This window comes from Ochotona curzoniae, unplaced genomic scaffold, assembly GCF_017591425.1.
Source record: "Ochotona curzoniae isolate NIBS_2020 unplaced genomic scaffold, NIBS_Ocur_1.0 scaffold_3835, whole genome shotgun sequence".
Taxonomy (NCBI): Eukaryota; Metazoa; Chordata; class Mammalia; order Lagomorpha; family Ochotonidae; genus Ochotona; species Ochotona curzoniae.
The window spans coordinates 26,775,713-26,845,292 of NW_024467114.1; the positions used below are offsets into that span (position 1 = coordinate 26,775,713).

Here is a 69,580-nt window from a genome sequence, read left to right on the forward strand (position 1 = left end):
GAGTACTGCCACCCAGTACCATGGATGGCAGAGCGAACTGGACAACTCTCTGAGCTATACTTTTGACAGTGAGTATGAGAATCTGGGCAAGTAAACTCTAACCTCTGAATGACATCCTGGGATGATACTGAGTGGCTGCCCCCTAACCCCGGGTAGTGATGTGGTTAGGATGCTGGATATGGCCCTCTTCTCTTCCTCCAGATACAGGAAGGAAAAACCAACCAACCTGGAAACAATTGTCTCATCCATTTCCCCCCCACTCCTTGACCCTCCCATTCCCACCATAATCAGTGGTCTATATGGGTGTACAGAAGTGAGAAACATATTTCACTACAGAACAGAGGATAGCACTGGCCCAGGCTGTGTCCCTGCAGTGCTTAGGGGCTGAGCTAAAACAGGCAGACTTAAACTTATTTAACAGATGGGGCAAGGAGCCAAGGAATGCAGTTGGGCCCTACCAATAGAAGATGCTGCCACGGGAACCTCCATGACTTTAGTCCTTTAACTCTAGAAGACATTAAGGCTTCCGCAACTGCTCCGAGGGGCAAATGAACGAATTTGTCTGAAGTCATTAAATCTCTATTTATTATTAAATTTATTTGCTTACTGCATGAATACAAACTGATCTGCTATACTTGTATGTGGATGCACAAGGACAGCTTTCCAGAAAAGCCCCTCGTGGGTGCACCGTACAGGCTACGGACGGCCATGAACATCAGGTTCTGCAGTCTGTGAACCCACTGCTGAGAGCAGAGCTAGAGCATGATGAAATACAACGCAACTGCTCTCAGGCACCACTTGAAACACTCCTGTTCAAAGTCTAAACTTCATACGCTTAAGATCTAGGGTGCGAACACCAGTGCTTTAGTGGTATTGTCCAGTGCCAAAAAACGCAGACTAGTGTGCACAGGCGCTTCTACTTCCACTCTAAAAGTACTCAGACAACGAAAGTGTAAGCACATAAAGGAATATAAAACTATTTATTGACCACTGTTCACCAGTATTTACAATAAAGTAAACAATATACAGTTGGATAACATTCTGATTACTACAAAGTTATTGTTTTTTTTTTCCTGGCATCTGCTGAACCAGTAACCCAAACAGCTCGGACTGAGCCTCCATGTAAGAAATGAGACGTGACAAACACAAACCATGCAGGTCAATGATGTAGATTACAATAGCCTGATCTCCCGCTGTGACAGCAGATCCTAAACTGGCAAGGTCTCTAAGCCAAGTTTTAGAAATCCCATGAATCATGACATTTTAGTCAATAATAGCACATGGATTTTGACCTTCGCAGAGTAATGGCTCACAAGAAGAAATTGTCCAATATTTGTTTATCTTAGTTTTTTACAGGGCAGCAGGGGGTCTGCCTTTCTCACCTGAATGGGGAGACTAATCAGTAACAATAAAGATTGTATGAGCCACGGCATTTACGACTATCGATCCAGCTCTCTGATATGGCTTCTCCTCAACTATCTAACCTGTCCAAATGACTTACAACATTATTCCAACAGCTATGGCTTCATGACAATTTTTTCCAGTTTAACTTGAAGTGATTTATGTCTCAGGTTGCTCACAATGACATTTTAGCAACAGAGTCTCATGGTCTTCCTTTTGATGAAATTTTAAAAGAAAGAAAAAAACAGTTATACAAATATCTTATGAACACACACAATCACCCAAAACAGTTGTCGGGCACGAGTTGAGAAATCAGGTTCTGACACTGAGAACAATGTTTAAAAAAACTTCTCCAAGGCAGCAACTGTTTGCTGATGAAGGAAGCAACTACAGAAAGCTTTTTCAAAACTTGTTAGAAGTAACCAGTGCTACTGATGCAAAAAAATAGAAAATTCACAACTCCCCCAATACTACTTTCAAACCAACATATCAAACTTGATTTTCATTAGAATGTAGTTATTTCTTCACGCTAGTAAATCAAAAAACCAAGATCCAGATTTTATATATATATATAAATATATATAAAAAAACAATGCAAACAATTACTGAGCTTCATCTTCCGGACAAGAATGCCAAGTTAGTCTCTCTTCATAAAAAGCAATTACAATCTGAGGACATTTCATGTTTGCTTCTTTTGCCAGCACCAAGTCAGCTTCATCTGAATCTTTCCTGTAGTAAGGGGAAAAACCTCCAGTTAACCTTCACATTGCTTATAACCAACACTGGCTCACCCAATCAATAATTCAATCTACAGGCATTAAACGGGGCCAGCACCACAGAGGCCAAGCCTGGCTGGCGTGACAGCCGTATGTGCGTCAGCTCTAGTCCTGGTTGCTCCACTTCTGGTCCAGCTCCTGGGCTGAAAAAGCAGCGGAGGACAGCTCAGGTCCTTGGCCCTGCACACACACACACAGGAGACCGGAACTTGCTATGGCTTCCCGTCAGCTTGCTCCACCCATTTTGGCCATTTGGGAAACGAATCAGTACATAGAAGATCTGTCTCTCCTTTCTGCAACTTCTTAAAAGAATTTTTTAAAAGGTGTTTGTGTTTTGGGAATATGCTTTAATAAAAATGAATCAGAAGATAAATTTAGGAGCAGGTGTTTGGTCCAATGAAAAGACAGCTTGAAATGTTCCCATCTGGTCTCTGGATGCCAAGTCCCAGCTCACTTCCTAATGACAGCTTCCAGCTAATGCACTCCCTGCCCAGCCCCAGCTGCTGTGGGCATCTCACCAGCTAACGGGTGCTATCTTCCTTTCAAAAAAAGAACACCAGCACACTTACCACTTCATGAGAAACATCAACTCTCCACTGCTGTCTGTGGCACCAATTATTCGTTCGGGATCGAGACCCCTGGCAAAGCCCCTCGGTTTGTCAGCCTGTTTAGAAGAGGTTAAGTGATTACTTCCATAAACATTTGCTCAGCACAAACTAAGAGCATCAATTCTAACTTGCCTTCCTGACAGGAAACTTACATAAACAACTTTCAGGACGGGCATTTTGGGGAACACATTGCCTCTAACAGTGCCTGGGTTTGAGCGCTGGGTCTTGCTTCCTGCAAGTGAGCACCCTGGGAGGCAGCATAGCAGGTGCTGGCTCACACTCTTGGGTCTCTATAACCACGCAGGTGATCCTGACTGGGCTCCAGCTGTGACTAGTGCAGGCGTGTGAGGAGTGAGCCAGGGCTCGACTGTCCCTGGGGTACAATGGCTACTGCTGCCCACGCAGCTAATGTGCCTATAAAGTCCAAACACTCAGATGCCTGCCACCTGCATGCAAGATCTGGATGAAGTTCTTTTACAAATTCTTTTACTTTTGATAATAATTAGGAATTAATGTAGGTTAAGATTTCAAATCATTTCTAGAAGCCCATTAAAAAGAAAACACCAGTTAATCAGTATTATATCCAAGCTTTATGCATCCTTTGAAATACCATTTGAATCCGTTTTTTCTTATAAAAGTTATTTTTCATATAAATTATGTGTAAAACATCACAGATATTTCAACAAATAAATACTTTACAATTTGCTTTAATTTGTGATACAATCCCAGAGTTGTACGAGCTTTTTGGGGTCCCCACTGCCCAGAAACGTGACGAGCGATGGTACCAACAATCTTCCGTTCCTACCGACCTCGGCAGTCGCAGGCCCCAGGGTTAGCCTGCTTCCATTAAAATGTTGCTGTGTCGGACCTTGGGCAATCTTTAAAAACTAACCTTTTGTGATTAGGTATCAAACAGATATAACCTGTGCTCCTCTGGAGCATGTGATTTATTCTGAGAATCAAACTTGCAACCAACTTCCTATTTCTAAACTCTAAAACAGGGTTAATATCTAAAATCTTACTAGGACCACCCTGATGATTTATCCGTGACGTTCTTAACATCTAATGAGTGTTCTAATTTCAAGCCTAAGTCTCTGTGGAGATATATATAACACATGCTTAGCGCCTGAGCCGAGCAACCACTGCCCAGGCCGCTCCCGGTGTCACACTAGGCCACCCGGCAGGGTAAGGGCGATCCTGGCTTTAGAGTCAAGGGTACAAGTAGTTCGTTTCCTAGCATGACTGAATTCAGACTTAAGTGAAGGGGACACAATCAAAGTGCATGCATGGTGAATAAACCAAGTGTCTAAATCCATACCAATAAAACATAGACATAATTTTTATGAACAGACTGTATATTTAAAAATAAAAGGACTGCCTTGTAGCACAAAGACAAGTATGTTGCGGTGCTCAACGTCGCTACAACCACAGTGCTATTAGACTGCTATCACTGGCAGGAGATGAGCAGTGAACCGACCTCAGTCCTCCTGCATCTAACGGCCTTACTCTCACAGACTAAACAATCCCTAGGGAGCATTTACAAACATTTTCTTAATGGCACTTCAAAAATATTTGGCTTTAAAAATTATCTTTAAGGGGCCCGGCAACCCCACTTCCCATCCAGCTCCCTGCTTGTGGCCTGGGAAAGCAGTCGAGGACAGCCCAAAGCCTTGGGACTCTGTAGTCATGTGGGAGACACGGAAGAGGTTCCTGGCTTTGGATCGGCTAAGCTTGTGGCCACTTGGGGAGTGAATCAGTGGATGTAAGATCTTTCTGTCACCTTTGTATATCTGACTTTTCAGTAAAAATAAATCTTAAAAAAATTATCCTTAGGAATCTGGCAGGTTGGGCCCAGTGCGGTGGCCTAGCGACTAAAGCCCTTGCTTAGAAAGCGCCAGGATCCCATATGGGTGCTGATTCTAATCCTGGCAGCTCCACTTTCCATCCAGTTCCCTGCTTGTGGCCTGGGAAAGCAGTCAAGGATGGCCCCGCAGCCTTGGGTTCCTGCTCCAGTGTGGGAGACCTGGGAGAAGTTCCTGGCTCCTGGCTTTGAATGGGCACAGCACCGGCTGCTGTAGTCACTTGGGGAGTGAACCATTGGATGGAAGATCTTCTCTGTCTCTCCTTTCTGTATACCTCTGACTTTGCAATAAAAATAAATCTTTATTAATAAAAAATCTGGTAGGCCATGTTTCATACTTACAGCATCTCTTTTCTTCTTTGATTTACTGTCATCAGATTCACTGTCAGATAAAGATTTTCTTTTTGCACCATCTTTTTCTTTACCAGCCTTTTGAGAATTAAGAAATGCTTCAATTAACTCTGGACAATCTAGATTTTCTTCAGGTTCCCAAGTGTTGTCAGCACTGTGTTAAAAAAAAAAAAAAAGTTGACTCAGTTAAACATCGCTCGTCACCATCATCCGGATCCATTTAATAGATGAAAAGCACAGTCGTCCGTGCTGCCACCGCTTCCTGTCGCTGTACCTCCAGCCTGCTCAGAGGGCCTGGAAGGGGCGTCCAGAGCCCTAAGGGAACCGCCTACTTACCTCTGCTAAAAGAACAGGATTCCAACACAGCCAGGGACGCTAACAACACACAAGGTTTTCAAAAGTTCATGGGAAATGCATGAGAAAACTTTTTTTGTGTTTTTTTCTCTTTTAGCTGACCTCTCCTCTCAATTTGAGTCACCCATGTTGAGTGGCACGAACCTGGAGGCTTGAGCCATTATTGTTGGTTCCCAGGTTCTGCATCAGTAGGAGCAGGGAGCGAATCCGGGTAAAGGGGAAGTCTGCCCACCGACCACCGGCTTAAAGCATGCTCTTACTAACAGCCGTATTTGTCTTCTCGAATTTCTCTAAGTTCCACAGATAAGTCGCTTCAAAATTTTTCTCTGACAACTACTAGCAGACAAGTTACCCATGCCCACAGTCCTGGTGCCTGGGTAAATTTCAGCTTCCTACCAATGTGGCCCCCAGGAAGCAGCAGTGGTGGCTAAGCTTCCTGCTGCCTATCCAAGAACCAGAATGAATTCCCATATTATGCCTGGGGTTAGGATTTTTAAGACAAAAGTATGTCAAAAGTTCACAAGAGGGACCTGGGCCGGTAGCCTAGTGGCTAAAGTCCTTGCCTTGCATGCTCAGGGATCCCACATGGCTGCTGGCAACCCCGCAGCCTTGGGATCCTGTACCCGCTGGGAGACCCAGAGGAGGCTCCTGGCTTCAGATTGGCGCAGCTCAGGCCGTTGCAGCCACTTGGGGGAGTGAATCAGTGGATGGAAGATCTTCTTCTCTGTATATCTGACTTTCCAATAAAAATAAATCTTCAAAAAAAAAAAAAAAACAGAAAACCAAAATTCATGGGAGGGCCCGACATGGTAGCTTAGTGACTCAAGTATGCTGGGATGCCATATGGGTGGTGGTTTGTATACCAGCTGCTCCACTTCCATTCTAGCTCCCTGCGTGTCGCCTGGGAAAGCAGTGGAGGACGGCCCAAGGCCTGCATCCTCGTGCTACACGGATTGGGGGACCCTGGCACCCAGGGCTTTGTGGCTCCCACACTGGGTGTAATTCTGGCCTTTCCTCCAGCAGTGTGCAGTCCTGAGAAACTACTGCTTCAGGCCAGCGTCCCTCAGCACCTCCAAGGGCCTTTCCATAATGGCGGGCAGGTGTGCCAACGAGGAAGCTATGGATTGGAAGATGTCGGTGTTAACAAGACTTAGAATCCTAGAGAACACATTCCCTAACATAGCAGGATGGGCACAAGCAGTCAGGTTACCTGTCAGGGGGCTGCTAGAGTGGGCAAATAAAACAGGAGACCCAATTCCAGGTTTTTTTTTAAATGTGCATGCCTGGCTTTGGATCGGCTCAGCTCTGGTAGCTGTATCTGTGAATTGGCAGATGGAAGATCTTTCTCTATCTCCTCTCTATAAATCTGCCTTTCCAATAAAAATAAACAAATCTTAAAAAAAAATTCATGGATAAACACAACTTGGAAGGCTAATTTTGATGAAAATAAAAGTTGAAACATATGCATAATATGCATTTTCCACTAATTTTTTGAGCATCTCTACTACGTTTTAAAATTGAGGCAATTTGTTTGGTGTTCAAAGCAGGAAATACTATCAAGAAATGACAAAAACCCCAGCCTTTCCTCTGGTCAGTACAAGACGCAGGCCCCGTACTTTCTCAAAGAGCCAGTGGGAAATTTACACAGAACTGAACTTCACTGTCACTGGAATAAAGTCATGTTCATTGAACACATTAACTTCTGCTGCGTCTGACCAGCTTGAGATGTTATACAGACTGACCAGCAGTGCTCAAAGCCTGAAATGGTCCTGTACTTCAGGGTTCACAGGTTTCCACCCCCTAATTAAAAAAAAAAAGCTGAGATAACCATTTCTACATGATTTCCATAATTGCTTTAGGGGAAGCCCTCCCACCCTCCACTACTAACGGGCTTGCTTGCTTTCTGCGTTCAGGGGCACAAAGGCCCATAGGAGCTGCAGGGAATGAAATGACAGGAAATGGGTCAGGCATGCGGCTAAATCCTCGCCTTGCACCTGCCAGAATCTCCTACGGATGCTGGTTCTTGTTCTGGCTGTTCTACTGCCCATCCAGCTCCCTGCTTATCACCTGGAAGAGCAGTAGAGGACAGCCCACAGCCTTGGGAACCTGTACCCAAGTGGGACACCAGGAAGAAGCTCCTGGCTTCAGATTAGCTTAGCTCTGGCCACTGCAGCCACTTGGGAAATGAATCAGTGGATGGAAGATCTTTTTCTCTTCCGTGAACCTGCTTTTCCAGTAAAAATAGATTAAAAACAAACAGTGACGGGAAAGGGGTTACTGATCACTGACATAGTAACTTTGCTCGGCTGATACTCTGAAGCTCCAAACCCGCACACGGCAGGACTAACTTGCGCGGTGTTCTCTTCATCGTAACGTTCTCTATTACCTAATGCCACGCTGCACATGGACGTTATCATTCATACTATGACCTTAGCTTTGGGAAAGCAGGGAAGAATCCATTTCCTAGTGTTTGGATGGATAAAATGGCTTTATTAATGTCTAATCAGATTCCAAGAACAGTCTATCCTGTGAAAGTAATCAACTCCAATGAACTGGCTCAATCTAATTTTAAAACACTTTGCGGACTTACTGTTCAGCTCCTCTACCTGCAGAACTTTTCAGTAAAAAATGTGAATATATGATACTTCCTTAAGCTCACCAAGCATACTGAACAGCATATAAAAGAGAAGCCTCAATTTTCCACTATTCCCGGATAGCTATGGAGAGGCATAACAGTGCGGTAAGCAACAGAGGCTAAAACATCTGCCTGCCATGCCCCTGGCACCAGGCTTGGCATGCTGCTGACCGCCACCCACCTGCGGAGCTCTGGCTTCTCACATCTGTGGTGTAAAGCCGAGAATTCACATGCACTTGCAGACACATGCGTGAACAGCACAATCTCGGCATGTTTTAATTAGCAACACAATGATTATCAAAGCAATTCCTAACAAGGAACCTAGGCTGTAGCACTTCAGAGATTCTGAATAGCAATCTGTATTGTACAGCATCCAAAAATCTTTAGGTCCCTTTGTCTGAAAGGCACAGTTAGTATACAGTATTTAACTCCAATAAAGTGAATCACACAGTAAACTATACTGACTTTATAAATTTGACTCTCCAGGGTAATAAACTAGAGTCTATTCAATCTGCCTGTTTCCAACTGCAGACTAAGGACTGAGCTCTTTTTAAGCAGACCTCGAATAAGGGACCTGAAATTCAGGTGTTTTTATAGATCCCTAAGGGGAACAGGTGATAGACCCAGCTGAAAACAAAACGCAAAGCTGCCGAGTGCAGTTCACAGCACAAGGAAGCACTGAGGATTCTTACTCTGTGAATCCCTTCCACTTCAGGAAGTATTCCACCTTCCCGTTGACCACACGGCGGTCCAACACCTTCTCCACCACAAACTCTTCAGGCTCTGCTTCTTCGACCTTTTTACTCTTTCCATTCTGCTTCTTTCCCATTTTTTGCTAAAATAAAGCAAAAGTTAAGATTCTATTTAAGTACACTTCAAAGGCTAAATTGCTTATACCGACTTACTGTCCTCCAAATGACACAATCAAAAGCATTATTTGGGAAATACTGCCACCCTTTCCCAGTCATAGCACTAAACAGCCTACTAGAGCCAGTCTCAGTAGAACTTCTATACCCGTTTTAATCACAAAACATCAACAAAACAAAAGCAACATAGATGACATACACAAGAAACTAAGTAATAAAGCTGTAAAGCGAGCTTAATTAAGGCAAGCTATGCTAAGATTTAAACACCAACACTGAAAGCTTCAATGACACAGAGAGGGAGCTGCAGAATGACAGTCCAGCCTGCAACTGTACTATCAACTGCAGGGCCGACTAGAGACCATGGACAGGATTTTCCCATGACTATTACATGTAGGTATCTGCCTTGAACATTTAGAACTCGGCCATATCAAGAGGCCAAAACACCAAATCATTTTCATCTTCTAACATGCAAAACCTCTTGTAGTTTCTCAAGGCTAAACTCCATAAACCAAATTCACTTTAAAGTGGGAGGTTAAAAACAAAGGTGGGTGGGGAACAAACAACCTACAATACTTAAAACTGAAATAGCTAATTCATCAGTAAGCTGCTGAGGGGGGCCGCCCAAGCTAAGCCACCGGTGAGACCGTCCACATCCTGCACCGTGCTCACTCAGCTTCTGGGCCAGCTTCCTGCTAACACTCCTGGGGAGGCAGCAGATGCTGGTCCAACTATTCAGGTGTGCCGAGGTCTGTGTCCTGGTCCTGGCCTGACTCAGCCCTAGCTGCTGCAAGCATCTGGGAAGAGAACCCCGTGGACTGAAGAGATAGTTCAAATTAAGAGACCACAGATGTGGCTCAACTAATCAAGTCACGGCTGGTTCAAGTAGTGACTGCTCCACTCTACAATCTAGCTCCTAGAAGACGGCCCCTGCCACCTGGGGGCGGGGGGCTAGAGACCCAGATGAAGTTTGTGGCTCTTGACCTTGGTCTGGCTCAGCCCCAACTGTCATAGCCATCTGGTGGCGTGAAGCAGCAGATGGAAGATCCCCACAAACTTTTAAGTACCCAATACATAGAAGTTACAAAAACTGGGGCAGGAAGCACTCTGGGTATGAAGCTGTAGCCTGTGACGCAGCTACCCCTTCGGGTCACTGGGTGGTATCCTGGCTGCTCCACTTCCAAGCCAGCTCCACGATAATGGCCTGGGAAAAGCCAGGGACGATGGCTGGAATGCTTGGGCCACTGTAACTCAGGTGGGAGACCTGGATTGGGGCTCCTGACTTCAGTCTGACCCCCCACCCCACGGCCGCCCTAGCTGCTGCAGCAATCTAGGAAGCTAACCAGACAGCAGATCTAACTCTGCCCCTCTGACTTGGCTGGACTGCTTTTCCAGACGGGCCTTACTGCTTTCATTATCCTGCCTAGTCAAAGAGCTTTGGGAATGCATGACATTAAGGAACTACGAATGACAACAGGAGTAAAGAGAAACTGAAGTAGACACTCGTGTATTAGATGCTAATCCTTCAGGTCCGTGACGTGAACTGATCAACAGGACAATGTCAGAAACAGGAAATGACAATGGAACCCACCATGACCACACCCCCTTCCCCTCAGAACATACCAGATTTACCAGCCTGGCTGCCTATGGCTTATGAATCCAAGTGCTCCTTTTTGTTTTAAAAGTACAAACCTGGCTCAAAGCACCAGTTTCCCTGCCTCCCCCCCCCCAAGCATGAGGCATATTTTGAAGCCATAAATAATGTTTAATTATTTAAAGGAAACTCACTCGGCTTCCTACTTAAATGTTATCATGTGTTATGTCAGGAAACTAATAAAATTATTTCCAAATCTGGTAACTTTGAAAGCTTCACGGATAGCTCATCTTTCCCACCCAACAAGCAAAGAACAGAGGCAGAGCAGATCAGCCCTTCACGATGTGTTCCCTGGTTACGGAGCTGGAGGGGCAGCCTGATGGAGGGGGCAGAGGATGCTGTCTACCCTGTGTGGGAGCCATCTGCAGCACTCTGCAGTCTGTTCCCCAAGATACTTAACACACAGTCAGATGATGGCACAAACTGTAAACCAACTTGGCCTGCTAAGGTGCGCAACTCAGGGGATCAAAACCAAACATTTGGCTTTACTTAAGTGTTCCAACGCATCCTCACAGGCTTCTGAGCACCAGGCTAACTTCAGGAGCTCCTTTCTGGGTACCGTTCCTCAGGCTGGGCATTCCCAAGGCAAATCTAGACTTCAACAGGCAGAAGGAATACGCCAACCAGCAATGGCTTTCTTGTTCTGTCCATACACAGCAGCCTTCTATGTTACATACAATCTTCAATTCTCCTTACAAGATAAAAACACTCAACAAAATTCTTGTTGTGCTCCCCTAAGATTGCGTGACTTCGGGCCCTACTAAGCCAAGTCAGTAAACACCTTGATTTACTAATTCCGCTTTTCTCCCTGTAAGAATATTGGGACAGTTAGGAAATAAGGGCGTAAATTCTCCACAAAAATATAAAGTTATAATTTGGGGAGGGAGGAAAAAAAAAAAACCCACGAGTTAGATCCTTATATATTTCAGGTTTTCATTAACTTACCAATGTAGTTTTATTGGAGGCCATTTTTTTTGTAATTGCAGGCTTGAAGAGCTAGTACTAGAAAAATGCATGACAGTTAAAGTTTGCAAAACAAAAGCCACTCATATGCAAGGTTTGTTTAATTTCAACCCCCCCACTAGTGACTACAACCCCAAGAGCCGAGGCTGGGCAGCCCGCTGGGCCTCCACCATTAGTGACGCATGCCGGAGCCCATGGTGCTCTAACCAGCAGGGACCACAGAGGCCTCGCTGCAAGACGCTGGCACCTGCGGCAGCTTCAAGGGGCGCAACATAGCGGAAAACCCTCTTCCCAGCGAGAGTGTTTATTAATCCAATACGTGGCTTCTCTTTCTAAAACTCCCACCAAACCGAAACCACCGCCGGTTCGCCCCTCTCCACACCTCACCAGACCTGTCTCGCACCTAACCGCACTGGCGGTATTCTTAGGAACCCCGCACCCCCCCGCCCGCCTTTATCTCCTCAGCAAAGCCCGGGGATGCCTCGGCCCCAGGCCGCGGTGCTGGGAGTTAGAACCCACCCGACCGTCTACACGGCCGCCCTCGCCTCCGTGTGGGGAGGGAGGGCGCGCGCGGCCGCCCCCACTCGGGAATGCAGGCCTCGTGGTCAGCGCCTCCGCGGGGACAAACAAAGGCCGCGCGGCGCCGGGGGTGGGAGCCTCGGGGGTTCAAGGGCACTGCGCCACAGGCCCCGCGCCGAGCCCGCGGGCGGCGGCCACGTAACGGAGCGCTCGCCGCAGCCTGCAGGCCGCGCGGATGCGGGGGAATGCACCGCCCTCCCGGGAGGCCCAGCTCCCCGGGCCCGCCGCGTGGGGAGGGGGAAGGGACAAGCATGCTTTGTCTCGAACCCGGGCGGCCGTCGCCGCCCCCCACCTACCCCTCCCCGCCGCTTCTCCCACCGGACCGGGCGGTCTCCCCCCACTCTGCACTGGAAGCCGCAAGCGCAAGGCCCAGCAGGGCCCGCGGGGCCTCAGCTCGCCCTCCTCCTCCCCGCACCCCAACCCCGTAACTGCTCCAAGGGGGGGGGGTGGTGCTGCGGCCTCGGGGCCCGGCACAAGGGGACCGGGACACGAAGTGGAGGGGGACGGGGGTGCGTCGCCGGGGGTGCAGAGGGGGAAGCGGAGAGCCCTAAGCACCGACAAGAGGAAGAAAAGCCACCGACTTCACCGCTCCGAGCCGCTCCGGGTCGCGTGGGGCTGCAGCGTCCTCCCGGCCCTGCGCGCGCCTTCCAGCTCCAGCCACATCCGAGGGGGAGGGCGAGAGGGAGGAGGCCGGGGACGCCGCCCACGCCGGGGAGCCGCGCGGGGCGGAGCTGCGGCCGGGCGCGCGCCGGCCCGGGGAGGACACGGGGCCCGCGGGCCTTACCGTGCGTGGCGCCGCGCCTCTGGGTCCCCGGGGGCCGGAGCGGGCAGGGAAGGCAGGCGGCGAGCACGCTCACCCGGCTCTTCCTGGGCGGAAGCGTGGTTTTTTTTTTTTTTTTTTTTTTTTTTGCTCGGCGGCCGCGGCGCCAAAAAGCCGGCTCCGCCCACTTCCGCGCCCCTAGGGAGGGGTGGGCGCCTCGCGGGGCGCTGGGAAATGGTGGGGAAGGGGCTCTGCTCCAAGACCCCCCCCCCCCCGGCGCGCGCACCTAAAAAATGTCGGCCGGGAGTGGACGCCAAGGGCGCCACAGGGCTGACGCGTGGGGTAATAAATCACGGCAGGTGTTAGCGGAGGAAGGATGGGCAGGGGGGCCACCTGAGGGGGAGGCGGGCGACCCTGTCTGCTGAGGCGGGAGCAAGGGGGCGCCTCCCCGGCCCGCCTGAGGGGCTGGACCTCCCGGCTGCGCAGGAAGCTCCGCCCGCCGTCGGCGTTCATTTCAAACTGCGCGACCGTTTTTTCACCTGCCTTGCGCTTCCCAAGCCCAGGGCGGGCGCCGCTCCCGAGAGGGCGTCCTACGCAGGCCCGCCACGCCTCTGTGCGATTCGCGAAACCCGTTTACGCAACTGACGTCCAGCCCGCTCGCTGGCGGCGAGGGCGGGGAGGAGTACGTAGTCAGCGTAGGGAGGCCGTAGAGCCTTCCCGCCATTGGCGCCTGTCAGGACGTTTACGTAGCGGGCCTGACGTAGAGGAAGACGCGCTGGTCGAGGGGGAAGGTTCTAGAAAAGCGGCGGCTCCAGCAGCAGCGGCGGCGGCAGCAGCGGCAGTAGCAGCGGCGCCGGGCCCCGGGGTGGAGGTGCTGCCGGCGGGGTGTGTGTGTGTGTGTGTGTGTTGTGCTCGCGCGTGTGTGTTTCTCGAGCAGCGGCGGCTCTCCGTACGGCGCCAGGACGAGTCCGGCTCGTGTTCGTCCGCGGAAATCTCTCTCGTCTCGCTCGGCTGCGGGCAATCGGGCTGAAGCGACTGAGTCCGCGATGGAGGTAACGGGTTTGAAAAATCAATGAGTTCTTGGCAAGGGCATAGCCAGGAGGTTTTGGGGGGCAGCCTTTTCCTGGAGGTCGGCCCGCCTGGGAGCGGCGCGAGAGACGGGGGGGGGGGCGCTGCCGCGGTCACGGTGGGGGGCGGCAGGGGGTGCGGGAAAGCGGGGCGAACCGGGGCCCCGAGCGCCCCAACGTCTCCTGCGCCTTCGGCCTCCCGGCGCCATTTCCCTTGGCCGAGGGTGTGTGTGTGTGTGTGTGTGCGTGCGTGTGTGTGCGCGTGTGGAGGGGGGGAGGGGAGGCCGGCGGGGCGGACGGCGGGGGGCTCGGGGGGCTCCGACGGCGGGGGAGCGGGGCGCCCACCTCGGGGGCGCGCGCGGAGGGCGGCTGGGGGGGCTGCTTCGGCGAGGGGCCCCCTCCCCCTTCCCTCTCCCGGGAGCCGGATTTGGCGGCCGCCATTTTCGTGGTTCTTCCTTCCTCGCTGCGCTTGTTTGCTCCTTGGAACGCTCCCGCTCGGTCGCCTCGGCGCGGTTCCCTTAGGGCGGCCGGGTCTTCCCCAGCCTGGGGTCGGCCCCGGGCGCCCCTGCACGGCCGGGGTGTTTGCTGCTGCGAACTTGGCCCTTGCAGGCCCTGCGCACTTGGTCGCAGCCTCCTTTGCCTTCCCCTTTGCTGAAATGGCGCCATGGCGTCCAGAAGTCGCGCAGCCCCGGGGAGCGGGGGTGTCTCGGCAGGGCGGGCGGGCAGCGATCCGGGGAGGGCCAGGCCGTGTGTGTCCCCAGCCCGCTCCCGAGGAAGCTCCGGCGCTGTCCACCCCGTAGGTCTGGAGGGACGGCTTTGTCGGGGTCCACGGGCCTAGAGGAGGCGGTTAGTTGCATTGCAGAGAAATGGATAAGAAAAATCGGAGCCGTGTCCGAGCGTGGTGGCGGAGGGGCAGTGGGGCGTGTAAGGCAGGCTTGTTAGGCCAGACTCGGTCCTGTACCCCTACGGAATGCTTCTCCCTGGGAAGTGTCCCCTCTCCCAGGGGAGGCGCCGGTTCGTTGTTTGATGATGTGAGGGATGTGGGCTGAAGTTACAGGAGTGAGGTGGGCAGGACTTGATTTGTCGCTGTGCTTTGGTCCCGCGCGTGGCGGACCTGGGCTGAGGGGTGTTTGAACTTTGTCGCTTGCTTTTCGCATTTTTGCTTGCGATGCTGGTTGATGATTACGTTGCTAAGGTCTCGGGCGGAGGGGTTCTGCCTTTTTATTTTTTTAATTTGGCCCTAAGCACGTTTGTGCAATAACTTTTATTTATAATCGGTAGTGGACATAAGGTAAGTTTGGGGGAAAAACCAGGTAAGTAATGAATTTTTACTTTTTGATGGTGATTGGTAAGAATTATTGTAGGTAAACATGTACAAAAACCTTTTTGCTGGGAAATAAAATTAGCTGGCAAAGGTAAATCTCTTGCCAGGTAGACTTAATCTGAATGTCTTACAGGTGTAGTTTGGTACTTAGTTACCTGAAAAAATGGGTTTAATCTACTCTTTGACAATTGCTCAAAATAAAGGACCTTTTAGATCAGCATATTTGCTGGTTGCTGATTGGACTTAGCACAGATTTTTTTTCTTGTGAAATTTGTGATGTTTCTGTTTTCCTTAATTAGGTTGACCAAGTTCAATACCCTTGAGTTTCTCCATCTTTGGATTAAGGAAATTAAGTAGTCTTGTTAGAGTATAACTTTTTCAAGTGTGAAACGAGCAGATGATTGCATTTTACTGTATGGATGGTGGTTAGTTGTCATGGCTGCGTAGATACCAAGTAATGTCACCAGCAAAATTTTTAACTTTGGCTGCTGCAGGACATAAGAATTTGCTTGGGCTAACAGCAGCAGGTATTTTCTAAGAGTTAATTTTTATGCATATTTTGGGTGTATGCTTTCTTTTTTTCAGGCTGTGAGTTACACTGGCTGAAAACTTGAGCCATGTTTTAGTTTTTTTGGTTGAAATGCTTAGAGTCAACGTGGGGGGGTTGAGAGATCTTGCATCTAAATGGTAAATACTGGGTCATAAAAACCAGTTTTATATTTTAAAGATATAAACAGTAAGTTAAGTAATGACTAAGTCTTATGATTTGATGTTGAGTGTGTTTACCTTGAGCATTAATGACTGAAACGTTAGCTGAACAGCTGTGAGGCAGCTGCGGGTTTTTTGTTTCTGTTTTTTGGTATAACACAACTGATGCAGTTTGACATATGGTTTAAATTTGATGTAAGTTTTTTTTCTCGCCCCCCAGAAAACTTTAGAAACTGTTCCTTTGGAGAGGAAAAAGGTACTCTGCCAGCAGGTCACCTCATATTTAAGAATTTAATTTCCTGCATACAAAGACAGAAATGTAAATAAAAATTGAAATGCTGTTTTCTGTTACAGAGAGAAAAGGAACAGTTCCGTAAACTCTTTATTGGGGGCTTAAGCTTTGAAACTACTGAGGAAAGTTTGAGGAACTACTACGAGCAATGGGGGAAACTTACCGATTGTGTGGTACGTGCACTGGGGCTGACATTGGGTGGTAGGCTCTTCAAGTGCGGAGTGGTATTATGAAGCTTGAAAAGTGCTTTGTGCTGTTTAATAACGGATGATGAGATTAAATGGAAAGAAACATTTCCCCCTTTGGTTTTCAAGGTCATGAGGGATCCTGCAAGCAAAAGGTCCAGGGGATTCGGCTTTGTAACTTTCTCGTCTATGGCTGAGGTTGATGCTGCCATGGCTGCAAGGCCTCACTCCATCGACGGGAGAGTGGTCGAGCCGAAGCGTGCTGTAGCCAGAGAGGTAAGCAAATCCCGAGTGGTAAGACTGTCCTGCAGCTTAGACCAGGATTTCTTATCAAAGGGTTGCCCTTCAGCACAGGAGCTGTCTGTGTTGGGGGTTTTCGTTGGGAACCAGAATTCCCAGGTAAGTGGCAAGCAACCAGCTGGTTGAACCATCACTGAAAGCCTGCTGTAGGAAGCTAGAATTAGAGCCCTTAGCCTTCTGTGTGGGACCTGAGACCACTACCGTGCTAAGATGGGGTTGATCTTTGAATAGATGGAGGCTAGCTTTACTTGGTACTTGTGTTGGGATGAAAATAAGCCAAGTGTAGTTTGAAGACTGCTTTAGTCGGGTAATGCGCTTTCTTTGTCGTAGAGACATTTCCTCTCCCGTTGCAGGAATCTGGAAAACCTGGGGCTCATGTTACAGTGAAGAAGCTGTTTGTTGGTGGAATTAAGGAAGACACTGAGGAACATCACCTTAGAGATTACTTTGAAGAATATGGGAAAATTGATACTATTGAAATCATCACTGATAGGCAGTCTGGAAAGAAAAGGGGCTTTGGCTTTGTTACCTTTGATGACCACGACCCGGTGGATAAGATTGTGTGTGAGTGTCTAAGCACTAGGAGTGTGATTTTGGCTTATACATTTGGGACATGCAAACATCTAAACAAGCATTTTGTTTAGAGGTAAATTTCTGAGTTAACATTAAAGGGTGTTAATTTAATATACTGGACTTTTAATTACAGTGCAAAAATACCACACCATCAATGGTCATAATGCGGAAGTAAGAAAGGCTTTGTCTAGACAAGAAATGCAAGAAGTCCAAAGTTCTAGGAGTGGAAGAGGAGGTAATTATAACTAGTTTTTTTCATTCCTTTTTATTTAAGAAATACTTTTTTAATAACCAGGTCATGTATTGTAGGTAACTTTGGTTTTGGAGATTCACGTGGTGGTGGTGGGAATTTTGGACCAGGACCAGGCAGTAATTTTAGAGGATCTGGTAAGTGTTGGACAAGTGAAATACCCCTGTAATAATACTGTGAATGGATTTGCTCAGAAGGACAGCATAGAACCAGAAGTATTGTTCCTGAGGCTTGTTTTTTGGTTTTTAATTGATGGTAGCCAGTGAGTTGCTCTTATTTGTTGAGCAAGCAGCATTAGTGATTAACAATCTGGGAACTGTGATCTTGTTAACCATACCTCCTTAGAAAGAACAAAGTATCATTGGACTAGCTTGAAAATACTACGTTGAAGCTTGCTGATTGCAGGCCCAAAGTTTAACCAATTATCTCAATAAGTTATATTCCTAGTGGTTCAAATTCTGAGGCACTAGTGAAGAATATGGGGGAGATGAGTGATAAAATTCTATAAGAGGTATGTAATATGCATAATCTCTGTCCCCTGACAGATGGATATGGAAGTGGACGTGGATTTGGAGATGGCTATAATGGGTATGGAGGAGGACCTGGAGGTTAGTTTCTTCTGCATTTTTTAAATACCAAGTTCTAATGATGATGTAGGTGTTCAGTTCAGTGTATATATTGCAGTTTTTGTTTAGTAGTCTATCAATAATAATAGGTCTTAAGACCTAGTGATTTAGTGTGCTTTTCTAAGTTAGACCATTGAATGTGACTATTAAACATAAGGGGGCACTTCAAAAAAGTTCACTGAAAATGGAATTAAAGCTAGTATATAAAGGCAGTATCCCAAGACTAGTCTAGCCCTGCTATTTTTGTCCAAAATGTACAACCAGTGTCTTAACCCTGACTTTCAGGGGAAGGCCCTTTACTGTCTTTAGTTGTTAGTTTTCACTCCCCCCAGTGGTAAGCACCACATCACTCACGTGTTTCCTGAATAGTAGTTTTCCCCATTGAGGCTATTCTGGAAGTGATGTCTTAGAACGGTTTTTTACTTCTAAGTGTGTGTATTGGAAAGCTGGAAATGGTTATGATAAGACCAATCAAATGACTAAGTAATGACCTAAAGGCTTATTTTATACTAGGTGGCAATTTTGGAGGTAGCCCTGGTTATGGAGGAGGAAGAGGGGGCTATGGTGGTGGAGGACCTGGATACGGCAGCCAGGGTGGAGGCTACGGAGGTGGTTATGACAACTACGGAGGAGGTAATGGACTTGCCTACAGCCTTTATGTGGGAATTTGGATTTTAACCTCATTTCAATGTTGTCAGTTTTAAAAATGTAGTTCGATTGGTGTTTTGCTTTGTTTTGATGTTTCTGTAAGGGCTTTGTCCTAAACATTGAGCATGTGTCAGTGGTTTCATGTTGTTTTCTGCAGCCCAGCTATGTCAGTATTCCAATTTTTTTTAACAGGGAATTATGGAAGTGGAAATTACAATGATTTTGGAAATTATAATCAGCAACCTTCTAACTATGGCCCAATGAAGAGTGGAAACTTTGGTGGTAGCAGAAACATGGGGGGACCATATGGTGGAGGTAATTTACAACTAAAAATTGAGGCTTAGATTTCCATTGTGATAAACCAGTGTGCTTAAGACAACTCAATTATTTTGGCTTATATTTGAGTAATGTTCCCACATACAAATTAAAACATCAGCTTAGGGATTCTAGCAGTGGGGACACAATGTTAAGTATGTTGTTGCCAAGCAATATATAGGTTTGCATATGAGTGAGAATCATAGCATTGTGCTAGCTAGTCTAGGGAAATCAAACTAAGTTTGCATTCTCTTGCTGTTTGCTATTCTAGGAAACTATGGTCCAGGAGGCAGTGGAGGAAGTGGGGGTTATGGTGGGAGGAGCCGATATTGAGCTGCGTCTGTTTATCATGGGTAAGTAGCTTTTTGAGTTTTACAGTTGTTATTGTCTTGGGAGACCTAGCTGCAGGAGTAAAAGCTTTGTAGGATCATGTTATCTTTCCTTAAAATCTGGTTAGATGGATAATTTCATAACCTATTTTTTTTTTACTCTTTACTTCTGTTGAAACAGGCTTCACTGTATAAATAGGAGAGGATGAGAGCCCAGAGGTAACAGAACAGCTTCAGGTTATCGAAATAACAAATGTTAAGGAAACTCTAATCTCAGTCATGCATAAATATGCAGTGATATGACAGAAGACACCAGAGCAGATGCAGAGAGCCATTTTGTGAATGGATTGGATTATTTAATAACATTACCTTATTGTGGAGGAAGGATTGTAAAAAAAATGCCTTTGAGACAGTTTCTTAGCTTTTTAATTGTTGTTTCTTTCTAGTGGTCTTTGTAAGAGTGTAGAAGCATTCCTTCTTTGATAATGTTAAATTTGTAAGTTTCAGGTGATATGTGAAACCTTTTTTATTAAGATTTTTCTCAAAGTTTTGAAAAGCTATTAGCCAGGATCATGGTGTAATAAGAAGTAACGTTTTTCCTTTAAAAAAAAATTTAAGTGCGTGTGTAGAGTTAAGAAGCTGTTGTACATTTATGATTTAATAAAATAAATTCTAAAGGAAATTGTGTAATTATAGACTTTTTATTTTAAATAAGTTAAGGAGGGGGTAGTGTAATTAAGGTCCATTGCAAAGCTGTTGTTATGTTTGTGTAAGGAAAATGCTGGTCAGATGTAAGTGTGTTGTCTGCAATTCATCAGGATTAAATTATCTAGATAACATAAGGGCTGTCTCTGCAAGGAGAAACACCTTTTTAGATCTTTTAGATGCTGCTTCTTCAATGCAAGGAAAGGAAATAACCCAGCGAGGTACTCTTCAGGGACACAGGTCTAGTACAAGAGAACTCTTGACGCCTACTAAGTTCAGCCAGTCTTAAAAAACTGTGCTGTTTCTACAAAGCTTAACAACAGTAGTTTCTAAGGATGCCAACGAGAGCTGAGGGTGTAGAGCAAGATAGTTCTAAGCTTCAGTTAACCTTCTGTAGGTAAGACCTTATTGACTTTTCCTTTCTTAATTTTCTTCCCTAAAAGATAAACTAATACTCTTCAATGGTCTTTCAGTATAGTGGTTCTTATGTAGTTTAACATAGCTATAAATTGAGTTTAACAATTTATAAACTCAACTTGAGAGTAATTTTTTATGAACCCTGTTTTCCAATCTGTCATTTACTTAAATTATTTTGGTTGTTTTCCCTTTTTTTTTCCTTCTTTCCCATCCCCTCTCCCTCCATGAAGATTCAGGTGCTTAACATATCATTTTTTTCCCTGCTGGAATTTTAGCATTGCTATGAACCATGGACAAGTATATTCTGCTGCCACAAAGACTCTAAAGTGCTTCATTTCAACAGCTGAGGCAAGCCAAGTGATCATTAATAAAGCTTTTCTTGGTTCCTTCAGTGGTGTTGGTAGTAAAATGGTAGGTAAAAGTTAGGCTGCAAGTTCAATAAAATCATGAGATTTCCCTTCATTACACCCTTCTGTATTCACATTTCTTGGATCAAGCATTATAAAAGAATTAGGGTTTTTTTATTATTATTAAAATAAAGGCATTTTTCTTCCTGTAACTTTATGGTTCTAGCTTTATTACATGCATGTCAGGATGAGGCTCAAAGAGAAGGTAGGGTGAATGGTTGCGTTTGTTTCCAGATGCTAGTGTTAGACATATGCACAAATGTCTGCGTAGTGTTAGATCTTTCCAGCACAAGGTTAGTTGGGTTCAAATGTAACTTCCCCAGTGTCCTGCCCTAGGAATGATGGTTGCCTGCTAAAATTCATGTCTTATACTGCTCATCAGAGCTTGCTTCCTGGCTTTATTGCCTTTCCAGGGATGTAATATTCAGAGCCTATTCCGTATGCACCAGTGAGGCTTCTTTGATCCTAAGACCACTGAAGTTATTTAGGTTCTTTGGACAAACATGATAAACTTCTTCAGATACTTTTTTTTTCCTTTGGCAGGAAGGTGTCTTGCTGCAGGTAACTAATGAAGAAGTGGTCAACCACAGAATCTTCAAGAACTAAGAAATTCTGTACCATCTGAAAGTAGTTCTTGTTGGTGCCTTCGTTTAAGAAGCACTCTTTAAGATGAAAGGGAAATGTTTTTTGATAAAACAGAAACTTCATCTAGTACAGGTTCTTCATTTTAAAATACAAATGAATGGTGTTTGTAAAACATTCTCAAATTAGCCAGAGATAAATGTATCATGTTTTAAATTAGGTTTTGTGAGTAGAGAGATGAAAGTTCTATTTTAAATACAAAGTTTATAAAATAAATAACTTTTGTACCTAAAAACCTGGTGTAATGTTTACACATAAAATGTGTGAATCTTGTTCTATAAACGTTTAGTTGTCCAAAAGATCACCATTCCCTAAATTCTTAAAGCACTTAAAACTATGCATATTTCCATTTTTTTTCTTCAATATTAGTAGACATTTCAGAAAAGCATTGTGGGCATTATTGGCTGTCCCTAATAAAATGCTGTTTATGCACTGTATATATCAGCGTGTGAATACGGCGACAGTTTTCTGGCTCTCAAAGTTAATGGTGGTGTGTTGGAACCCAAGGTTTCAAAGTGCTCCATATTAACTGATAATGAGATCACATAGATGGTGAAATGTCTATTTCTTTTCTGCTTTGCTTACTAAATGTCTGTGGTTCAGGTAAAGTTACTGGGACACATTTACCCAACAATGGCATGTTTTTGCTATGTATTCAATTTTTGAATCGATTATACCACAGGTAAGTGACAGTTCTGATGGCTAGCATTATGTGTGGTCTTCTACTTTTCCATAATATATAAACTTGTTGAAATAGTTAACGTGTGGCTGCAAATGCACTAGAAAACTGATCTTGGAAGTTTTGAAGAAGTTGGACTCTACCAAGAGGATGGACTTTGAAACAATTGGTGTAATACATAACCTCCAAATAGTAAGGTCCAAGGTCAGAGAAAGTAGGTAAATAGGAGATAATAAGGTGATGCATGGTAGATGGGAATAAACCAGGCTATGAAGATGAAGATTCAGTAAAACGGGTTCTCCTGAATATTTGATGACCTAGCTCCTTTTCCTGTATGTGTGTTATATGAACTATTTCTTTTTTAGGTTTAAGAATTGAGATAGTCTTGGTACTCAGACTGTTCAGTTTTTGCCTCAGTAAAGCCCATACTACAGAATAAAGTTGCATTGATACATGGCGATCTGGTTTCTGGCTTGTAAATGTCAGTGCAGTTGAATATTAACAGTGCAGATCGTGCCATTGTACACACTGTTGGTCAAGCAGTAGGGTGGTCGGGCTGTGTATAAAGAGGTTGGTCCTCAGGAACCGTATTAACCTGGCTCACAGTAATGCTTATACATGCTGCAGTTAAATGATTTTCATGGTGTGTGTAAGATTTCAGTAATTTAGCATGCATCAGTACAAATGAGTTTTTCCTTAAAAATGTCATAGAAGCTCAAATGGGAAGTTCTGAAGGAGTAACATCTTTGTTTTTAACTCTTCGCTTATTCTGGCTTGCCACGACTCAACATAGTGAGAGTTGACTAGCTTCACTTTGTTTGCATCCCTTAAATGGTGTTTGGGTGTTGACAGGTTCAGAATGGGCAGCAGGAAGATTGAACTGCAGAAATGGCTCTTGTGCTTGGCAAGTTGTTGCTCCTGAGTCCTTTCTAAATGTGCACAGTTACTTTTTTGAGTCTTGGAAACATGACCAAGACTTGAGGTTCAGGTGCTTTGCTGGACTGTTATCTAGAGCCATTTCCCAGATTCAACTTGAAAATTCTAGAAATTGATTCAGGTTGGAAATGCTAACATTGCAAAATGTGGTTTGACCGCCTACTTCCTATATTGTAAGTCAGTGTGATCGGAATAACATCTAACATTGGTAGCTTGGAGTCCGGTATGGTCTTAATCTCAGTTGTCTGATTTGATGAGACCCACCCTAAAGGCTAGCCTAGGCTGTTGGCTCTTGCCAGGGGGCTTTGTAACCACTGGGTGGGTATTAGTTACTTGAACCAATGGAATTGAATGTTCCAAAGTTTTCTATAGCATTCTGTGTGGACTGAATGGAGTTGATGTACATAAAAATGTTAAGGACTTAAATAGTCCTGAATATGGACATAGCAGGGAAGGAGGGAGCAAGTTAGGTGTGTTAAAAAGAAATTTTGGTTAAAATGGGTTTGTTTTCACAGAAAAAGTCATAAGAAAACTGCATTTTAACATAAAACTTTGAATAATTGATGTGTCCGTCATTTCTTACAAAGCTGCCAATAGTGAATGTCCAGTTTGTGTGTGAATTCTGTTCAGTGCAGGCAGTGGGAAGGTGTCTTGTGGAAGTTGTAGTTTCCCCTGAAGCTTTCAAATAAACATAGGCTGGGTGTCACGCAGCAAGTCACAAGCAGGGACCAAGCTTGAGATCACTTTCAGTCTGAGTTTTAACTGTGTGCCTTCACATTATCCAGTTCATCTTGAAGCTTTTTCACTTTTTCTTTTTCCCCTCTTGAGAGTCCTTTTTGTGGCCTGAGGCTACCAGGTCTCTGGGTACAATCAAAATGCTTCCATCGCGGCTGCACTGAAGAACATACTGGTTTGGATTCACTGGCCTACCCTGATCATCTCTCAGCCTGTTGAAAACATCACGATAAACGTCACACAGTTTCTGCTTCATCACATTAATAGCTTTGTTAAATTGGGCTTGCTCACTTTTAAGAATTTCCTTCTTGGTTTGTAAGTTATATACGTCATCCTCTAAGTTGCAGATTATGTCTAATTTGCGCTTCCGACAGTTCTGAGCAGCAACTTTATTTTTCCCTCTTCGTCTGATGTCACGGATGAGTGAGACTTGTAAGTCGGTCAGATAGTACCTACTTAACATGCTGTTGAAGGAATCGATGGGCGTGCGGACAATTTCATCTACAGTAAAGGGGATGTGCAGGGCTTTGGCACACCGCTCATCGCGGCTCAAGTTGGTGTCTGTGTCAAGGCACGCACTTGTTCTCTGTGATGTCCCCAAAGTGGATTCTGGTGCATATGGCTGTAAGTGGTAAGTATGGTTGTGGAATACATTTTGAAATGTAAGATCCTGGTGAAAACTGCTACGATTTGCTGTGTGGCAAAATTGACTAAGTTCTAAGGAATATCCTCCCACAGCCCCTTCTAACTGATGATGGGAAAGCGAGTCCAGCTCGCCATTACTACCTGTAGCACCTTCATGAATGAAGTGGGAATTACTTGACTTTGAGACAGGGGTACCATAGTGGTTTGCATTTAAGGAGAGGCCAGAATCAGAAGCTGGTTCTTCAAAAAGCTGAGAAATTTCTCCTGGATCAAAGTCTTCCTGGGTGGCCAGTGACAGTAAGCTTATCTCCTCAAACATGTTTGTATCAAGGTCACATAGTAGGTCTGGACTTGTGAGAACCGGTATATGATTGTCAGGTGGAGGCCTCATGAGATCAGCTCCAGGGAACGTTGGCTCAGGATTAAGCTGCAGAAATGGTTCTTGCACCTGGAAAGTTGTTGCTGCAGGGTCACTTCTGAATGTGCTGTTGGGACGCAGCACCATGGCCTCCTGAAGATTGACATCGTGACTTAGAGCCTGGCTGAAATCAGTCGGCTGAGGTGCTGAGCAGTCTATGCCATCAGTGACATTGCTCGGAAAGGGCAAAATCTCCCCAAATGAGAGGCCCAGACCCTGAAAAACAAGGGGAAGAGTTGTCCTTAATATGTGTGACCCTCTTGGAAAGGCAATTCCCAAACCTAGCGCACTGCATTTGCTATTCTATACTAATGGGGTAATTCTCCCATTGAAACAGGTGATGCAACTTTGAATAGCTCAAAAATTGGGGCACTTGAATGCCAACAGGAAACATAAATGCTGTCAGTACCAGCTTACATTTTCACATGGGTCAGTGCAGCTGTGTTGAAAGGATAAAAGGTAGATGGCAAGCTCCAGTTACCTCCAGTGAGAACTCGGGCTGTGAGGGAAGCAACTGAACGAAGTCCTCCAGAGAGAAAGGTGTTTCCGTTCCGTGTAGCTGTATCTAGGGAAACAAACGGTGCACATCACTGCTCAGCTAAAACACCTGCCTCCTAATTTTGTACATGTCTCACTGTGGCTGGCCCATCAAACATCTCAGAACTGAGGGAAACCACTTAAGCCTGAGTGGGTGAGGGATTCCTATGTGATTGAGGGTCTGAGGAACCAACATCCTGCTCTCGAGCTCCTGTGTGGCTCCACTTGGCCCCAGCCTGAGCCAGAACTGCCTGCAGGTGCCTCGCTAAGCAGGCCCATTTATAAAACCCATCATCTCACCATCCTTGCTGTTGACAGAACCAGCAAGATCTGCTAATAGAGTCCACAGATAGCAAAGGCCTCGGGATTGATGGTGTGTGCTGATACCACTGAGCAGACATCACAGATGGGGTGCTCCAGCTTACCGCGTTCCTGCCTCCCGGCCAGGCTTATCTACTGCTATGCTGCCACGTGCAGTACTCCGCAGTGCCCTCAGGCTGAGGCCCTTGGCTGTCTTGCCTCGTGCTGGGAGCCGGGACCCGGGACCCATGGCTTCAGCCTCCTCTCTTGGCATGCCATTCTATAAAAAATTGTGTTTCATATTTTTAAAGCCAAGTTAGACTGTAAGGCTGAAGTTTCTTCAGATGTTTAATTCTGAGACATTTAACTATGTCCTAAGTACTCTGATTCGTAATCCACATAGCTTAAGTAAGTATGCCATCTAAGCACCAGCATGTCATACAGACTGCTGGTTCCAGTCCCAGGTGCTCCACTTCCAGACCTGCTAATGTCCTGGGAAAGCAGAAGATGGCCCAAGTGCCTGGGCCCCTGCACTCACGTGGGAGACCCAGATGAAGTACCTGGCTCCTGACTTCAGCCCGTCCCAGGACAGGCCATCTAGGGAGTAAAACAGTACATACAGTATCTGTCTCTTTCCTTGTAACTTTTAAAGGCTTATTTATTTGAAAGTCAGAATATCTTCCACCACTTGGTACACTCACCAGATGGCTGCAACAACCTGGGCTGGGCCATGTTGAAACCCAGCAGATTCTTCCAGGTCTCCCACATGAGTAGCTGGGGTCCAAACACTTGGGTCATCTTCCAGGGCTTTTCCTGCTTTTAGCAAGAAGTTGGACTGGAAATGGAGCAGCTGGAATTCAAAGCAGAGCCTGTAAGGGATGCCGGCATAGCGGGTGGCAGCTTAACTTGCTAAACCTTTGTGATTCTTTAAAACAGAAAGTGTGAAGACACTGCCAGGAGGTTGTGCAAGAGAAGGGCACAAAGCAACACTGGTGGCCTTGGGATAATTGTGTATTTGAGAGTGTAGGGAAGAAAGCCAAGTGATACTGTGTTAACGAAGCCAACAGGAGTTGACAAGCTGGACTGACTGTGGGGAGAGGGAGGAGCATAGCTGTGGGTCAAACAGTACTCTGAGATGCTGGGGTGTTTGTAAGGGAATTATCTGGGGAGGAGCTAGCTGCAAAGCCAGGTCCTACCCCGGCCCACAGTCCGCACTGCCAAGGGCTAACTGAATTTCTTTATTCTATTTTTAATTTTATGGTATAGTTCTATAGGCTCTAGGATTTCTCTTACTCCCTCCCCAAATCTCCTTCTCCCAATTGATTTCCCCCATATTATTACATTAGTGTAGTCCTTCATAAGCAGTCATAAGTCCATCATTCTGCTATTTAAGTGTAGGCAGATTGATTTTATAAGAAGGAAAATAAACTTAATCCCATGCCCCTGTGAACTTTGTCAAGTGCCCATATGTGTTCTTTTGGGTCATGGTAGAAGAGTAGGGTCGGTGCTGTGGTATTTGCAAGTTAAGCCTCTGCCTATGGCACCAGCATCCCACATAGGCACCAGCTTTAGCATGGCAGCTCCACTTCTGATACAGACCCCCGCTAATGGCCTATTAAAGCTTGAGCCCTTGGGATCTATGTGGGAGACATGGAAGAAGTGCCTTGCTTCAGACCAGCCCAACTCCGGCCATTGCTGCCATCTGGGGAGTGAACTAAATCTGTCCTTTCTGTAACTCTGCCTTGCAAATAAACATAAATAGAAGAGTGGAGACACCCTTCAGGAAATAAAACAGAATCTCATTATTACCAAGCCCTGAAATATATTCTTCTGAATACATGGTGATTCATTTGTTCCTATTTTTGAAGATTATTTCTCAAAAGTAAAATAGCCTGGTGCAGTAGCCTAGCAGCTGAAGTCCTCACCTTACATACACCAGGATCTCATATGGGTGCCGGTTCGTGTCCCAGCAGCCCTGCTTCCCCATCCAGCTCCCTGCTTGTGGCCTGGGAAAGCAGTCGACGGCAGCCCAAAGCCTTGGGACCCTGCACCTGAGTGGGAGATCCGGAAAAAGCTCCAGGCTTCTGGCTCCGGATCGGCTCAGCTCCGGCCATTGCAGCCGCCTGGGGAGTGGACCAGTGGAGGAGAAATCTTCCTGTCTATTCTCTCTGTGTATCTGACTTTCCAATAAAAATAAATAAATCTTAAAAAAAAAGAAAAAAGGTAAAATAGAGACTGGTGGAGTGTGTTACGCTGAGCAGCACACCAGCTCCCCCTCTTGGGATCCAGTTCTCTGCTGATGCATTGGGAAGGCAGAAAGAGGATGGCCCAAGTGCTTGGGCCCCTGCAGACTTCAAGGGAGACCCAAAGGGAGCCCCAGGCTCCTGGCTACAACCTGGCCCTTAGGCTGATGTGACCATTTGGGGAAGTGAGCTAGCTGATGGAGGATCTCTGTGGCCTCCACCTTTTAACTAAGCAAACAACTCTTTAAGAAAGAAAGAAATGGACATTGCTTAAAAAAAAAAAATCAAGTTTAAGCCCCCTGCCCTTGAGTGAGGGCAGGCTTGGTGTGAACTCTAATGTGTATGGTAGAAATGAAGAACCCCACCTTCCCCCATGCTTCCTGCTGCCTTCTTACTCCAGTCGTGCTGTCTCAGGGGAAGGGCTTCCAAGCAGGTCTGTGGGCACGGCCCCTGCCAACAGACAGGTGGTTGTATTGAGGGCCTGGGCAAGAAATCCCCCAGCTCAGCCACTCCAGAATTTGCTGCTCCCAGATAGCTTAGGGTAGGAAAAGTTTTCAAGAATTAATCCATTAAGACTGGGAAAACTTGTGACAAGCAATGGCTAACTCTCCAAGTGCTACCAAATGCTCTTGGCATTTCTACTCTTGAGTGTCCATCTTTTATTGACTGTCTTGCATGACCACTCCTGAGTAGGTTGTGGTTTTCCATGTTTTTGCTTTAGATTTTGCTGTCACGGTCACACTGGCTTTGGACTCCTGAGTCTTGCAAAGTTGAAAGAATTCACCTTGAATTCTGTTGCACAGGGAATGCTGTTCTATTCTGACCACCTTTTCATCCCTTTCTCACAGTGCGCAAACATCTCCAAAAAAAAAAAATTATTCCATTTGACATCCTCAGTTGCATTTGGGTGTCTGCATTGCCTCACCCCACCTGCCCCACATTCCAGTCTTCTCTCGATTGATTGCTATTTGAGAGGGAGACAACAGGAAGGGAGGGAGAGAAAGAGAGTGAGAGAGAAAGAGAACTTGCTTTCCATCAATGGGTTCACTCTGCAGTACCCAGAGCTGTGTCTGGCAGGAGCTGAGAGCTGGAAAGAGTCTGGGACTCCCACCTGCGTGGCTGACAGAGACCTGGCCATCTGAGCCATCGCCTGCTGCCTCTGGAAACCTGTGTCACCAGGAAGCCATAATTGGATCCAGGACTTGACCATGACTTGACTCTAACATGGAATGTGGGTGTTCCAACCTGAGTCTTTATATAGATGGAGAGATTTGCTGAAAGGCAGAGTTATACAGAGGGAGAGATCTTTCATCCGTTGGTTCACTCCCCAAATAGTCACAACAGCTACGTCTGGGCCAGGAGCCAGGAACTCCATCCAAGTGTCCCATATGAGAGGCAGGGGCCCAGACACTTGTACCATCTTCTGCTGCCTTCTCAGGTATATCAGAAGGGAGCTGGATTGGAAGTGGAACAGCCGGGACTTGAACTAATGACCCATATGGAAATGGCGGCACTGCAGGTGCATGATGCCACAAAGGCAGCCCCATTCCACCAATCCCAGAGTTAACTGCTAGGCCAAATGCCAATCCTCCTTCCTTTGTAGATGGTGGCTAAAGGCTTCTGTGAACTTGTGTGTGTAACCATGAAGATGGCAGGGGCAGCTCTAGTGGCCTGCATCCTCTAATAGATGACACTAAAGGAGCCAGGGAGAGACGACAGTCACAGCTGGAGGAATTTTCACTCTGCTTTGTCTTTGGCCAGGTGGAGAGAGTCAGGAAGGAGTCACTTTGCAGCGACACTCACGATCCATGAGGAACTGGCTATAGATTTGACTGCAAACCCAGTTTACTTTTGAGAATGTTATGAACAGTCAGACGGAAGCAGGCATTTGTAGTCTAGCCTCCCTAAAAAGATGTCCACATCTCACATGGGTGAGATGTCCAACTCCAGCTTCCTGCTAGTACACACCCTTGGACACAGCAGGTGATGGCTGGAATCCCTGAGCCCTGCCACCCATGTAAAACACATGGATTGAGTTTCCAGCTCCTGGCTTTGGCCCCAGCCCACTCCAGTCATTGCAGGTGTTTGGGGGAGTGAACTAGCAGTTGGGAGCACACTGTCACATTCTCTCAACTCAAGCATCACCCAGGCCTGTCCTACCCACATGACCATCGTTATGTCTGAAGCCACAGAGACAAGATGAGTCCCGTGCTATCCGGGATCTTGACAGCAGACTGACACATGGTGACTAAATTCCAGACGTAGAATAGAAAAATCTGTTAACCTGTACAGCCGGTGGTATTTCATCATCCTATTAGCTAAGCCTTTGCATATTCACTCTCCTCTCTTTTACTGATAGGAGACCCATATCGTAAGCAACAAAGCTTAAGCAGAATGTCCCCAGGGAGCAGTGTGATGTGGCAAGAAGCCAGGGAGTCAGCCTCCAGCAGCCAAGCGCCACCCACCCAAGGTTATGCCTATCCCAGTCAGGTGAGGGTAGAGGGACCTGGCCATCCAAGCTCAGGGCCAGAGCACCTGGTCATGTTCGTGTCTCCCAGCTTCCTCATCTTCGCTCCCAGCTCTCCTGGACACATCTGTACGCTGCCCTCAGCCTTGCCTTGTTTGCTAGAGCATCTGAGATGGTCGGCCCCATTCACAGGACATGGGCGAAGCTGGGCAGAGATGAAGGACTCCTAATTATAATACTTCACAGAGCAGAAAGTTTCCCCAAAAGGCCCATTATTTTCCTTCACATTTTAAAGACTCATTTTCCTTATTAGCAAGAGAGAAATTTTTCCATCTGCTGGTTCGCTCCTCAACTGGCTGCTAGCGCTGGGCCAGGGTGAAGCCAGGAGTTTCTTCCAGGTCTCCCACATGGGTACATGGGGCCCAAGCACTTGGACCATCTTCTGCTGCTTTTCCCAAGTGCGTTAGCAGGGAGTTGGACTGGAAGTAGAGCAGCACCAATGTCCCTATGGGAGCCTGGTCCTGCAGACTGTGGCTTTATCCATTATGGTACAATGCTGAGCTCCAAATCTCATCTGCATTTGAAGGAATTTATTGGAAAAAGCTCCTCCATGTATTTTAAGATGCTCCACAAGCACTCATTACTATCCCTTTTCGTTCTGAACTTGCAATTAATGACTAACTACAGACAGCTTAATTGAAATTTGAAGAGAAAGCGACCCAGCTCTGGTAGCCAGTAATTACCATCTTTGCTGTCTTGGTTTCCTGTTTTTCCCAAGTCGGTGGTGTGGAGCTAAGACACAGAGTCTGTGTGCTTTACAAGCTCTGCTGTAAAAGTGCACTGGAGGCTTCTGGTCCATGCCCTGAATGAATTCAAAGAACACACAAGCTAACCCATCATTAAATTACTTTTGATTTGTGTGTAGGTGATTTTTACCCTCAGGGGGCTGAGACCCTATTTTTTTTTAAGATTTAATTATTTTTATTACAAAGTCAGATATACAGAGAGGAGGAAAGACAAAGAGGAAGATCTTCCATCTGATGATTCATTCCCAAGTGAGTGCAACGGCTGGTGCTGTGCTGATCCGGAGCCAGGAGCCAGGAACTTCCTCCAGGTCTCCCATACAGGTGCAGGATCCCAAAGCCTTAGGCTGTTCTCAACTGCTTTCCCAGGCCACAAGCAGGGAGCTGGATGGGAAGTGGAGCTGCTGGGATTAGAACCGGTGCCCATATGGGATCCTGGTGCGTTCAAGGCGAGGACTTTAGCCGCCAGGCCACGCTGCCAGGCCCTGAGACCCTATTTTTAAAAGAGAGAAATGTCCACAGGAAGCCATCAGAGACTTCTGAGCAAACACCTAAAATAGCAGCCATGCTAACCTCAGTATCTGCTGGGCCGGCCCTCCCACTAATGCCTCCTGCTGGCAACTGCCAGGGCTGGGGGGCGCCCCTCTGGGGGCACAACCAGGGCTATCTCAGAGATCTGCAGGATTTATCCTATTCTGATGAAATCCTGCCCATGTTTCTCTCTTCCACGGGCCCTCTCACCATTAACACCTCCTCCCTTACCCCCATCCACTCCAACCAGAGTGGGACGGGGTCTTACAGAAAGGTCACTCAAAGCAATGCAAAGGGCAAGGAAGGGGCCAAGCCTGGTTCACCACCTGGCAGAAGTTGCTGAGGACCCTGTCAATGGCCACATGCACTTAGCGCCCTGTGCTGGTGGAGGGTGGGCTGGCGCCAGGGCAGACAGCGCTGTGGGCAGCCGGCAGCCACCTGGCCCTTTCATGTCTCCCAAGGAGACTGGTGACCCAGAGACCTGCTCTGACCTTTAGGCCTGGAAAAGCTTCAAAGACACCAGTATGGGGACTGTGGGAGGAATGACTTCACCGGCACGGAGGCTCAGAGATGCTGAAGCTGCCTCTGCGCCAGAGGCCGGCTGGAGTCACCGGGTCTGGAACCAGCCTCCGCCCAGCCAGCCAGAACAGGGATGCTGTGTTCTATTTGGCCTCGGGGAGTTCTAATCATTACAGCTCGCGTTCCTTGAACACTAGCTCTGGGACCCGGGCACCTCGGATTCTCCTGCTGTTGTGCCCTCTTCTTTTTGAGTCATCAAAGGACAGGGAAGAGTCTAAAGGAACCGAGCTGAGCTCTGCCCTTCTCTGGACAACCAGCACAGAAGGGAGGGATTGTGAGGGGTGGTCCACAAATAACAGAGGGATAAAATGAGATGCTACAAGGCAAGGAAGGCCAGTCAGGATCTGGGGACTGCTGAAGCATCATGGACAGGGGAAAGGGGTTCACCCTCCCACTCTCCGTGCTCTCCACTTGTCACGCAAGCTGGAAGTTTCCCACAAACAAGATGTTGGCCGAACTCAGGACAAAGGGTTGCAGGCAGAGGCTGGGCGAGGAACTAGGACTGGGTTCAAAATCGTCTGTATGCGCAAAGGGGGAGCTTTGGCAGCTCTGATGCAAGGATATGGAATGCAGGCTCCAGTGCTGGGGCTGGACACTGTGTAACCCTCTCGGGCTGGGGATGGGTAGGGCTTTATGATTCATGTACATAGTGTTAGATCACCCCAGCAGGCAGGATAAACCTCCAGAGAGGCATGCTTTTCTATTTCCCTGATGATGGAAACTTCAAACATCTCTGCAAAGATGGCTACAGTGACTCCCACTTGCCTTAGCAACTAGCTGGAATTCTCCCATCCACCTGTCGATTGATCACTTGCTCGCTCGCTCGCTCGCTCGGAGGCCTGCCCTCATTATCCTCTCCCAAGTTTTCAGGTAAGATACAACGATGCAGAAGCCACAGCCCCGTCGTCACTCACAGGCTGTTTCCGTGGTGAGCTGGCATTCCACAGACTTCTGCCTGGGGACAGGCTCAGAGCCACTTCACCTGTTCTGGGAGTGCAGCAGGTGGTCGAAGCTGCCTTGTAAGCTAGTTGTTCTCTAGAAGATCTGCTCTACAAGCCACCTGCCATCCCTGCTTCTTATACCACCTCCATTCGGAGAGATGTGCTTCGTAACAGGCAAACATATTAAAAGGAGCTAGAGAAATTGAGCTTCTGCTTTTTTGAAGATTTATTTAAGAGAAAATAGACGCATCTATTTTATCTTTTTTTGATTGATTTTGCTTGAAAGTAGGAATTACACAGAGAGAGAGAGAGAGTGGGAAAGACAGATCTCTAATCTGCTTGTTCATTCCCCAAACGGCCAGAACTGCGCTGTCCTGAAGCCAGGAGCTTCATCTGGGTCTTCCACATGCGTGCAGGGTCCCGATACTTTGGGCCATCCTCAACTGCTTTCCCAGGCCACAAGTAGGAAACTGGATGGGAAGTGGAGCAGCTGGGACAGAAATGAGGCCCATATGGGATGTCAGTGTTAAAGGTGGAGGATTAGCTTGCTATACCACACCACTACATTAAAAATGTATTATTTGAGGGCTCAGCATGGTAGCCTAGCAGCTAAAGCTCTTGCCTTGCATGCTCCAGGATCCCATATGGGCACTGGTTCATATTCTGGCAGCCCCACTTCCCATCCAGCTTCCTACACATATCCTGGGAAAGCAGTCGATGATGGCTCAAAACCTTGGGACCTTGCATCCACAAGGGAGGCCCAGAAGAAGCTCCTGGCTCCTGGCTTCGGATCGGCTCAGCTCTGGCCATTGCAGTCACTTGGGGAGTAAATCAGCAGATGGAATATCTTCCTCTCTGTCTCTCTTCCTCTCTGTATATCTGACTTTTCAATAAAGATAAATATTTTAAAAATAATAAATCGTTAAAAAAAATAAAGGAAGGCAGAGAGTTGCAAACAGAGAGAAGGAGAAAGAGAGATCTTCTATCCACTGGTTCACTTCCCAAATGACTGTAAGAGCCAGGGCTGGAGCAGAACAAAACTCAAGCTCCATCTGGGTCCCCCACATCAGGAATGGCAGGGGCCATAGCACTTGGGCCATCCTCTGCTGTTTTCTCAGGTTGATGGAAAATGGAACAAGTGAGACTTGAAACAACGTCCCTATGCGATGCCAGCTCTATAGGGAGCAGCTTAACCTGTGGTGCCATAGCTCTGCGTCCCATTTGCTGACAGAAAGATCTTTCATCCTCTGATTCAGCCCCAGATGGCTGCAACAGCTAGGGTTGGGTCGGGCTGAAGCCAGGAACATCTTGTGGGTCTCCCACATTGGTGGCACGGGTCTAAGCACATGGGCCATCGTCTGTGCTTCACCGTGCAGATGAGCAGAGAGTTGAACTACAAAGCAGAAGAGCCAAGTCTCAACTTGGTGTTCAGATATGGGATGTTGGCACTGTCACAAGCAGAAATTTAACCTGCTGCACCACAACGCAGGTCCCCAGAAGCTTTAGCCTCAAAACACCTGAGCCCAAGCCCATCATGTTGTCCCACGCCTTTAGCTGTGGAGGCCTTTAATGCAGAGAGGGGCTCTGGGCCAGGCACGTCTGCATTCAGGCATTGCAGGAACCTGGGAAGCCTTCAGCCAGGAGCTCTGGCAAGGGTGAACCAGAACAAGAACCACCTTGGGGTGGGCCTGGCCATCTGCATTTTAAAGGTCTACTCTCAACCCTTTCCCTCCACTGCCCCCATCAGGTGGTTCTGATGCAGTCCCTGGAGGAAGGCCTGCAGGGTCTTTTGACCAGGAACTTTCCCAGTAGACAGCTGGGGCTCCTTTCACTAAAGAGGAAGCCAAAAGACCTGGCTTTGGGACAGTGTGATGGTAACAGGGAAGACACGCCCCCTCTCCGTTATTCAACCAAACCTTCACCTCCTGATGGCATCATGCAGCTGTGAGCAGCATGCACAAGCAGCCAGCAGATCACACAGAAACCCAGATGGAAGCCTGGCTCTCTCCAAGAATAAAGGCCACATGCTGGGCTGACGCCATGACTCAACTGGCTAATAATCTCCTTGCAAGTGCCAACATCTCCAATGGGTGCCAATTGATATCCTGGCTGTTTTATTTCCCATCTCTGCTTGTGGCTGGGGAAAGCAATGGAGGTTGGTCCAAAGCCTTGGGATTCTGTACCCATGTGGGAGACCCAGAGGAAGCTCCTGGCTCCTGGCTAAGGATCGGCTCAGCTCTACCCATTGTGGCCCTTGGGGAGTGAACCAGCAGGTGGAAGATCTTTCTCTCTGTCTCTTCTTCTCTCTGTAAATCTGCCTTTCCAATAAAACAACCTTTAAAGAATTTTTAAAAGGGCCACACGCTGCCTCTATGCTGTGTCCTTCCTCTGCCATCTCCACCTTAGCCAGAAACCACCCCGGCAGGGCATGGACCGCAGCCTCTGCAAGGGCCTGCTGCCTACAAGCGTCTGTCACTATTAACTGCTGGGCTTGGAAAATTACTCCTCCCACACAACTGCCATCCACAGGAGAGGTTTTTGTTTCTTGTGTCTGAAGGTCTGCAGTGGGCGGGAGGTGTGGGCCACCTGGTGCTATGGGCAAGTGAGCTGCTCTGTGCCAGGCAAGGCCGCCCACGTGCTTTGAACTTCAGACAGTCCTGCCCAAGTTTTGCCACCTGATGAAGGAGGGTGCTGATGTGAAAGATGGCTTTGCGCTGCCCCCATCTATTCAGGCAGTTGGCATGGCATGCTCACGTGGCCCAGGGGGCACTTCTAGCTGGGAGTCTGGCCTTGAAAGGGTTGTAACATCATGCAGAACCCATGGGCATGACACATCACACACCCTGGCTAGGTGGACCTCTGGGTGCTACAGCAGGACAAAGCCAAGACCCAGGACATCCTCAGGAGCCGCCTGCAGCTTCCAGCAGAGGACACCAAGTTCAGCGGAAGAGAGGCCGAAGAAGGAAGGAGCGCTCCGAGGAGGGTAGCAGCACCTGCTTTGCAGAGGAGGGGGATGGGAGAGCCGGCCTGGGGGCGTGAGGGATTGCCTGGGGAGGACTGAAAACAAGAGGCAGGGAGGAAAAGGCCTGGGGTATCTTGGGGAGAAAGGCTTTAGCCAGGAAGTAGGCTACAGATAGATTATGAGAGCTCTGCAAGGGCACCTGGGAGTTGGGTCACAGCTGCCTCCTGGGAAAAGCTTCAATGACAACATGCTGACCTTGAAAGAAGTGCAGTGTAGGTGGGGGCCGGTGCGATGGCATAGTAGGTTAAGCCTCAGCCTATGGGGCTGGCATTCCCATATGAGCTGCTGGTTTCAGTCCCAACTGCTCTACTTCTGCTCTAGAGCCCCTACCTGTGTGCCTGGGATAGTAGTGCAAGATGGTCCAAGCCCTTGGGTCCCTGCAACCAAGTGGGAAATCTGGAAAAAGCTCCTGGCTGCAGCTTTAGTAGTTGTGTCCTTTTGAGGAAGAAACCAACAAATGGAAGTTCTCTCCCTCTGGTTCTCCTCTCTGTAAATCTGCCTTTCCGATCAAAGTTGAAAAAGCAACAGCTGGTTCCATGGCTCAACAGGCGAATCCTCTACCTCATGGCGCTGGTTCAGTAGCAGAGGATGGCCTAAGTCCTTGAAACACTGAGACCGTGTGGGAGATCTGCTCCAGGCAGCCCCAGCCTTGGGCATTGCAGCTATTTGGGGAGTAAACCAGTAGATGGAAATTCTCTACTGCTCTCTCTCTCTGTAACTCTTTTAAATAAAAACAAAATAAATCTTTTTTTTTCTTTAAGGAAGTAAGTGTGATGCAGAATATAGAGGAAAAGAAGAAAGAAACTTGTGCCTGGCAATGAGGGATGGAGGACACTGGGGAGGGGGAGAGGTGTTGCGGAGCCTCAGTGGACATAACTGCAGCCAGCGGCACGGAGGGCCCAGGCCTGCCTTGCTAGGCCTGACTTGGACTACATGCCACTCAGTCCTGACCAACTGGCTAAGCCACTTTTACCTCCCCATTTCACCAACAAGGAAGGAACCGAGAAGGTTTAAAGTGCCCCAGAGATCACATTACCAGTAGGTGGGGAAATGAGCCCAGCTGACCTCCAAGTAAGCCCTGGGTCTCCTGAGCTCATTTCCCACTGCCTGAGCCCCCACAGGCAAGCAGGCAGGAGGTGGGCAGCCTGGTGTAGCTGGCTAAGCCATGGCTTATAATGCTGGCATCCCATACCACGGTGCCACAGCTGGTCCATGTCCGATCCAGCTTCCTGCTGCTTCACCATGGAATTCTGCAGATTGTCCAAGCACTTGGATTCCTGCGACCCACACAAAGCTCCTGGCGGTGGCCTGGCCAAACCCTGGGTTGTCGCAGGAATTTGGGCAGTGAATTAGGGATGCAAGATCTCTCCCAGCTCTCTTCCTCTCGGACACACTGCCTTTCAATTACAAATAAATACATCATCTTTAAAAGCAATCAAGTGGGGTGCAAAACAGAAGAAAACTTGGGCAGGGGGAGAGAAAAGGAAGCAGGAGGAGTAAAGAGACATTACAGATCTCCCTGTCACCTGCCAATCAAAGTGAAGGACACTCTGGAAAAGGATGGGCTAAACTAGAGTTACCCAGGATTGCACAGTAAAACACCTGATGTTCTCATAACTGTACTCTAAACCTTGGTGCAAAGCATCATATACCCAGGCCAGCTGCTTGCAGAAATAGCTGACAGTTTTAGCAACCTACTTGGTCAACACCCCAGGAATTGACAGAGTAATTGTGAATGTTACAAATTTAATTGCCTCCTCCCACATACATGTTTAAGCCCTAATCAGGAGGAATACAGAATGTACTCTTATGCTAAGATAGTATGGAGCAGCACCAGTGTTGTGGCATAGTTGGTCAAGTTGTGGTCAGCAGTACCAGCATCCAATATGGGCACTGGTTTGAGTCCCATTTGCTCCGCTTCCCATCCAGCTCCCTGCTTATGGCCTGGGAAAGCAGCAGAGGATGGTCCAAAGCCTTGGGACCCTGTACCCACATGTGGGACCCAGAAGAAGCTCCTGGCTCCTGGCTTTGGCCTGACCCAGCCATAACTGTTATAGCCATTTGGGGAGTGGACCAGTGAATGGAAGATCTTTCTCTCTGTCTTTCCTACTCTCTGTAAGTCTGCCTTTCCAATAAGTAGATAAATGTTTAAATAAGTAATATGTGCAGTCTTCTAGGACATGGCTAATGTCCTTGTGACAAGGGGATACAAACAAACCAAAGAACAGTGCGGGAAGATGTGAGCAGAGATGGGGCGACACAGCAGAGAGCAGGCAAGACCCAACTGCCACCAACTAACAGGCAGGAGAAAGAGGTGGGCAGTGCTCCGTGTCTGTCCTCAGAAGGCCACAACCTGGGCCTTGCACTTGACCTTGCACTTGTCCAGAACCTACCTTTCACATCTCAGCCACTCAGGCTGCAGTGTTTTGTCATTGAGGCTCTAGCAGACAAAAACAGTGACTTAGGCCACTCTCTCCTTTGCGAAGACATCATTACATATTTACAATGTCCTTGAGCAAGAAGCCAAAAGGCCAGCCAAGGAGGCTCCTGTGAGTGTCATCCAACACAGGCCGGGCTACCCAAATCAACAGAAGTGAATCTTGACTGCATTAGGTTCCTTTTGTGACCTGAAGAAACCTGGGTGGTTTCCCTTGGGTGCTCCTGGAGGTCATAGCCATTGAGTCAGAGGTCATGGGATCAGAAACCTACCTAGGGATGGCTGTAGGCCCTCTTGGTTACAAACTGGCAATGCCTGAGCTCTGAAACTTGGATGCAGGCAGCAGACAGCCACCCAAGCCCGTTCACCCATGCCAGTCTACAACCTGCCCGCTCCTGTTGTGACATGGTGCCACTCCAATTCCAAGTGAGTGGCCATTGCAGTCTGTAGACGCTGTCACCCTGCGAAGTCCAGCATCCATTCAGATGAGCAGTAGGCCCACCAAGAAGTGAGACCACAGTGGGCCTTCTTTCAACACCTGGAAACTCTCCTACTGTAAAGTGATGGAGAAGTAGATAATAAAATCAGAATCTCGGGCCTGGAGCTGTGGCACAGTGGGTAGTGCAGCTGTTTCACTTTCCATCCAGATCCCTGCTGATGAGCCTGGGAGGGCAGTGGAAGATGGTCCAAGTCTTTGGGCTCTGGCACCCATCCGGGTGACCCAGAGGAGGTACTGGACTCTGGTTCCTGGCTTTGGGTCAGCACAGCTCACCCTGTTGCAGCCATTTGGAGTGGACCAATGAATGGAAGATCTCTCTCTTTCTCTCTGTTGCCTTTCAAATAGATGGATGGATAGATAGAGATAGATATAGATAAATAAGTCTTTTTAATCTAAATTGTATTTTAATTTAATTTTTAAAAGACTTATTTATTTTTATTGGAAAGCCAGATATACAGAGAAAAGACAGAGAAGATGATCTTCCGTCTGCTGATTCACTCCCCAAGTGACTACAATGGCCGATGCTGAGCCGATCCGAAGCCAGGAGCCTGGAGCTTGATCCAGGTATTCCTTGTGGGTGCAGGATCCTAAGGCTTTGGGCTGACCTTGACTGCTTTTACAGGCCACAGAGAGCTGGATGGGAAGTGGGGCCGCCAGGATTAGTACAGTTGCACATATGGGATCCTGGCACGTTCAAGGCAAGGACTTTAGCCACTAGGCCACCACGCCAGGCCCAAACAAGTCTTTTTAAAAAGTTCTCAGCCTGTTGGCTAAGGTCAAGTGTAAAAAACAAAACAATCGGGCCCGGCGTGATGGCGCAGTGGTTAAGGTCCTCGCTTTGCTTGCCTGAGATCCCATATGGGCGCCGGTTCTAATCCTGGCAGCCCCGCTTCCCATCCAGCTCCCTGCCTGGGAGACCCGGAAGAGGCTCCTGGCTTGGGATTGGCTCAGCTCCAGCCGTTGCAGCCGCCTGGGGAGTGAATCATCGGATGAAAGATCTTCCTCTCTGTCTCTCCTCTCTGTATATCCACCTTTCCAATTAAAAAAAAAGAAAAAAAAAACAGGGGTTGATGTTGTGGGGAGTAGGTTAAGCCACACCTATGATGTCCTCGCCCATATGGTCATGGGTTCGGGTCCCAGCTGCTCTACTTCCAGTCCAGCTCCCTGCTGATAGGCCTGAGATAGCAGCAGAAGATGTCCAAACACTTGGTCCCCTGCCACACATACAAGAGACCTGGAAGAAGCTCCGGGCTTCCAGCTGCTACCGAACCCATTGTGACAATTTGGGAAGTAAACCTGCAATGGAAGATCTCTTTCCCTGTCACTCTGCCTTTGAAATAAATACTAAATCTTTAAAAAGAAATAAAAAAGGGAGAGTATGGTGGCATATCAGACTGACCCTCTATCTGCTGACACTAGCATCCAATTAGTGCATGGGTTCATGTCCTGGCTGCTCCACTTCTTGATCTAGATCCTTGCTTGTTGCTTGGGAAGGCAGTCGAGGATGGCACCAAGTCCTTGGGCCTCGGTACCCACGTATAGGATTCCTAGATGAAGCTCCTGGATCACAGCTTCAGAGTGGCCTTGCTCTGGCAGTTGTGGTCATTTGGGGGATGAAGCAGCAGATGGAAGATCTGTCTCTCCTTCTCTCTGTGTAACTCTGACTTTAAAAGCAATATAAATAAATCTTAAAAAAAAAAGTGTGTGTGGGGGGGGAATGGCCAATCTTCACCTGCAAGTGCTGGCATCCCATGTGGATGTTGGTTTGTGTCCTGGCTGCGCCACTTCCCATCCAGCTCCTTGCTCAAGGCCTGGGAAAGCAGTGCAGGGTGACTCAAGTCTTTGGGATCCTGCCACCTGTGTGAGAGACCCGGAAGAAGTTCCTGGCTTCAGACGAGATCAGTCTTGGCCTTTGTGGCCATTTGGGGAGTGGACTAGCAGATGGAAGATCTTTCTATGTCTCTCCTTCTCTCTGTAAATCTCTCTCTCTCTCTCTAATAAAAATAAATATTTTTTTAAAAGGAAATTAAAAAGCCACAATGATACTGTTCTTTTAGGACAGTGCATTCCCTCTTTGAAGTCAACATTGGAGGTCATGTAGGACTTCATAAGACAATGTTAGGTGCTTTCTACGGAAACAACTAGGAAATCTATGGCCCCTCTGGAGTCTCGCTGTGCAGGCCAGCCAAGTCAAATACAGAACAGCGAAGAAAACTGATCATGCTCAGAGAGCTGTAACTGACAAAATTGAGTCTCAAATCCAGGCACTCTGGCTCCCATCCGCTCCTGCCCCTTAACAACCAAGCCAGCCAGCCAGCCCCACAGATAAACAAAGCACACAGGAACAGAGTGAAAGTGAACAGGTGCCTATGGCGGTGAGGTTGAGGATGGAGGCCAAAGGAGCCCTCCCCACCACACTCCCAGGTCAACCAGCCTGTCTCCCAGACTTTCCCTATGCCATCAGCGCCTGACCCACTGGGGCAAACACTGCTCTCTGTTTGACCAAGGGGAAGGCACTAAGGCTGAGAGTGGGTCCAGTCACCAGTAGGAGGACAGGACACGGTCGCGAGGCTCCAGAGTCACATCCAGCTCCCTGCGGCTTGCTGACCCATTCTCTCTCAAAGGCAGGGCTCCAAATGCCAACCCCTGTCTTACATCTGAAAGTCAGGGGCCAGTGCTGTGGTATAACATGCCAATCACCTGCCTGTGGGGCTGGCATCCCATGCATGCACTGGTTCAAATCCTGGCAGTTCCACATCCAATCCAGTTCCCTGCTAATGTGCTTGGGGAAATAGCAGAAGATGGCCCAAATCCTTGGGTCCCTGTATCCACAGAGAAGACCCCAAAGAAGCTCCTGGCTCCTGGCTTCAGACCAGCCCAGCTCTGGCCACTACAGCCATTTGTAGAGTAAACCAACAGGTGGAAAATCTCCCTCTTTCTCTCTGTAACTATGCCTTTCAAATAAATAAATCTATTTTTAAAAAATAATAAATAAACACACAGGGTCAAAACATTGACTATTTGGCTGGTCCCCTGCCTACAAGAGCAGGCATTAAACATGAGTGTTAGTTCCTGTCCCAATAACTCTGCTTCCCATCCAGCTCCCTATTCATAGCCTGGGAAAGGAGCAGAGGATGGTTCAAAGTGTGGAAGACCCGGAAGAAGCTCCTGGCTCCTGGCTCCTGGCTGCTGGCTTAAGATCTGCTTGGTTCTGCTCTTTGTGGCCTGTTGGGGAGTGAATCAGCAGATGGAAGATCTTTCTCTGTCTCTTCTTCTCTCTGTAAATCTGCCTTTCCAGTAAAAATAAATATTTTTAAAAAGTCACTCCACCATTACAGAGCAGTGGTCCTGATGGCTGGGGAGGGGCAAGGAGTCACCCAAGACCAGAAAGAACTTGAATCCTAGGACTCAGACTCCGGTTCTAGTCCCATTTCTGGCATTTAATGAACACGTGGCTTTCATCAAGTCCCTTAAGCGCTGTACTTCTACTTCCCTTAAATTAGAAGCTGCACGTTGGGCCCCTGATCTCACAAGAAAGTACTGACCAGGAAGATGTTCTACAGCCTGAGCACAAACAGCGGGCGAGGGCATGCCAGAGGACAGGCCCCCCAATGAACTTCACCCTTTGCTTTAGGCAGGCTGGACCAAGGTTGGCCGGATACATAGCTACCAACAGAGTGATGCAGGGAAGGGAGACGCCGAACAGCAAACAGCCTGGCGCCCACCGGCCCCTGCACACTTTGTGAAGAGGACTGCCTGTCATCTCTGAAGGCAGTAGGGGCCACCTGGTCAGCACGTGACTTTGAACCCGCAGGTCACACAGGCAGGGTGGGAGGTGCCACTCAGAAACAAGCAATCGATTCTAGGTCTGAATGAGATGATCTGGCTTTGGGCAAGAGCTCAACAGTGGGAGCCCACCAAGCCTCTTGGCTTACCCCACACCAGGAATTCCCCAAGAAGAGGACAGCATGAAATCGGCACTGGGCCCTTGCACACAGTGACCCCTCGGAGGGTGGAGGAGCTCGTCGGACAGCTGCCTGCACACACCGGGAGATTTGGAAGACTAGCAAAGCAACAGTTTGAGCCATGGCTCCCAATATGCATGCCTGTTGATGGACAGCAGGTACCAGTGCTAAGGGTGTGTGGTCATGTTAATTCCACAGCTTCCTGCCCCCAGCAAGAAGCTCCTAAGGGTTTAGGGAGAAGGTACTCTGAGACTGGAAGGGGCTGCGGGGAGCACAGGTACCTATCCTTCAGTGTCTACAAGAACTTGGACAAAGACTGTGGGTAAGAAAACCAACACCAGCCAGGCCTTCTGCCCTCGCACCCTAGACAGTCACCAAATGCAGGCAGGAATGCTCTCCCGACCTAGGGACCTCACGGACCTCATCGAAAAACTTAAAAGCCACAGTGATCACACTAACAGACCTGAAATCCGACGCGCCAAGAGCGGGCGCATCGGCGTCGGAGAATCTACAACTAACCACTGAGCGTGCAAGAAGCGCGCGGGTCACCACCCTCTAGGGCTCCCGGCCAGGTCGCCCTGCTCCTTCGCAGCTCGGACGCCGCATCTCTCCCGCGTACCATTCTCAGATTACCTGGCTCGCGCCTCCGCCGGCGTCCGGCACCTGAGCCGTCGGTTCCGCGGGTAACTTGTCCTCTCCCGCGGCTGTCACCGGGCTACTCCTAGCCAACCGGGAATCCCCACTGCTCCCGGGCGCGGCGTGGCTGCTGCCATCCACACTGGTGCCGATCCCTCCGGCCGAGGCGGCGGCGCTGAGCAGCCCGTGGGTCCCGTCTGTGTCCCCGCCCGCCACGCTGTGCACCAGCCAGGCATCGACGCGGAGGCGCGGGATGAAGGGTACCCCAAGAGCGCGCACTTCCCGGAGCCAGTGGCCCTGGGGAGGCCCAGTGGGGTCATGCTCCCGGTCCTTGGGGTGCAGATGCCCAGAGTGTTCCCCGCCGTCCCAGGGGAAGGGGTTGAGGGCGTAGGCGGAGCTGCCTGGGTCGCCCAGCAGTAGCGCTTCATCCTGGAGCAGGAAGGACGGTGGCAGCAGCAGGTCCAGATCCAAGTCCAGGTCCAGGCGGAGCCCCGCCAGCAGGACCGTGAGATGCAGGAGGCCGCCACCCGCCGTCCCCCATGGCTTCAGCAGCTTCATCCCGCTTGCGCCGCGGCTCCCTGCGCTCCAGCCGCCGCGCACGCCAGCACCTGTCGAGAGCGCACCCGGGACCGAAACAATGGAGCGTGCAGCGGCCGTCGTGGGCTCCCGGCGTCGGTACAAAGACGCTTCCTCGGCAGCCGGCAGGGTGCGAGGCGCGGCCGGGAATTGGGCGAGGCGGAGGAGGAGCCACCTGCGCGCCGTGGCCAGGCCCCACCCCGGGCCGCGGGCCCCACAGCTTGGAACACGCCTGCGGGTTGGGAGCCAGGGCTGCGGGCGGGGAGGGGACCTGCCCCGCCGTAACTCCAAGCCTCCTCATATGGCGGGGTGGGAAGGAGGCGTGGCGGGGAGGATGGTCATAGCACAAAGCTTTGGGGAGGTCAAGTTATTCTAAACCCTGATATGTATGCGAACCTGAATTGAACCAACCTAGCTCAAAGCTTGAGGGGTAGGAGCTAGAGCTAGGACAGAGCGGTTTATATACGCGGATGGGTAGACTTGGAAAATAGATAACTTGCAAAGCGCTTTCGATCAGATGGAGACCCTGGGCTGGAAGGCTATGGAGTCTGATCCCAAGTAGCTGCATCACCTCCAGTTGTGACCTTAAGCACCTGTCAGACAGGGACATGTTAAGGTGGGACAGTCGCAGTGTCAGACCCAGAGACTGCCCTCCCACTGCGCGTGCCCAGCCTCACAGCCGCCTCACTCTTCCCTGGATCTGCCTTGCAAGTTGCTGGCATTCGCTGTGAACTGTTAGCACCAACTATGCAGGTTCTGGAGAATCAAATGTTCTTTCACTGCTTCCTAGGCCAAGGTTTTCTGTTTGTTTTGTTTTAATTTCATTGTAAAGTCAGAGATATAGAGAGGAGGAGGAGAGACAGAGAGAAGAACTTCTGTCTGTTCATTCACTCCCTGAAGCAGTCATAACGTTGTGCCAATCTGAAGCCAGGAGCCCGGAGCCTCTTCTCGGTCTCCCATGCGGGTTCAGAGTCCCAAGGCTTTGGGCCGTCCCAGGCCACAAGCAGGGAGCTGGATGGGATGTGGAGCTGCCGGGATTAGAACTAGCACTCATATGGGATCCTGGTGCGTGCAAGGTGAAGACTTTAGCCACTAGGCTACCACACTGGGTCCCCAACTGAGAAGTTTTGATGAGATGAGTTGGTTCAACCCCGCCAGGGTTAGCAGACAGACTGTTCTTTAGTCATTTCTGTTGATTTCTCTTGTTGTGAGTGTGGGCTGCAAAGAGTGACTCGCTCCCAACAAATGGATCCTGGCGGAAGGCTGGCATGTCCGGAGCAGGTGTAGGTGGCTTCTGTCTTGCTTCTGTCTCTCTCCATCTTTCAGTCCTTCCCTCTTGGAACCCTGCTATGGGTCAGGGCACCAGTGTCCCTGGCCAGCCACTGGTGAGCAGCTGAGCCCTGTCAACACCACTTGGAGTTGATCCAACCATATTCTTTCCCCCCTTAAGGCTGAAGATGACTACAGCCCTGGGAGACCTTTAGCTGGAGACCCGGGTGGGTGGGGGCAGGGGGAGCTTCGACATTGCATATGGAGTCCTGGCCCAGAAATGAATCTAAGATAATAAATATTTTTAAAACACTGCATCATAGGGTGGTTGGCTATGCAGCCATAAGTAATGCATCCTGAGTCAGATGTGGTTATCAGATAAGAATCCAAAAGAATTCATGGGGAAATTGGCTTAAAAGGTCAGTTTAGGAGCCAGCTGTGTGTGGACCTGCTTAGGTGATGACTGAAGTGATGGGGTCCCACCACCCATGTGGGAAGCCTGAGTTAGATTCCCAGCTCGCAGCTTCGGGCTTTAGACTCTGCCTGTGCAAACCGTTGGGGAGGGAACCAATGGATGGGAGACATCTCTGCCTTTCTCAATCTTTGAAATAAATAAATTGATTTTTTTTTCTTTTTTTTTTTCTTTTTTTAAGATAAGTTCCCGGGGCAGGCAGTGTTGTAACTCAGCAAGAAAGCTGTTGTCAGCTCCCTGCTGATGGCCTGGGAAATTTGGAAGATGGTGCAAGTGCTTGGGAATAGCATGATAACTATTGGATAATGGGTAAAGGAACCTGGTTGAAAGGAGAACTGATAAGTCCAATGAATAATTTGTAACTATACAGACCAGTCCATTTTGGTCCTTAAGTGCAACAGACTGGCTTTCCCCTTGGTATGAGACATGGCTCTCTCTAAGACACAGTCACCCCTGGCTGGTGGGAGGTGGCATCTATCCTGGTTCTTGGAGGCATCTGACCTGGAAAAAAAAACCCTTCTCCTTCTCTCTGTATTCTCACACAATTCTTCTGACAACACATTTGTGACTTTCCACATCAAGCAATTCTCTACTTCTCTGTGCAGGCAACTGGCTGTCCTATGAGTTACTTCAGTTCTGACACTATCAATTTGGAGCTAGCATCAGACCCTGCAGGTTCCAGATCAGCTGAATGAGACAATGCCCCCTCTCCCGTGTAGTTCAGATGGCAATCTCAAGCCCACGCTTGCTGGCCTGCTGGCTGTCCTTGAGCCCCTCTTCAGGTGTGGCAATGAGCTAGAATGGCTCCCAGGACTCAGAGAGGTCTTTTCTGTTTTTCACAAGGGTATTGTCAAGGATCCAGGAAGTAGAAGAGAAACGTAGGGCAAGGGGTGGAAACTCCACGCCCTGCACAGGTGCACTACCCACTCAGCCCACTAGCTTTCCAACCTTTGTCATGCTGTAGGCGTGATTGCTTAAGTCGTGAGTCTCAGAGATCGAGAGCTTCCTCCAGTCCTTTTCTCCTCCTGGGAAGTTGCTGGTGTGTGGGAGCAGCCAGCTGGACTGGCACTGCCAGTTCAACCCTGTGATGCCAGCTGGTGCCCCTCCCTGTCTAGGGATCACTTCAGGATCAAAACTCAGGAGTGATGGACAGACAACAGTTCCTTTGACCTTGATTTCTCTGCAACTGTTTCAGGAGAAGGTCTCAGGGACAAAAACCAAACGTCTTCAAAGATGCTCTCATAGCTCATCACTTAGAGAGGGACCAGGGTTTTAAGGAGCTCTGGCCAGGAGCCAGCGATAAAGACCAAACGTGCTCCTTGTTATATCTAGATATAAAACATCTCCAAAATCAGCAAGAAAGAGAACAGGTCTAAACCTTGTTATTCTACTTTTAGAAAGTTCCTGTTGCTATTGTCCACAATAAATTAAAAACTGGGGAAGAAATATCAGGGTTAAACAAAACAGCGTCCTAAAGTCCCAGTCATAAATTAAGATGTAAATTGTATGATTGAGGAGGAAGTATTAGGCAAGGCTGGATTCGAAATAGGCAGGCAATGCAATTTCAGTGACAGCAAAGGTTGAGGCATTTTGACAATGGTCTTGGCAAAGGAGAAAGGGCTTGTGAATGACCTGATTTACTATCTATATCACCCGTTTGAAGCAGGGTGAGTCAAGTGAGATTTAAGGAAGAATTGCTTATGCTCTCTTTCTTGTTGAGTTGTGATCTTCTGAAAGTCTGACCTTGATGTTGCTTCAGACATGAGGCTGATCTGTAACTGTGCTCACACAGTGCTTTCACAGTAGGAAAGGAAAGGGGGACAGGTGTTTCCTGCAGTGGTTATGATGCCAACTGGGATGGGAGGACAGCATTGTAGCTCAGCAGGGAAGGCTGCCACCAGCTCCCTGCTAATGCTTGGGAAAAGCAATGGAAGATGGTCCAAGTGTTTGGGAATAGCAGGATGAGTATGATGTCAGAGTGGATGTTGATTTGGTCTAGAGGGTAAAGTGTCTTGTCCCATATTATAGGCTTGAGCTCAACATCCAGCTCTGCTCTGGACTCCAGCTTCCTGTTAATGCAGGCATTAAGAGGCAGGCATGGGGTCCAGTACAATGGCTCATTGAGCTAATCCTCCCCCTTCATGCACTGGGATCCCATATACATGCCGAATCATGTTCCAGCTGCCCCACTGCCCATCCTGCTTGTGGCCTGGGAAAGCATCTGAGGATGGCCCAGGTCCCTGGACCCCTGAACCCACGTGAAAGACTCAGAAGAAGCTCCTGGCTTCAGATAGGCTCAGCTTTGGCCATTTGTGGCCATTTGGGGAGTGAATCAGTAGATGGAAGATCTTTTTCTGTCTCTCCTTTCTGTGAAATCTGCCTTTCCAATAAAAATAAATAAATCTTTACAAAGAAGGAGGAGGAGAAGAAGAAGAAGAGGAGGAGGACGAGGAACTGGTAGCTGTGATGGCTCAAGTGTGTGTCTTCCTGGCTCGTGCATGAGAAGCCTGGATTGAGTTCCAGGCTCTTGACTTTGGTGTTGGCCTCAGTTCTGGCCATTGTGGACATCTGGGGAGGGGAGGGTGAACAAGCTGACAAGGGTGCTCTCTCTCTGTCTTTCTCATTGTTTCTCAAATAAATAAAAAGAAAATAAAACCAAGGAAAACATGCCTTAAAATACAATGCCAATGCTGTAGGTTTACTTGAAACTCGCAGCATGCGTTATGAATCATCACCTTCTGAGCCTTGAATGTATACCACATTTCTTTGCTAATGACCTGGGAATAAGCTGCTCAGAGAAAGGGGGCTCTTCTCTCCCTGGTGAGCATGGAGGGCACTGGGGTGCTGCCCAGTGCAAAGGCACCCTAGTGAGTCACAGCAGGGGCATGCCCCACTGGGCACTGGAGGCCACTATATCCCACCTTTCCTTCATCCCAGAGGCTTGGCTTCCCCATGGGGATTTGCCCCTTCCCCTGAGCCTGCCTCCTTGCTCTCACAGAGGAACAAGTGCTCAGCAGCCAGGGTGTTTGCAAGGGCAGTTGGCCAGAAGCCACTTACCATGTGTTTTTTGACAAACTCAAAAATGAACAACAGCTTTTTCAAGTTCCATTTGCTCATGGATAACTTTTTTCTATACAATAGAGATTATTTTCTAAAAATAATTTTATAATAACCTACGTGACATGATATACAATCTTACAAATGTAATTTGTTATTTTTAATATTTATTTATTTTTTAAAGATTTTTTTTTTTGTTTCTATTGGAAAGGCAGATTTACACAGAGAAGGAGAGACAGAGAGAAGGATCCTTCATTCTCTGGTTCATTCCCCAAATGGTTGCAAAGGCCAATGGCTGGAGCTGAGCCAATCTGAAGCCAGGAGCCAGGAGCTCCCAAGGCTTTGGACCATCCTTTATTGCTTTCTGAGGCCATAAGCAGGGAGCTGGATGGGAAGTGAAGCAGCCATAACAAACCAGTGCCCATACGGGATTCTGGTGCTTGGAGGTGGAGAAATAGCCAGTTAAGCCATTGCACTGGCCTGGATAGAGATTATTTTCTTTCTTTTTAAAGATTATATAAAGGCAGATATCCAGAGGGAAGGTGATACAGAGAGAACAGTCTTCCATCCACTGGTTCATTCCCTAAGGGGCCACAATTTCTGCAGCTGAGCTGAGCTGAAGTCAGAAGCCAGGAACTTATTTCAGGTCTCCCACATGGATTCAGGGTCCCAAAGCTCTGGACCATCCTCTGCTGCTTTGCTAGGCCACAAACAAGGAGCTGGATGGGAGGTGGACTCGATCCAGTGTCTACCTTCATTGAGTTAGCAGTCGCTACCGATAAATATTTATATTGCTAGATTTTCACTATCATTAACCACTCTGTGGGGACATGGCAGGTCAAGTCACCACCTGCCACGCTGGTTCAGGTCCTTGCTGCTCCATTTCAATGTAGCTCTCTGCTAATGCACCTGGGAAAGTAGCATAGGATGGCTGAATTGCTTGGATTCCTGTACTGACAGGGAAGACCTTAATGCAGTCTCAGGCTCTGGGCTTCAGACTGGCCAGCCCTGACTGTAAATCTGGCTTTCAGAAAAATAAATAATTCATATACATATATATATATATATATATATATATATATAGCCTCCTGTGATAAATTTCTCTTACACATATTTTAGGACATAGATCGCTTCTTTAGGAACCAGCGTGATAGCCTAGTGGCTAAATCTTTGCCTTACATGTGCCAGAATTCCATATGGGTGCTGGTTTATATCCCATTGGCCTGCTTCCCATCCCACTCCTTGATTGTGGCTAGAGAAAGCAGTAGAGGATGGCCTCCTCCCACAAAAAAAAAAAAAAAGATTGTTTTATTAGTATAAATTCACCCAAATGTCTGAATCACAGAATCTAAATTTTAAAGGCAGAATTAGGCACATCCTACTGATTGCTCTTCCTAAACAGCAATGATTTTACAAATAGCGCCCCCTAATTTAGAATTACAGTGAATATTCTTTGCTTTTGTGAATAAACTAACCTTGCTATTGTTAATATCTAGACCAACAATAGTTTAATTGTTTTGTATATAGTAATTTGATTTAGAGTATACTCCTTCCTTCCTCCCTCCCTTCTTTTGTTCCTTCCCTCCTTCCTTCCTCATTTCCTTCCTTAAGATGTATTTACTTAATATTTTTTTTAAATTTAAAGTCAGATGTGCAGAAAGAAGGAGCGACAAAGAACTTTCATCCACTGGTTCCCACCAGTGGCTCCAACAGCCAGAACTGAACTGGACCACAGTTAGAAATGGGTTGCTTTATCCAGTTTTACCACATAGGAGCAGGGTACCAAGGCTTTGGACCATCCTCTACTGCTTTCCCAAGCCATAAGCAGGAAGCTGGATGGGAAGTGGAGCAGTTGGGACTAGAACTGTTCTTTATAAGAGATGACAGCACCTGCAAGTGGAGGATTAATCATGGCTATTGAGCCATTAACCAGTAGTCATGGTTGTTGTGCCATGACTCAAGCCCCAAAATTTATTTACTTTTTTTTGAAAGAGAGAGTTATATAGAGAGACATAGAGAGATCTTCCATCCAGTAGTTCACTCCCCAAATAGCTGCAACAGCTGAAGCTGAACCAATCCAAAACCAGGAGACAGGAGTTTCTTCAGGGTCTCCCATGTGGGCTCAAGGTTACAAGTAATTTAGCCATCCTCTGTTGCCATTAGCAGGGAGCTGGATCAGAAGTGGAGTAGCCGGGATTCAAATATGCACCCTGATATGGGATGTGATGCCATAGGCAAAGGATTAACCTGATATATCATGGTGCCAGCCCCATGTTCTTTCTTTTTATATGAGAGGAAGAGACAGACAGACAGAGGTCTCTTTTGTGTTTCTTCTCCCAGTTCCCACAGCAGTGGAGGAGTATGCTAGGTCAAAGCCAGGAACCGATGATTTAGTCCAGATCTCCTATGTGAATAGCAGGGACCCATTGAATTACACCATTGCCTTCTACCTCTGGGGTCTGTGTTAGCAGGAAGCTGGAATTAGGAACAGGGGCAGGTTTGCAACCGGCTCTTCGCTGTGAGACCTGGGCACCTTGCCCAGTGCCCCAAACTGCTGGGCCAGGAGCCCAAACCTGGGGAGCGTTTCTTCTCCCTCCGTTTCTGTCCAGTTGTGTCCCTATTGGAAGGTGCTTTATCATTACTGTATTCCATTTTTTTTCTTTCCTGCCCTGTGGCTTTTACAAGCATCCATTAACCGTGACCATCACTTTCTTGCTTCATGCACATTTTCTTACTCAGTGCTAAGTGTGTTTCCCCGATTCTGATGCATCCCATCGGTTGACATCTTCAGGGCTGCCAAGAGGAGTCAGGGAGAAACAGGAGCTGGAACTGTTTCCTATGAAAGTGTCAATATTTGTTAAAACAGAGAGCCAGGAGTGCCCCCTGTGGAACGCCATCTGTCCTCGTCTTGGAAGGCCCGCTGAAGAGCTTTCAGAGCCCAGAGAGGATTACTTGGCATCACTGACACTGAAAAATCCCGCAGGTAGCTTATGGTTCAGAGGCTGCTTTCTGAAAAAAAAAAAAAAATGCTTTGCTGAGAGAAGACTGGAATCATTAAAAGAGGGAGAGGGAGAGAGATCTTTAGTTTGCTGGTTTACTCTGTAAATGCCTGCAGGAAAGAGGGGGCAGCTGGCTTTGGTGGAAGCTGTGAGTCAGGGATGCTACCCAGATCGCCATGTGGGCAACAGAAACCCAAGCACCTGGGCCGTCATCTGCTGCCTCCCAGATATTACGGAACTTCCAGTCCACAGGGTGAGACAGGCAATACACCGATCAGTTCCCAGGGGGAAATCAGTGCTAAAAGGAAAAAATGTAGCAAGGGGAAAAAAAGGGAGGAGACACTGAAAGTATGTGTGTGGGAGCCAATGTATGTTACCCAGTGATGGCTTATGCATGAGTACACACACATGTATTACGCAGTGATAGTATGTACACATGAGCATGTACATGCCTGTTACATAAGAATGGCAGTTGGAGAAGAGCAACCACATGTGTATACATAGTAGTAGCATATGCCTGAGTGCACACATATGTGTCACACAGTGATACATGGGCCTGGGTACACATGTGTGTGTTATGTAATGGTAACATGTGCAAGGTGCACACATGTGTTACACAATGATGCCACGTGCCTAGGAGCACCTACATATATGTTGTATGGTGGTGGCACGAGCTTGGGCACACACACATGTTACATGGTAACGTCATGGGTCTGGGCGCACACGCGTGTGTTACATAGTGATGGTGTGTGCATCAGAGCCACCTTGTGTTACTGGAGGTGGGCAGGGGGAGCTCTGACTTGAACAAGAGAGAAAACCACACCATTATCTAGGGGGAAAGAGTATTCCAGTAAGTAAGAACAACAAGTTCAAAACCCCAAGGTAACTGGAAAGCATTAACTGTGTTTGAAGAAGAGTGGGGAGGGCAGTGTGGGAAACAGGGGGAGCAGCATCAGGTCCTCCGTCACGTGACATCACAGGCCGTGGCGAGAATTATGTCTCTCTAAAAATGAAACTGTCTCTCTTCTGCATTATTGCACTTATTAATACCACATCCCAAACATGTGACACAAATTCCTTAATATCACCAAAATTGTCTCATTAACACTTGAAAATTGGCTCATTTCTTCCAGGCAGGATCCAAATATTGCTTAGAAACCTGTCACCAAGGAAGATGTTTCCCCTCGGAGACGCCTGCATGTGAACGAGAGATCTCATTGGTTGCTACCAATGATCATCCTCTCTCCTGTTTGTTTTTCTTTTCTTTTTCTTTTTTTTTTTTAAAGATTTATTTATTTATTGGAAAGTCAGATATACAGAGAGGAGGAAAGACAGAGAGGAAGATCTTCCGTCCGATGATTCCAATGATTCACTCCCCAAGTGAGCGCAACGGCCGGTGCTGTGCTGATCCGAGGCCAGGATCCAGGTATCCCACACGGGTGCAGGGTCCCAAGGATTTGGGCCATCCTTGACTGCTTTCCCAGGCCACAAGCAGGGAGCTGGGTGGGAAGTGGAGCTGCCGGGATTAGAACTGGCACCCATATGGGAACCCTGCGCGTTCAAGGGAAGACCTTAGCCGCTAGGCCATGCCCCTGGGCCCTGGAGCTTATTCTTTTGCAACCAGTATGGTTAAGCCAGCCCCAGGTCTCTCAGACCGATCACCCAGCTCCAAGTTGACAAGACTTGGCTGTGGCCTTTCACCCCTGGCTCTGCTCTCTGGAACTTTCCGAGTGAATCTCTGTTCTAATAAGTGATGGTGGCTCCCAGGTGGCCCCTGACTTGTCATTTTCCTCTTTCAGGCTGATTTTCAAAACTTTGGCTCCTCGCTTCATCCCAGAAAGTGGGCTTCCCAGAGTGAGCAGTGCTTGAGCTAAGGAAATGGTGGTCATGGTGCCTCTGAGTTGGACCCTGCACGGGGCATCGGGTGCACCCTGTCTCCTCCAGGTGCTCCTCCCAGACTTTCCACCTTCCTGAGTAACCTGGAACCGAGTCATTTCTGTCCCCTTCCTCATGTGCATGGAATAGGTCCTGCAAACGGGTGAATGAATTAGAGCCCAGTTTTTTTCCATTGCTGTGCAGTAAGGCACTGTCAGGTTCTTAGGAGGGAGTCGGGGAGAACCAGAGGTGGACACATCTGGCCCTTTCCAGGCAACAGGTGCACGGTGCACGGTGTAGTACCCTCTCCTTCAGGCTGCTTCTCAGCAAGAACCCAAAGACGAAGCCACTGGATTCACACTAGCAATGACCTGGCAGTCTGGGTTTGCTGCTACTCACCTTGAGGGAGAAATTCATTTATCAACACCAGGGGCTTCCAGTTCAACTAAAAAAAAAATCCTTGATGTTGCCAAACAGAAATATAGGCCTTTACTCATTTCTCAAGTAGAATGAAACAGAATTGATTGTCTATAAAATATTTATAAAACCTAGGCTAGTGCTGGAATGACAAGTTCCCCGATGGGCTTCCAAATGTCTCCTCTCTACCTATTCCATTACTGACTATGCAGACACAATTTTTACTTAATGCCGTGAGCGTAATGTGTTTACTGGGATTAACTTATTCACTCTTGAGGATTAATTTAATTTCTTTATGCTAGCAATTTTTCCCCCCTGGGATGTTTTCTCCCCACAGAGTCACATAAATATATTAGGCTGCAATATGGGTCACAATCATTTTCATGTAACTAAATTCATGCCTGTGTGTGTCCACCCTGGCTGCCCATCGGAACAAGCGGTTAACTTGACAGTGAACATGCTGGTTAGGATATCTGTATTCTAAGACTGCAGTTCCTGGGTTCAATTTCTGACTCTGACACCTGCTTCCAGTGATGCAGGTGAAGTATCCACCCTGTATTGATAGCCTACTGGTCACCTTGAGTCTCAGAGCTTGAAGGTAAAGGGTTATCCATCAGACAGGGCGTTCTGTGGCCACAGCCACCTGGCCTTGCTTCTTTTCATCCTCCCACCCATGGGCTTTGCCCAAGATTTCAGTTCCCACACCAGGAGTGAACATCAGAGGTGAGTACACGGGAGGAGGAAGGTGTGGGGTGGCTCTGCATTGTTGCTGAGGGAGATCCCAGTGACCAGAGATGAGGCCTTCTTCCCACTCCACCTTTTAGCTCCTGCCAGCCTGGCCAAGGTCAAGCTCCTGGATCACTGTTGCATCGCTTGACCGGGTTCCTGATGAGCCTCAGGACAGCTCTGCTAGTGCAAACTGCCTGTGTTTGGTAATAGTAGTTGGTACCCGGCCCCAGGACTTAGAAAACCACTCATCTGTGAATGACAAGTAGAGACCCTGAAAAGCTATCACCATGACAACCAAGACTACCACTTTAAAGGTACACTTGAAAGACAGTGGGGGTGGAAATGCCAGGACCCGAACCGGCACCTATATGGGGTGTCGGTGCCATAGGCCATTCTTTATGAAATGTCTCATGTTCCTGCCATGTTCCAGCTTTCCCACACAGCATACCGGTCTACCTTAAAACACTTGCTTCCTGCCTTTTCTTTTTATGAAAGATCTGTTATTAGCAAAGCTTAGTGGGTTCTTTCCTTAGCTCAGGGAATAGGTTAAAGACAGAGAAGTTTTGTTTGTGAAGTGAACAAGTAAATATGAAAAGAAGAGGAAGGGGAAAGCATCCCCTGGCGAGGACAGGAGCTGGGGTGTGTGCTGAAAGGAAAGAGACACCGGGGTTTCAGGAAGTGTCTTGGGTTTTCAAGGGTTCCCTGGTAAAACCTGCCGGAGCCCTTCCCCTATGGTGGTCTCTGTCAAGTTAGGAAATGGCTGGGAGGTTCCTTTGTGGCCCACTTACTGAATATCTGACAAATGATGAGTTTCCCAACATATATGTACAAACTTGGGACTGTGGGTTGGTGGCTCAGGGAGAATAGCCTCACAAGCTTGGTCCCCGGGCCTGACATGAGACTTCAGCAGGCGTGGACACTCTCAAGAGCGGGCATCCTTGTCTCCTGATTCTAACAAGAAAGCCAGTGGTCACAATGGCCAAAGCTGGAGCTGATCCGAAGCCAGGAGCTGGAGTTGCTCCTGGGTCTCCCACATGGGTGCAGAGTCCCAAGGCTTTGGGCCGTCCTCGACTGCTTTCCTAAGCCGGCTAGGTGGGAAGTAGGGCAGCTGGGACATGGACCTGTGCCTTTATGGGATCCTGGTGCTTGTAAGGTGAAGATTAGCCAATTGAGCCATTGTGTTGGGCCCTGTTTCATTATTTTTCAAAGGGAAAGGAGGAGACAGGGACCTTCCATCTGCTGATTCACTTCGAAATGCCTTCTAAATATTGACAGTCCACCCGGCATTTAAAAAGGACAGTAAAAGAGACTTGATATAAATAGAAAACAAAACAAAACAAAAAAACCCCAAAACAGTCTCTTTGTTTGCCTTTAAAGTTCTGATATGAAGAAGAGGAAATGCCTAAACTCAAGATCACACATAGCGAGGAACCCCAAGATAGCATGACTGACCTGTGATTGCTATTCAGTAATGCTCGTTTGTACTTCCAAGCAAAGAAATGGAGTTTGAGCTTGGACGGGAGGCTCTGTGCAACTCTGATGTGAACTCCCATTGTGGAGGAATTCTGCCTTGGAGCCCCCTGGTAGCTACCAGAAGAGGGTATATCTCAATGTGACTTTTCCTGCTGCTCCTTCATCATCTGCCAGTGAACTTGCCTCCTGATCTATCTTGATGCCAAGCCCAGCTGTGCTTCTGGCTCATATAGGGTATTGGTTGCAGGTTAATGAGTAACTTCGGGAAAGCATTAGAAAACATGCATGTTCAGACTGTGTCCGAGTCTTGGAGGTCTGGTTGGAGGCTGTGGTTGGACATTGTATTTTCTCTCTCAGCTAACATGGTAAACAGCCCTGGTCTTGGCATATGTTACCAGGAATACCCAGTAAGACTCACCCGTGATGACATTCTTTCTGTTCTACAAGAAGAAATATTGCTCAGGGGTTGTGATATTTCTGCCTTTTTTCAGGATGTGACTTTATGTGCCTGGTAGCTGTGGTATCCGCTTCCTAGATGACAAATGTCTTTGCTTCTGGGTGACATTTGGGGAGGCCGGCCTCATCTGCATAATTCTCGTCTCTCTGCACAGTGCACTTGGGGAAGGGTGGGGCTTCCTGAGTGGATGCTGAGATCTTCCTGGCTTCTGTCCAGATCAGACAGGGAGACAAAGTGCCACCACTCTGGGTTTTATGAATTGATGCTTAGATTACTTACTGCTATGGATTGTGTAGGACTTGGTTCCCCAGACTCACGCAGAGGCCTAAACCCAAAGTCTTATCTTCATAGTGAATGGATCTCTGTTAACAGCTGAGGTTGAGTCGGCCCTCATCTAGTTTTGACAGCTGGGAAGTGGCTTCAGTGGTCTTTTGGTCACTGTGGGGCTTGAACTTGGAAGGTGGATCTCAACAAGGATTGGATATTTTTGGCCTTTCTTTCTCTCTTTCCCTCCTTCTTTCTCTCCTTTTTTCTTCATTCTGAGTGTACTCATTTGAAAGACAGCAAAGGAGAGATTTTTTCATCCCCAATATACTCCCCAAATGCTTATAGCAGCTGGGGCTAAGACTAGACTGAACTGGGAGCTGGGAACTCCATCTGGGTCTTCCCTTGCCTGAGTGTCAGTTTTAATGAATGTTACTTGGTAATTCACCGTGTTGTCTTGTTCGTTCAAAGTGAAGTTAGCATTACCACATCCTGGTAAGTCAGCACTGGCTGCTTAATTGCATCATTTCTGGAAGGAGGAGCAGAGAAGCCCTTCATTGTTCATGGATTGCTCCACTCACAGTAAAGGAACTTCAAAAAGGTGGGAGAAACAAGACAGTTCCTGGACACCACGAAAATGGGGTCCTTATTGCTAGTGGGCTGCTTTGAGTATGGCGATGAAAACATGCAGCATTCCAAAAATTGGGATCCATTCAGATTGTTTTGGACCCTTCATTGTTCATGCTAACATCGTGGCTCGGAGATACTTAGGAAAATGAAGATAAGCCCTAAGTCATATGTCAGAATGTAAATGTGGAAAGATGATTAACAAAGTGAGAACAGAAAAAGAAACAAACTGAATCTCAGTGGCAGGGACGGCTCTGGAGACCTTCAGTAACCATGTTCCTGGGTATTCAGTAGGTGCTCAATGAGTATTTGCGCTGAATGAAGGCAAGAAGTTAGTTAAGGGAGGTAACAACCCATTGCTGTGGATGGGGTCAGGGTGCTCTGACAGACGGGATGCTGGGACTTCAAGGTCCCACATAGCACCCAGGTTCACCTTTGGCTCCTCAGCTCCAGGTCTCAATCAGGAGTGATGGGGAGCAGGCACGGCTGGCTCAGGCTGATAGCTAATCCACAGCCACAGTGGGTAGAGGGTGGGGTGAGCCCAGCCTCTGGGATTGCGCTAGCACCTGGGACTACCCTTCCCTGTAGTCACTACCAATGCCAGCCTGGAAAAACCGGTCCGATGTGGGGGCAGAGAGCAGGAAAAGCCTCCTCCTTCCTGCCCTGCTTCTGGGGCCAGCTGGGGCCCATGATGCAAAATACAGTCGCACGAACACTCTCAGCGCCTGGAGAAAAATTAAGCTTAACCCTGAGCTCCAGGAAACAGCCGCTTATGCCACAGGTTTGCCTTCTCACAGCTGTGCAGGCCACAGTATCATACAGATTCCTGAGCTCTGGTTCCTAGAGGTCAGGAATCACTGGGGCTTTGGGGCAGCCCTGGAACCTGCATTTTAAGTTTTATTTATTTATTTATTTATTTGTTTGAAAGATTCACAGACAGGAGAGACAGAGAGATCTTCCAGCCACTGGTTTACTGCCCAAGTAGCTGCACTGGAGCTGAGCTGATCTGAAGTCAGGAGCCAGAAGTTTCCTCTGGGTCTCCAACGTGGAGACAGGGGCCCAAGCACTTGAGCCATCCTCTTATGCTTTCCCAGGCTATAAGCAGAGAGCTAGATCAGAACTGGAGCATCTGGGTCACAAACCAGTACCCATATGGGATACCAATGTCACAGGCAGAGGATTAGCTTGCTATGCTAACATGCCAGCCCCAGAATCTACAGAGAGAAGGAGAGACTTTGATTTGGAGGGGATCATGTTGAGGGGGGTGGCTTAACCCACTATATTACAACACCGGCCCCTCCTTTTGGGTTTATAACTCAATTACTCTTTTGCTATCTTTTAGCAAATCAAATTGACCCCTAAACAGGAAGATTTACCCCTTTAACATATATTTTAAAAAGCAGGCTTCAGTCTTTGTATTAAGATTCCCAACAGGAATTTTCCAATGCTTTGAGCCACCGTGTCACTGCTGGCATAGAAGTACAGTCCCCCGAGGTGTCTATGCATGAGGCTGTGGAAGTGCTGATGGGTGTGTTTGAACACCTGTCACATAACATTAGAGTTTTTCTCTTCACGGATGCAACTCACACATGCCTTCAACCGTGTGCTGTTTTTGGTGTTTGTGTGTACACCCTGTGACCTGTGAGGACAGCTGTGTGGCTCATTGATTTGTTCTTAGTGGAGCATAAAAGGATCACGTTGAGGCTGGTGCTGGGCCCAGTAGATGGACCCGCTGTAAGGATGGCAGCTCATATTGCAGCACCGGTTTGAGTACCAGCTTCCTGTTAATGTCCCAGGGAAGGCCGTAGATGATGGCCCCATTAACTGGGCCTGTATCATTCATGTGGGAGACCTGGATGGAGCTCTTGGCTTTGGCTTCAGCCTGGCCCTGCCCTGGCTGTTGCAGCCACTTGGGGAGTAAATCAGAGGATACAAGATCTCTCTTGCACTCTCTCTCTTTCCTTCTCTCTCACTGTCATTCTCCTTTGCAAATAAATAAATAAATAAGTACTAAAAAAAAAACCTGAAAGTGATCACATCTTCTATTTGATTAGATTCTTTTTAAAAAAGATCGATTTCTTTTTTATTTGAAAGACAGAGTAACACACTGAGAGAGAAGGAGAGACATAGAGAAAGGCCTTCCTTCAGTTCACTCACTCCCCACATGGCCCCAATAGCTGAAACTGGACTGGTCTGAAGCCAGGAGCCAGGAGCTTCTTTTGGGTTTTCCATATGGATACAGGGGTCCAAGGCCTTGGGCCATCTTCTGTTACCTTTCCGGACCATTTCTAGGGAGCTAGATCAGAAGTGGAACAGCCAAGACTTGAGCCGATACTGATGGTGCTTTAGGCAGAGGCTTAAGCTGCATCACCATGGTGCCAGCCCCTGGATTTTTGGTTTTTCTGTAGTCTGACACTATTGTGCGTGTTCTTGTGACCTGTTTCACTGCATATTATCACAGATTTGAGCAAACCGAGTTATTTGTTGAGCCCTGTAGTCAATGTGCCCTGAGTGCTCAGGAGATCCCTGACTCAGATTTCCTTTCCGTTGAAAGACTTTTCCAACCCCGAGCCTGGAGTGACATCTGAGGATTGGAAAGACCTAGCAGGAGGGCGCACAGCTTTCCCGTGGGCTCCCTGGCACCCGAAATGCTGCTTTGGCTCAGATGGCACAGGGTGGATTCTGTTTCTTCTTGGGCTCTGGCCATCAAAGCGTGCACTTGCCAGAGGCAAGCTGTATCCAGCCCGACTGCCTTTCATCTCAGAGGCCCAGACTGTACGCAAACAGCAATTACATCCCCCAACACCCTTGTTAGCCCCGTTTCACAGAGAAGAAAAGTGAGGCAGAGCAAGACTCTTTTGCCCCCAGAGGAGCCACTGAGAAGGACTGATCCCTAGGTGGGGCCTCAGACAGCACGTGGGGACGTGCCCTGCACTGGCCCAATAGCTCTGCACTTTCAACACTCACCAGTGGGTATTGTTGGACCAGAAATTCACAGACTGGCTCTCACCCAGACCCTTAGGAAGAGGAGGACACTACAATGAAACCTAGTGAATGCTTGAAAACTTGCTCTCACCTCTCCAGGCCCGAGAACAGAAAGAACACACCATATTTTCAGAACCCGTGATTGGAACACATGGTGTGAAAATGGCGAGTGAATATGTTTATTTGTTTTTAGAGATTTATTTTATGTATTTGAAAGGTAGAGTGACACAAAGCAGAATGAGAGAGGCAGAAAGCGAATCTATCCACTGGTTCACTACCCGAATGCCTGCAAAGGTCGGAGGGCAAGAATCACCCAGCAGCTGGCACCTCTGCCCAGATCTCCCGTGTGGGTGGGTGGGTGCCAGGGACTCAGGTACCAGAGCCATCACCGCTGCTCCCCAGGGTCTGCTGGAACAGGATCGTGCTGTGTGAATCAGGTGCCAAAGCAGGACTGGAACCCAGGGACACTGATGTGGGACCTGAGTGTCTTCACCACCGGGCCAGCTACCTGCTGCGGGATCTGAAGCCAGTGCCCAGAACGCTTGTGTTCCAATCTGTCCTTAGTCCAACTCAACAAACCAAGTCACCGTTCTCTCTGCGATAGGAAGCCGCTATCTGCTGGATAAAACGGTCGGACTTGCCCGATTCCACTTCACCTGACAGCTCTCTAAACGCCGTGGGAGACGCAGGCAGGTGTATCTTCCCAGGTGGGCAGGGAGAGAGCTGTGGCTCGGGGTGGTATGGTCAGTGTCCAGGGACATGTGATTCCATTTTTTACCCCACAGCTTTTAATAGTATTCTCATATGTTAGCTGGGAGTTAAAAGAGTTTAGAAAAGTTTTTCTTCTTTTAGCTCTATCTCACTTCGGTAAGCATTGTCTTACGAGACACAAGGTAAAGCATAATTTAATATTTGCATTTTTCGAGATTTATTTGAAAAGCAGAGCATGAGAAAGAGAGCTCTTCCATCCACTGGTTCACTGGAATGCTAGCAATAGCCGGGCTTATGCCAGGCTGAAGCCAGAGGCTTGGCACTCCAACCTGGGTCTTCCACATGGTGACAGAGTCAGGAACTTGAGCCATACATGACTGCCTCTCATGGTGCCCGAAAAGAGGAAGCCGGGTTAGAAGCAGAGCTGTCTGACACACTCAGGGACTCAGCAGGCCGCAGGTGCACCCCAATGCCGGTCCCTGGTCCCCAGTTTTATATGCTGGGTTGATCACTGCCCTGTGTTCTAGATGGAACCTCCCTCTGTCTTTGAAGTACAGGAGCATGTGGTGAAATACCACAATATGCCAATCACCAGAGACAGGAAGTAGGTCAGCAGTGGCCTGGTGCTGCCCTGGGCAGGAGAGCGGGTGGTAAACAATGTCTAAAGGGCACAGGTCTCTTTGGGGGTGAAGACAAAAACATTCAAAGACAATGGTGACAGTGACGCACCGGTGGGAACTTACTAGAAGTCCTTGCATTGTCTACTCCAAGTGGGAGAGTTGTGCAGCTTGTTGATTATGCATGCTTAACCTGAGATTTTATTTATTTATGATTATTTTTAAAGATTTATTTACTTTTATTGCAAAGTCAGATGCACAGAGAGAAGAAGAGACAGAGAGGAAGATCTTCCAACTGTTGATTCATTCCTCAAGTGGCCGCAACGACTGGAGCTGAGCAATTCCAAAGTTAGAAGCCAGGAGCCTCTTCCGGGTCTCCCACACAGGTGCAGGGTCCCAAGGCCTTGGGCCATCCTTGACTGCTTTCCCAGGCCATAAGCAGGTTGCTGGATGGGAAGTGGGGCTGCTAAGATTAGAACCAGCACCCATAAGGGATCCTAGATGAGGACTTTAGCTGCTAGGCTGCCATGCCAGACCCTCACCTATTATTTTAAAGAAAACCACATTCTTGGCCTTGGAGGAAGTACATTTTATAAGAATGTTATTTAGGGCCTGGTGCGATAGTGTAGTGGTTAAAGTCCTCGCCTTGCATGCCCAGGATCCCATATGGGAACTGATTCTAGTCCTGGCAGCCCCGCTTCCCATCCAGCTCCCTACTTGTGGCCTGGGAAAGCAATCGAGGACAGCCCAAAGCCTTGGGACCCTGTACCCACATGGGAGATCCTGCAGAAGGTCCTGGCTCCTGGCTTTGGATTGGCTTAGTTTCAGCTGTTGCGGCTGCTTGGGGAGTGAATCATAGGAGGGAAGATCTTCCTCTCCGTCTCTCAGCTCTGTATATCTGACTTTGCAATAAAAATAAATAAATCTTAAAAAATATGTATTAAAAAAGAATGTTATTTAAATGGATCTTAGAAACCTGTGGTATATTTGTACATGGAATAATGTACAACAATGAGGAGCCATCTACAGCTTCTCGGAACAGTCTGAGTGGTAAAAGGCAGACACAAGACCGCGCTGTGGGGGAGCATCTGCATCATGCTCAAAATCAGGAAAAACTCGTTTTGTTAGATTCAGGATACGGTTCGTCTGGTTTTCTCTACATGCGGCAGACTTGGGTAAAATCTTGAGTAAAACACGTGTCTGCTTCCAGTGGGCAGAAAGCCTCTTTGTTCTGTGCCCTGGGTGGACTTTGCTATTTTCCTTTTGCAAAGAAGATGCTAAGACCCAGAGCTTTAAGGGACCTGCAGAATCAGGCAGCTCCATGAGGCCAGCGCAATTGGCTAATCCTCCCACTTCAAGTGCCAGGATCCCATATGGGCGCTAGTTCTTGTCCTGGCTGTTCCATTTCCCATCCAGCTCCCTGCTTGTGGCCTAGGAAAGCAGAGGGGTATGGCCCACAGCCTGGAGATTCTGCACCTGTGTGGGAGACTAGGAAGAAGCTCCTGGCTTCTGGCTCTTGGCCATTGCAGCCACCTGGAGAGTAAATCAGTGGATGAAAAGATCTTTTCTCTGTCTTTCCCTCTTTGTAACTCTGCCTTTTCACTAAAAATAAATAAATCTTAAAAGAGAAGAAAGGAAAAGAAAGACAAGAAAAGGAATTCAGGCAACTCCAGGACACTGTCCAAGGCTCCAGACAGACCCCGAGCTCGCTGTGAGAGAGAGTGGGACTCCTCACCCTGACTTTGGACTCCTCTGGCCCACTCCTCGTGGGTGGGCCTCATACACATTTCCCCGGGGCCATGGGAGGGATTCTCCCCAGAGAGCACTTCTCTGCTTGGGGGCTAGCCTTCCTCTAACCACGAGTACGGGTTAGAGGACTCTGTGGGCCTGTTCAAATCGGGTGAGCAGCTATGCATGTCCTCTGTGCTAGTTCCTTTCACCATCTCCAACCTACCTGAAAAGTTTCCAGGGGAACCGTATTCAAATGAGATGGATAGTATTCACCATTCATATTATAGCTAAAAATAAAAAGGAGGAGATGACAGTGAGATTCCGCTGGTGGCATTATATTGCCTGATTGACACATTCTCCTTGTTCATTCCAGCGAAAGGAGCTGGCAGAGGCACAGCAGACTGTACCATCCAGTGTGGCAGCAACTGTCCTTACCCAGTACTGCAGGTTGAGCCACAACACGGGGTCTTGACAGCCAGTCATGTCCATAGCAGTGTCTTTTTGGGATGCAAAAGAAAAGCGTTAGCCAGGACTGAGGATGAGCGATGTTTAGGCATGCCTGGCGTTGGGTAAATGGATCAGTGCTGCACCAAAAGATGCTGCTGCTTTTTACACACACAAGACAGGTGAGTAATGTGGGGCTCGGTCCTACATGCAGCTAGAGAAACCCCCAGCCAGGTCTGGGTTGAGACTTCTGCAATGCCTTCTATTGTAGCTTGTGGTTTTCAATCTCAGTCTACTGCTTTTAAACTGAATAGCAATCCGAAGTAGAACTTGGAACCTCCTGAGTCATGGCTGGAAGCCCTGCGGTGTGTGTGACCTAGGGACCTCTTTCATGCGTGCCTCCTGAGTTTAAGGAACAAAGTGGGAAGTGGAGAATTTGGCTTAGTGGTCAGCTGGCAGCAGGAGGTTGCCATAGCAACCTGAATCTTTGCCTGGGGCACTTGGAGATTGGTTGGAGTTCTGGCAGAGCAGGTTGCCCTGTGGGGAAAGACCTGCAGGGCAGAACCACAGAGAACACTGCCTTGGGCAGGAAAAATAAGACAAGTTTCTGTTATTTACTTGGCTTTAAAAACCAGAATTCTTCAGGGGAAAAAGCCATAGCCAGAAGAAAGTAACAGAACCTTGGCTTGCAGCAGGAATATTTTAAATGAGGACTAATTTCTGACCCAAGTTCTTCTTCAGCCTCTCTTCCCATCACTAGAGTTTCTACCCGAGGACTTCCATCTCCTTTCAAAACAGGCTTCTCAGACTCTTAACAAAAAGTTATCCATTCAGAGGAGTTTTGTTTGAGAGCCCAGAATTTAAACTCTGAGATGTTGGACAAATCTACTTCCCTCATGTTAATTTTCCTAAACGGCATCCAGGAAAGACCTCCCTGTAAAGAATTTTCAGTATGAGCTTGGTTCTTGCCCCACCACCACTCCTTTATTTCTTAGGGAAACAGAAGCAGAGAGATAGACAAACCGATGAATTTGTGCATGCTTGTGCAAACACACACACACACACACACACACACACACACACACCTCCCATCATCTGATCCACTCCCCAGGTGCCTGCAACAGCCCCCGGATGGGCCTAAATCAGGCCCCCGGAATGCAACCCAAGTCTTCCATGTGGGTAGCAGGGACCCCAGTACTTAAGCAATCACTTGTCTCCTCCAGCACCTGCATTAGGAAGTTTTGGAGCCAGGACTCAAACTCGGGCATTCTCACCTTACCAAACTGAAGCTTTCTACCCATTGCATACTCTCTGTGCCTGCCTACGGTCCCTCCCAGACCCCGGTGTATGTCTGAACCGGTAAGATTTGCAAAGTGTGGGTATAGGAGACTTTAGGGCACAGACTCTTTCATTTTTTAAAAAAATGAAGAACAAAGGACATTTTTTTGCTTTGAGGTGCAGGGAGGCTGTGATCTTGAGGACAAGTTGAGAAAGGTGTTTTTGCTTTATTGGAGTTGAAAATGTGGTGGCCGAGAACAAAGGAGCCCTGTGCATTCAGGCAAAACAGAGACACCTGCTGGTGGATGGGTGTACTGGCCGCTCCGCCAGTCCTAAGCAGGAACCTGTGCGTGGCAATTCTGGCCAGAGAGACAGCCCTGACCCAGAACGCGCCGCCTCCTGCGAGTGTAGGCTGCTGTCTGATCATAAACAAGGGTGCTTCATTGTGGAGCACAACGCTCGCACGTACGGTGTGTTGAGCTCTAAGGTTTTGCGGGACTTTGCACTTCAAATTCACAGAAAAATGGGATGGAAAGTCTTATCTTGGTGCCAAAGAATTTTGAAATCCATGCAGTTTTTAAATAATACTCATTTCCATAAACTTTTCTGAAGTGAAGATTCAAAAAATTTTTTTTTTCTTTTCTTGAATATACCTGGGAGAGCCACAATTATTTAAAAAGAGGTGAATTTTAAAAACAAAACAATGTACTTTGGGCCTGGTGTGATGGCTCTGTGGCTAAAGCCTTGCTTTCTGTGTGCTTGGATCCCATATGGGGGCTGGTTCGTGTCTCGGCTGCTCCACTTCCACTCTGCTTGTGTTCTGGGAAAGCAGTTTAGAATGATCCAAAGCCTTGGAACCCATATGGGTGTCAGTTTGTGTCCTGGCTGCTCCATTCCCATCCAGCTCCCTGCTTGTGGCCTGGGAAAGCAGAGGAGGACAGTCCAAAGCCTTGGGACCCTGCATCCACATGGGAGACCTGGAAGAAGCTCCTGGCTTCGGATCAGCTCAATTCTGGCCATTGTGGCCACTTGGGGAACAAGCCAGCAGATAGATACAAGATCTTTCTCTCCCCTTTTCTCTGTAAATATGCCTTTTCAGTAAAAATTAATTAAATCTTTTTAAAAAGGAAGTATTTATTTATATTTATTTGAAAGGCTTGGCAGGGGATGAGAGGGCAGATTTTTCATTTGCGGGTCATTTTATCTAAATGCCCAAGATTGGGGCAGGGCAAAGCCAGGAGCCTGGGACTCGATCCAGATCTTTCATGTGGGTGGCAGGGACCCAAGTCATTGAGCCATTATCTGCTGGCTTTCAGGATGCACATTAGCAAGAAGCTGCAATGGAAGGAGAACCAAGACTCAGAGCCAGACGCTGTGCTCTGGGTGTGAGGGTCCCCAGAGACATCCTCCCCGCAGCACCCAACACCTGCCCCTGAGATCTCTGAGTTTTGTCCTTGTTGGGCTTTCTTTCCTACTCAAGAGACTGGATGGATTCATTCGACAATCAACCCAACTCCTTTGCCCTGTGCAGTTTGACTCTACCTCCCCTCATTGGAATGTGCATCTCACAAGACCCTGGAAAGCAGTCTCCGATCCAGCAGGAAGCCTCGAGCCTGCCACTTTCAACCTCGTTCAGGGCTGATGCAGTGGCAGGTCACACCAGTCTTCACCCGCAGTGCTGGCATTCTGTATGTGCAGTGGTTCGAGTCTTGGCTATCTTACTTTCAATCCAGTTCCCTACCTAATGGCCTGCGAAAGCAGCGGCAGATGATCCAAGACCTTGGGCCCTGCACTGTGTGAGGGACTCAGAAGAAGCCCCTGGCGCCCAGTTCTGGATCAGCCCAGCTCTGACTATGTGGACATCCAGGGGGAGTGAACGGGTGGATGGAAGATCTTTGTCTCTCCCCATCTCTCTACATAACTCTTTCAAACAAAAGAAATAATTTTTAAAATGTATTTCAAATTTCACCTCCACCATGAGCTCTTTCTCAATTCTCCCTTAGGCTAAAAACTATTGTCCTGAATTCCTACTGGATGGTGACAGCTTGTGCAGCACCCATTAGTTCGTATTTAAAGGGTGTTGAATTTTTCTTACGAGGTCTGTGAAGTAAAGGCTTGTCTAGCAGGTCACTCCTCCTGTGCTCCAGTTTCCTCCTCTGTAAAATGATGATGATGGGAGCTGGCACCAAGATGTAGCAGGCCAAGCCTCTGCCTATGGTGCTGGCATCCTATATAGGTGCTGGTTCATATTCCAGCTGCTCCACTTCCCACCCGGCTCCCTGCTTATGGCCTAGAAAATCAGTAGAGGATGGCTCAAGTCCTTGGACCCCTTGCAGCCACATGGGGGACCCAGAGGAAGCTCCTGGCTCCCAGCTTCAGATCAGTGTAGCCCAGCTCTGGCCATTGAGGAGACTTGGGGAGTGAATGAGTGGATTGAGGATCTCTCTCTCCGTCTCTCCTTCTCTCTCTGTAACTCTGCCTTTCACATAAAAAGTAAGTACATCTTGCGGTAGCCTAGTGGCTGCAGTTCTTGTTTTGAATGCACCAGGATACCCTATGGGTGCCAGTTCATACCCCGGCAGCCCCGCATCCCATCCAGCTCCCTGCTGGCGGCTTGGGAAAGCGGTCAAGGACAGCCCACAGCCTTGGGATCCTGCACCAGTGCGTGGGAGACCTGGAAGGGGCTCCTGGCTTTGGATCATCTCAGCTCTGGCTGTTGTGGCCACTTGAAGAGTGAATCATTGGATGGAAGATCTTCTTCTGTGTCTTTCCTCCTCTCTGTTCTGACTTTGCAATAAAAATAAGTAAATCTTAAAAAATAAGTGGCAATGATGGTGATGGTTCTTGCTTCATGGGAATGTGGTGAAGATGAACTAAGTCAGTATAGAAAAAGGAAATACTCACTTGCTGGCGAACGATTAGCCTTGTTACTCATGACCTTTGCCCTGGCACACAGAACGACACCCATACAGCTTGCTTGGTAATCAAACACGCTTTTGTTTAGATTGTTTTTCTTTACGATTTATTTATGTTTAGTTGAAAGAGAGTTACAGAGAGAAGGAGAGAGAACCTCCATCCACTGGCTCACTCCCCAAGTGGCCACAATGGTCAGAGCTGATCTAATTTAAAGCCAGGAGCCTGGGACTTCTTTCAGGTCTCTCACATGAGTGCAGGGTCCCAAGGCTTTGGGTTGTCCCTTACTGATTTCCCAGGCCATAAGCAGGGAGCTGGATCTGAAGTGGAGCTGTTGGGACTCAAATCAGCGCCCACATAGGATGCTGGTGCTACAGGCAGAAGCCCAGCCTATTGTGCCATGGTGCTGGCCCTGGATCAAATGTGTTTTATGGAGAAAGTCAGCAGGTAGTAGACTTGGACCCTTGTCAGCCCTCTGACCCCACATTGTGTATCTCTCAAACAGGAAGGACATCAATTCCTCTGACAGGAACCTGGTACGAACCAGGTTTCAGGTACGCACTGTTCTGGCGGGTGATGGCTTAGCTTATTTACCTGTCCTTGTGTGGCCAGGCATTCACATCTGGAATAAACAACAGTGTAGGTCAAACACCTTTGTCAGCGGGAGCTTGGTCTTCCAGTCTTGACTCCATCTGTTTGATTTAAGCAAATGATTCACCC

General features: G+C 48.1%; 3 protein-coding genes across 14 annotated transcripts; 1 reads left to right on the forward strand and 2 right to left on the reverse strand.

Annotated features, from left to right (window-relative positions):
- Nucleotides 1–961: 961 nt before the first annotated feature.
- Nucleotides 962–29,195, reverse strand: CBX3 (chromobox 3). 3 transcript variants are annotated; one of them, XM_040965048.1, is made up of 7 exons: nucleotides 29,192–29,195; nucleotides 12,627–12,670; nucleotides 11,449–11,499; nucleotides 8,679–8,821; nucleotides 4,989–5,151; nucleotides 2,747–2,841; nucleotides 962–2,130 (listed from the first exon to the last, which is right to left on the reverse strand). In XM_040965048.1, exons 3-7 carry the CDS (start codon nucleotides 11,470–11,472, stop codon nucleotides 2,004–2,006), a joined length of 552 nt encoding a protein of 183 aa, XP_040820982.1. In that variant the 5' UTR covers nucleotides 11,473–11,499; nucleotides 12,627–12,670; nucleotides 29,192–29,195; the 3' UTR covers nucleotides 962–2,003. The 3 variants fall into 3 exon arrangements, with proteins under 3 accessions (XP_040820982.1, XP_040820981.1, XP_040820980.1); XM_040965047.1 differs by lacking the exons at nucleotides 12,627–12,670; nucleotides 29,192–29,195 and adding an exon at nucleotides 12,830–12,914 and having other exon boundaries at nucleotides 11,449–11,505; XM_040965046.1 differs by lacking the exon at nucleotides 29,192–29,195 and having other exon boundaries at nucleotides 11,449–11,505; nucleotides 12,627–12,714.
- Nucleotides 13,605–22,030, forward strand: HNRNPA2B1 (heterogeneous nuclear ribonucleoprotein A2/B1). 10 transcript variants are annotated; one of them, XR_005882096.1, is made up of 13 exons: nucleotides 13,605–13,857; nucleotides 16,125–16,160; nucleotides 16,259–16,369; nucleotides 16,511–16,657; nucleotides 17,035–17,245; nucleotides 17,388–17,489; nucleotides 17,564–17,641; nucleotides 18,050–18,112; nucleotides 18,644–18,763; nucleotides 18,971–19,093; nucleotides 19,365–19,446; nucleotides 20,820–20,955; nucleotides 21,495–22,030. XR_005882096.1 is itself a non-coding variant. In XM_040965040.1 (12 exons), the coding sequence occupies exons 1-11, from the start codon at nucleotides 13,852–13,854 to the stop codon at nucleotides 19,424–19,426; spliced, it is 1,059 nt and encodes a 352-aa protein (XP_040820974.1). In that variant the 5' UTR covers nucleotides 13,605–13,851; the 3' UTR covers nucleotides 19,427–19,446; nucleotides 20,820–22,030. The 10 variants fall into 10 exon arrangements, 7 of the variants coding, with proteins under 7 accessions (XP_040820974.1, XP_040820975.1, XP_040820973.1 ...); XR_005882095.1 differs by having other exon boundaries at nucleotides 19,365–20,955; XM_040965040.1 differs by having other exon boundaries at nucleotides 20,820–22,030.
- NFE2L3 (nuclear factor, erythroid 2 like 3) lies at nucleotides 24,011–44,524 on the reverse strand. The gene is made up of 3 exons (XM_040964521.1): nucleotides 43,964–44,524; nucleotides 25,488–25,571; nucleotides 24,011–25,222 (listed from the first exon to the last, which is right to left on the reverse strand). The coding sequence occupies exons 1-3, from the start codon at nucleotides 44,522–44,524 to the stop codon at nucleotides 24,011–24,013; spliced, it is 1,857 nt and encodes a 618-aa protein (XP_040820455.1).
- Nucleotides 44,525–69,580: the final 25,056 nt, after the last annotated feature.

Bases quoted from the DNA above. Each gene is read 5' to 3' on its own strand.
- CBX3 (XM_040965048.1), bottom strand. From the start codon at position 11,472: ATGGCCTCCAATAAAACTACATTG. The intron at 8,822-11,448 runs GTAAGTTAATGA...GCTTTATTTTAG, and splicing joins CCTCCAATAAAACTACATTG to CAAAAAATGGGAAAGAAGCA. The intron at 2,842-4,988 runs GTAAGTATGAAA...TCTTCTAAACAG, and splicing joins CAAAGAAGAAAAGAGATGCT to GCTGACAAACCGAGGGGCTT.
- NFE2L3 (XM_040964521.1), bottom strand. From the start codon at position 44,524: ATGAAGCTGCTGAAGCCATGGGGGACGGCGGGTGGCGGCCTCCTGCAT. The intron at 25,572-43,963 runs GTAATCTGAGAA...TTGTTTCCCTAG, and splicing joins CCGGCGGAGGCGCGAGCCAG to ATACAGCTACACGGAACGGA. The intron at 25,223-25,487 runs GTAACTGGAGCT...CTTGTTTTTCAG, and splicing joins AGCCCGAGTTCTCACTGGAG to GGTCTGGGCCTCTCATTTGG.
- HNRNPA2B1 (XM_040965040.1), top strand. The intron at 16,370-16,510 runs GTACGTGCACTG...TTGGTTTTCAAG, and splicing joins GGAAACTTACCGATTGTGTG to GTCATGAGGGATCCTGCAAG. The intron at 17,246-17,387 runs GTGAGTGTCTAA...TTTTAATTACAG, and splicing joins CCCGGTGGATAAGATTGTGT to TGCAAAAATACCACACCATC.